The 72,089-nt window shown below is 44.8% G+C and overlaps 1 protein-coding gene across 1 annotated transcript; it reads right to left on the bottom strand.

Annotated features, from left to right (window-relative positions):
- Window positions 1-28,026: 28,026 nt before the first annotated feature.
- On the bottom strand, window positions 28,027-36,317 carry LOC124702336 (phytochrome B). Its single transcript, XM_047234464.1, has 4 exons — window positions 34,103-36,317; window positions 32,964-33,771; window positions 31,749-32,042; window positions 28,027-28,319 (listed from the first exon to the last, which is right to left on the bottom strand). Exons 1-4 carry the CDS (start codon window positions 36,300-36,302, stop codon window positions 28,097-28,099), a joined length of 3,525 nt encoding a protein of 1,174 aa, XP_047090420.1. The 5' UTR covers window positions 36,303-36,317; the 3' UTR covers window positions 28,027-28,096.
- Between the last annotated feature and the right edge of the window lie 35,772 nt (window positions 36,318-72,089).

Here is a 72,089-nt window from a genome sequence, read left to right as displayed (position 1 = left end):
TCGCAATTGCAGGGTTGCTTGAGAGGGATATCTTTGACCTCTACCTCCCTGAGTTCGATAAATCTTGGGTGATTCACTTAAGGGAAACTTGTTGTTGTTCTACAAATCTCTGCACTTCGAGGCCCAACATTGTCTACAAGAATAGAAGCGTGTGTAGACATCATGGAGTCACAAGCATATACTTGGCCAGAGCATCTACTAGCAACGGAGAGCATGCAAGATCACAAATAACATATGACAAGTATATAATCAATCTCAACATAGTATTCAATATTCATCGGATCCAACAAACACAACATGTAGCATTACATAAAGATGATCTTGATCATGATAGGCAGCTCACAAGACCTAAACATGAGACACAAATTGGAGAAGACAACCATCTAGCTACTGCTATGGACCCATAGTCCAGGGATGAACTACTCACGCATCACTTTTGGAGGCGGGTCTGGCGACGTAGAGGCCTGATACGCGTAGATGCACACGTCCGTTGGGAACCCCAAGTGGAAGGTATGATGCGTATAGAAGCAAGTTTCCCTGAGTATGAAACCAAGGTTATCGAACCAATAGGAGCCAAGAAGCACGTGAAGGTTGTTGGTGGAGGAGTGTAGTGCGGCGCAACACCAGTGAAACCGGCGCCAACGTGGAACCTGCACAACACAATCAAAGTACTTTGCCCCAACGTAACGGTGAGGTTGTCAATCTCACCGGCTTGCTGAAAACAAAGGATTAAACGTATCGAGTGGAAGATGGTGTTTGTTTGCAAAGAACAGTAAAAACAATGATTGCAGTAGAATGTATTCAAATGTAAAAGAATGGACCGGGGTCCACAATTCACTAGAGGTGTCTCTCCAATAAGATAACTAACATGCTGGATGAACAAATTACAGGCAGGCAATTGACAAATAAAGATTCAATACATATCAACGATGATTACTATGTGATTTAATCAGGGCATTACGACAAAGTACATAGACCGCTATCCGACATGCATCTATGCCTAAATAATCCACCTTCGAGGTTATCATCCGAACCCCTTCCGGTATTAAGTTGTAAACAATAGATAATTGCATTAAGTATGGTGCGTAATGTAATCAACACAAATATCCTTAGACAAAGCATCAATGTTTTATCCCTAGTAGCAACGAGCACATCCACAACCTTAGAACTTTACGTCACTTGTCCCAGTATCAATGGAGGCATGAACCCACTATCGAGCATAAATACTCCCTCTTGGAGTTACAAGTATCAACTTGGCCGAGCCTCTACTAGCAACGGAGAGCATGCAAGAACATAAACAACACATATATGATAGATTGATAATCAACTTAACATAATATTCTATATTCATCGGATCCCGCCAAACACAACATGTAGCATTACAAATAGATGATCTTGATCATGTTAGGCAGCTCACAAGATCTAAACAATGATAGCACAAGCGGAGAAGACAACCATCTAGCTACTGCGATGAACTACTCACGCATCAATCCGGAGGCGGGCATGATGATGTAGAGCCCCTCCGGTGATGATTCCCCTCTCCGGCAGGGTGCCGGAGGCGATCTCCTGAATCCCCCGAGATGGGATTCGCGGCGGCGGCGTCTGCGGAAGGTTTTCCGTATCGTGGCTCTCGGTACGGGGGTTTCGCGACGAAGGCTATTTGTAGGCGGAAGGGTAGGTCGGGGGCGTCACGAGGGCCCACACACTAGGGCCGCGCGGCCAGGGCCCGGGCCGCGCCGCCCTGGTGTGTGGCCACCTCGTGGCCCCACTTCGTCTCCCTTTCGGTCTTCTGGAAGCTTCGTGTAAAAATAGGCCCCTGGGCGTTGATTTCGTCCAATTCCGAGAATATTTCCTTACTAGGATTTCTGAAACCAAAAACAGCAGAAAACAGCAACTGGCGCTTCGGCATCTTGTTAATAGGTTAGTGCCGGAAAATGTATAATAATGTTGTAAAGTATGTATAAAACATTCAAGTATTGTAATAAAAGTAGCATGGAACATAAGAAATTATAGATACGTTTGAGACGTATCAAGCATCCCCAAGCTTAGTTCCTACTCGTCCTCGAGTAGGTAAACGATAACACAAATAATTTCTGAAGTGACATGCTACCAACAAAATCTTGATCAACATTATTGTAAAGCATATGAGATGAATGGAGTGATCTGAACAAAAGATTGCTAACAAAGATAATGACTAAGCAAATGAATCATATAGCAAAACTTTTCATGAATAGTACTTTCAAACAAGTATCAATAAGACTTGCATAAGAGCTAACTCATAAGCAATAAATTCAAAGTAGAATGAATTGAAGCAACACAAAGGATGATTAAGTTTCAGCAGTTGCTTTCAACTTGAAACATGTATATCTCATGGATATTTGTCAACATAGAGTAGTATAACAGGTGCAATAAGTAAACATGTAAGAATCAATGCACACAGTTAACACAATTGTTTGCTTCTAAGATAGAAAGAAGTGGGTAAACTGACTCAACATAAAGTAAAAGAATGGCCCTTCGCGAGAGGAAGCATGGATTACTATTTTTGTGCTAGAGCTTTTGTTTTGAAAACATAGAAACAATTTTGTCAACGGTAGTAATAATTCATATGTGCTATGCATAATACTTCCTACAAGTTGCATGTCTCATGCATAGAGTACTAATAGTGCTCGCACCTTGTCCTACTTAGCTCGGAAGACACGGATTATCATCGCATAACATATGTTTCAACCAAGTGTCACAAAGGGGTACCTCTATGCCGCATGTACAAGTGTCTAAGGAGAAAGCACGCATTGGATTTCTCGCTTTTGATTATTCTCAACTTAGACATCCATACCGGGACAACATAGACAACGAGATAATGGACTCCTCTTTTAATGCTTAAGCATTCAACAACGATTAATATTCTCATAAGAGATTGAGGTTGTATGTCCAAACTGAAACTTCCACCATGATACATGGCTTTAGTTAGCGGCCCAATGTTCTTCTCTAACATATGCACACTCAAACCATTTGATCATGAAATCGCACTTACTTCAGACAAGACGAACATGCATAGCATCTCACATGACATCCAACAAAGATAAAGTTGATGGCGTCCCCAGAAACATGGTTACCGCTCAACAAGCAACTTATAAGAATTAAGACACATAACTACATATTCATCACCACAATAGTTTTTAAGCTATTTGTCCCATGAGCTATATATTGTAGAGGTAAAGGAATGAAATTTTAAAGGTAGCACTCAAGTAATTTACTTTGGAATGGCAGAAAAAATACCACATAGTAGGTAGATATGGTGGACACAAATGGCATGGTTTTTGGCTCAAGGTGTTTGGATGCACGAGAAGCATTTCCTCTCGGTACAAGGTTTGTGCTAGCAAGGTTGTTTGAAGCAAACACAAGTATGAACAAGTACAGACAAAACTCACACAAGAACATATTGCAAGCATTATAAGGCTCTACACTGTCTTCCTTGTTGTTCAAACACTTTACCCGAAAATATCTAGACTTAGAGAGACCAATCATGCAACCCAAATTAAACAAGCTCTACAGTAGTTATTCATTAATAGATTAAACTACATGATGCAAGAGCTTAAACATGATCTATGAGAGCTCAAACAATTGCCAAGTTAATCCAAACCATATGCAGCATTTTCTGATTCCAACCAAATAGCAATTTAACGAAGCAATTTAGCCATCGCCATGAACATTAAAGCACAATTAAGAACACAAGTGTTCCATAAGAAAAAGCGGAGCGTAATATCTCCAATATAAGAATGGTGGGATCCAACTTTATTCAAACCAAAACAAAAATAAAAGCAAACCGACGCTCCAAGTAAAGAACATAGGATGTGATGGAATAAAAATATAGTTTCACTAGAAGTGACCTGATAATGTTGTCGATGAAGAAGGGGATGCCTTGGGCATCCCCAAGCTTAGATGCTTGAGTCTTCTTAAAATATGCAGGGATGAACCACCGGGGCATCCCCAAGCTTAGACCTTTCACTCTTCTTGATCATAGTATATCATCATCTTCTCTTGACCCTTTCTTCCTCCACACAAACTTCAAGCCAACTCATTAGAGGGTTAGTGCATAACCAAAATTCACACGTTCAGAGGTGACACAATCATTCTTAACACTTCTGGACATTGCAAAAAGCTTCTGAAGGTTAATGGAACAAAGAAACTCATTCAACATAGCAAAAGCGGCAATGTGAAATAAAAGGTAGAATCTGTCAAAAACAGAACAGTCCGTAAAGTTGAATCTGGCAGGGGCACTTAACTTGCTCAAATGGAAAAACTCAAAACTAATGATAGTTGCGTACATATATGAGGATCATGCTCGTAAATTTGCAGATTTTTTAGATTTTTTTACAGAGACTTCTGCGAGAATTCGTGACAGACAGCAATGCTGTTTCTGCGCAGCGATCCAAATCTATCATCAACTTTAACATAAAAACTTTACTTGGCACAAAAACATGATAAGGAGAGGTTGCTACAGTAGTAAACAACTTCCAAGACTCAACAATACAGTAAATAAAATGAAACTTGGGTTATCTCTCAAGAAGTGCTTTTCTTTAACGCCTTTCAGCTAGGCGCAGAAAGTGCAAATCAAGTATTTTCAAGAGAAGAAGCATCAACATCATAGCTTGTTTTAATAATAGAATCAAAAGGCAACTTCATTATCTTTCTAGGGAAGTGTTCCATACCTTTCTTGAGAGGAAATTGATATTTAATATTACCTTCTCTCATATCAATAACAGCACCAACGGTTCGAAGAAAAGGTCTTCCCAACACAATAGGACAAGATGCATTGCATTCGATATCCAAGACAACAAAATCAACGGGGACAAGGTTATTGTTAACCGTAATGCGAAACATTATCAATCCTCCCCAAAGGTTTCTTTTTAACATTATCGGCAAGATTAACATCCAAATAACAATTCTTCAATGGTGGCAAGTCAAGCATATCATAAATCTTCTTAGGCATAACAGAAATACTTGCACCAAGATCACATAAAGCATTACATTCAAAGTCATTGAATTTCATTTTAATGATGGGCTCCCAACCATCTTCTAACTTCTTAGGGATAGAAGCTTCAAGTTTTAATTTCTCTTCCCTAGCTTTAATGAGAGCATTTGTAATATGTTTTGTAAAGGCTAAATTTATAGCACTAGCATTGGAACTTCTAGCAAGTTTTTGTAAGAACTTTATAACTTCAGTAATATGACAATCATCAAAATCTAAACCATTATGTTCTACAGCAATGGAATCATTGTCACCAATATTTTGAAAAAATTCAGCAGTTTTATCACAAACAGCAGTTTTAGCAGTTTCAGGTAATTTTGTACGCTTTGCACTAGGAGTAGAAACATTGCCAACACCAATTATTTTACCATTGATAGTAGGAGGTGCAGCAACATGTGAAGAATCAACATTACTAGTGGTGGTAATAGTCCATACTTTAGCTACATTATTTTCTTTAGCAAGTTTTTCTTTTTCTTCTCTATCCCACCTAGCATGCAATTCAGCCAACAATCTAATATTATCATTAATTCTAACTTGGATGGCATTTGTTTTAGCAAACCTAGCATCTTCAAATTTCTCAGGCATAACTTTCAATTTTAAAAGATCAACATCAAGAGCAAGACTATCAACCTTAGAAGCAAGAACATCAATTTTACCAAGCTTTTCTTCAACAGTTTTATTGAAAGCAGTTTGTGTACTAATAAATTCTTTAAGCATCACTTAAAGACCAGAGGGTACACTCTTATTATTGTTGTAAGAATTACCATAAGAATTACCATAACCATTACCATTATTAGAAGGATATGGCCTATAGTTGTTGTTACCATAATTATTCCTATAAGCATTGTTGTTGAAATTATTGTTCTTAATGAAATTCACAACAACATTTTCTTCTTGAGAAACCAATGAAGCTAAAGGAACATTATTAGGATCAATATGAGATCTACCATTTCCAAGCATAGACATAATAGCATCAATCTTATCACCCAAAGAAGAGGTTTCTTCAACAGAATTTACCTTCTTACCTTGAGGAGTTCTTTCAGTGTGTCATTCAGAGTAATTGATCATCATATCATCAAGTAATTTAGTCGCGGCGCCCAAGGTGATGGACATAAAAGTACCTCCAGCAACTGAATCCAATAAGTTCCTTGAGGAAAAATTCAATCCTGCATAAAAGGTTTGGATGATCATCCAAGTAGTCAGTCCATGGGTTGGGCAATTCTTTACCAAAGATTTCATTCTCTCCCATGCTTGAGCAACATGTTCATTATCAAATTGTTTAAAATTCATTATGCTACTTCTCAAAGATATAATCTTAGCAGGGGATAATATTTACTAATAAAAGCATCTTTACATTTAGTCCATGAATCAATACTATTCTTAAGCAAAGAAAGCAACCAATCTTTAGCTCTTCCTCTTAATGAGAAAGGAAACAATTTCAGTTTTATAATATCATCATGTATATCCTTATACTTTTGCATTTCACAAAGTTCAACAAAATTATTAAGATGGGCAGCAGCATCATAAGTACTAACACCAGAAAATTGCTCTCTCATAACAAGATTTAGTAAAGCAGGTTTAATTTCATAGAATTCTGCTGTAGTAGCAGGTGGAGCAATAGGAGTACATATAAAATCATTATTATTTGTGCTAGTGAAATCACACAACTTAGTATTTTCAGGAGTACCCATTATAACAATAGTAAAGTAAACTAGGCAAATAAAATAAAGACAAGTAACTAATTTTTTTGTGTTTTTGATATAGAGCTAGTAAACAAGACAATAAGTAAAGTAACTAATTTTTTGTGTTTTTAATATGAAGCAAACAAGACAATAAATAAAATAAAGTAAAGCAAGACAAAAACAAAGTAAAGAGATTGGAAGTGGAGACTCCCCTTGCAGCGTGTCTTGATCTCCCCGGCAACGGCGCCAGAAATTTAGCTTGATACGCGTAGATGCACACGTCCGTTGGGAACCCCAAGTGGAAGGTATGATGCGTATAGAAGCAAGTTTCCCTCGGTATGAAACCAAGGTTATCGAACCAGTAGGAGCCAAGAAGCACGTGAAGGTTGTTGGTGGAGGAGTGTAGTGCGGCGCAACACCAGTGAAACCGGCGCCAACGTGGAACCTGCACAACACAATCAAAGTACTTTGCCCCAACGTAACAGTGAGGTTGTCAATCTCACCGGCTTGCTGAAAACAAAGGATTAAACGTATCGAGTGGAAGATGGTGTTTGTTTGCAAAGAACAGTAAAAACAATGATTGCAGTAGAATGTATTCAGATGTAAAAGAATGGACCGGGGTCCACGAGTTCACTAGAGGTGTCTCTCCAATAAGATAACTAACATGCTTGGGTGAACAAATTACGGGCGGGCAATTGACAAATAAAGATTCAATACATATCAACGATGATTACTATGTGATTTAATCAGGGCATTACGACAAAGTACATAGACCACTATCCGGCATGCATCTATGCCTAAATAATCCACCTTCGAGGTTATCATCCGAACCCCTTCCGGTATTAAGTTGTAAACAACAGATAATTGCATTAAGTATGGTGCGTAATGTAATCAACACAAATATCCTTAGACAAAGCATCAATGTTTTATCCCTAGTAGCAACAGCACATCCACAACCTTAGAACTTTATGTCACTGTCCCAGATTCAATGGAGGCATGAACCCACTATCGAGCATAAATACTCCCTCTTGGAGTTACAAGTATCAGCTTGGCCAGAGCCTCTACTAGCAACGGAGAGCATGCAAGAACATAAACAACACATATATGATAGATTGATAATCAACTTAACATAATATTCTATATTCATCGGATCCCGCCAAACACAACATGTAGCATTATAAATAGATGATCTTGATCATGTTAGGCAGCTCACAAGATCTAAACAATGATAGCACAAGCGGAGAAGACAACCATCTAGCTACTGCTATGGACCCATAGTCCAAGGATGAACTACTCATGCATCAATCCGGAGGCGGGCATGATGATGTAGAGCCCCTCCGGTGATGATTCCCCTCTCCGGCAGGGTGCCGGAGGTGATCTCCTGAATCCCCCGAGATGGGATTCGCGGCGGCGGCGTCTGTGGAAGGTTTTCCGTATCGTGGCTCTCGGTACAGGGGGTTTCGCGACGAAGGCTATTTGTAGGCGGAAGGGTAGGTCAGGGGGCGTCACGAGGGGCCCACACACTAGGGCCGCGCGGCCAGGGCCTGGGCCGCGCCGCCCTGGTGTGTGGCCACCTCATGGCCCCACTTCGTCTCCCTTTCGGTCTTCTAGAAGCTTCGTGTAAAAATAGGCCCCTGGGCGTTGATTTCGTCCAATTCCGAGAATATTTCCTTACTAGGATTTCTAAAACCAAAAACAGTAGAAAACAGCAACTGGCGCTTCGGCATCTTGTTAATAGGTTAGTGCCGGAAAATGTATAATAATGCTGTAAAGTATGTATAAAACATTCAAGTATTGTAATAAAAGTAGCATGGAACATAAGAAATTATAGATACGTTTGAGACGTATCAAGGCCTTCAGTGACGATCTCTCCCTCCAGCAGGGTGCCGAGAAGAGCTTCAGAACCCTCCCGAGCTAGGGTCTGCGATGGCGGCCGCGACGGAACTTTTCGTAGATCGAAGCTCGGGTGTTTAGGTTTTCCCCGAGATCGTGAATAAATAGGCGGAAGGGCGAGGTCGGTGGAGGCCAGGGGGGCCCACACCATGCCATGGCGCGAGCCTAGGGGCCAGGCCTAGGCCCGTGCCATGGGGTGGTTTGGCTTCCCTGTGGTTCCTCTTCGTCCCCCTGTGGACCCCGTCTTCGTTACGGTAAAATATTGACTTCGGCTTTTGTTTCGTCCAATTTCGAGAATATTTCATGTACAACTTTTCTGAAATACAAAACAGCAGAAAACAGGGAACTGGCACTGTGGCATCTTGTCAATAGGTTAGTGCCGGAAAATGTATAAAAGTGCAACGAAGTGTAAGCAATACATATATAAATGGGATTTCTATTTTCGTGCCCTCGGGTCGTTACTTGTACTCAGTTTTCCCCAGCCCCTTAGTTTTTCCTCAGTTTTCCCCAAGCCTATGTCTGAAACCCGCAGAAGGAGCTCAGACGGAAGGAATCCGTTTATTTGGACGTTCTGTACTGGCGTGTTGCGCCGCGTCGTCTGTGGGGCCGCGTCGTGTGGGGCCGCGTCGCGTGGGGCTGGTAGAAAGGGACCGCGTGGGACAGGACGAGAAGCGTTTGGTTGCACGTGAGCGAGGAGCTGGGTTTTGTCTCTCTCGGCCCAAATTGGCATTTTTAAGAGCACCTTTTCCCCTCTTTCTCTCTCTGTCTTTTTCACCAAATTAGTATCAAATCTAGAGAAGCTTCTATTTATGTCTTTCTTCAATATGGCAGCAAATCTAGTAGCAAATCTAGTAGCAAATCTCTGGGGTTATTTATGCCTTTTGGCCCTCGTTTTTCGCCCAATATGGCAGCAAATCTAGTAGCAAATCTAGAAGCTAGTATATGATAAATTGACAATCGCATAATCGAAACTAAGTATAATACATAGGGAAACTGCATACGACGCAGCCAAAAGCAGCCAATAACGTTGTAATATACAAGACGCACGCAATGTATGGACAACAAGAAGATTAGGATGAATGAATTTGTTCTTCATTCCTCCTCATATATTTTGTCGTCGCTCCAATCGTGCATTACCCGAAGAAAATATTCATTGAACTCCCTCTGTCTGCAGTGTGCGGCCAATACATCCTCCAAACGGTATGGCTTGTGTTCATTTCTCATACCGTAGCTTCATATTCTATCCACACGTACTGCCCACTCATCCCAGGCCTTTGTATCATGAGAGTACTCTCTGATATAACCCAAATCCGTGTAGTAGATGCAGCCAGGTCGAAGTGTCGGGTACACTCTGGTGTCGACGGAGATACACCGGATATAATGCACGAAGAAGGCATTACTGCCAATGTTACAGACCGGATGGAGAGAGCGGCTCTGAGTACCATTGAACGGGGTAATGCAACGCAGACAATGGTTCTTGATCGAAAATCTTTTTTCCCAATCTTCATCTATATCCTTAGTTGGAGTGCTCTCATCGACCCAACCAATTTCCGACGGGTAATGTGCGGCAACGAAGACCATAGTCGGGATTTGATCACAGCGACGATTTCAGGAAAACAGATGGCATCTGCGCCTCAAACATAGTGTTCGATTTCTTTGTGAGTGGGTTCAGAAGCCGTATCTTGTGCGGCGGGTTCTTCTGGGCAAGCACGATGACGCCACGGCAAAATCCGACGAATTAGTATCTGGGCAAGCACGATAACATTCAGCACTAAGATGTTTAAGATTGAAAATAAAGAGGTAGATATGGAGGAAGTTGAACCTTGTTTGAACTTCTGATAGATCTATGGTGACGTAGCGTGATGTGCCGAGTTGGAGGAAGGTGAACTCAGCGACGTGTGGAAGGGCGTGGTCTAGCATGATCCATTCGTCCAGGTGCACGTCGGGCTCAGGCAAACCTGAGCGCCAATTTCTACAGACTTGCCTCATGGCAGAGTAGGTGTGTTACCCTCCAAAACCCACCGACGGGCAATGGCTGAGCAACACGAAGAGCCGGGAAGCTCTCAGGGCCGCTTAGTGGATCCCTGGCACCTCGCGTCGTCCCGCAAATCTTCTGGCCAAACGTCCTGGCGGTTGCTAGGGCGTGCCACCTGACCTAGACCCGATCGGGAAGGTGTTAGTGCTTCGATTGTTCCTGCATGGTAGACACGTAAACATTAAATACGAGCCCTATCGGCTCTCGGGTTTCCCGTGGATCGGCTCAAGGAGCCGATCGCCCCATGTTTCGCGTTGGATTTACAATGGCATGGGGATCCCGCTTGATCGAGGACAAAGCTAAAACGATCCACGACGGTTTAGGGTTTTCACCGCATAACCGGAACGTCCTACGTGTGATCGGGCCTAGCAGCTACGGAAGACGATGCAAACCACCCCTACGAGAGGCCTAAAAACCAACATAACGTCGATTCCCGGAACATCCCTCGCAGGGACGGTAAACAACATCTAGCGCACTACCGGATCCTCCGACCCCAGCGTAAGGCCTAACTATGCAGATATTAAACTAATCCTTGCGGAGCAAGGAGCAACCATAACGGATCGGATCTACTAAGTAACGAAAAGCAAGATGCTGCCCTTACGTCCGGATAGACGTAAGGGCAGCTAGGTGTCGAGGGACGGCATTGCCTACGCGAGATATGCACGTGAAAGCATCAATGCAAGCCCCTAAACACCTAATGATAAATAGCACTGCTCGCCATCAACAAGGCTTCAGCACGAGCGAGTACAAGGTTGACGAATAAACGTATATCGCCTAGATCGCTAGATGCGATCTAGGCGACATGGTGCTTACCCGGGAGAAACCCTCGAAGAAAGGGGTGGCGATGCGCCTGATTTGTGTTGGTTGAACGATGATTGTCCCCCTTTTCCGATAACCCTAGATACATATTTATAGTCCAAGGGACTTTCTAATTGGGGCGTGCACCAAAGCGTGCACGGGCCAGACTCTATCTCTTACTTCTAAATTACAATGCGATCTAATATGTTACAGATACACGGGCAACTTGGCCCAAACTCTCAGCGCAAGGCCGCTTCGAAGATGCTCCATGTGTACGTCCTTCAAGCCCATCTTCACTTACGGCCCACCTCCTGATTTGGCCAAAATCGGGTGGTAACACATGCCCCCCTGGTTTTGATAATGATAATTGCAAAACCATATGTCTCCTTCGAAGGGTCACGTCGTGGCAGAGCAGAACCGTCGCAGTTTTCTTCATGATGACGTCTTGCCTCCTCGCCTTCTCTGCACGATTTGACGGCCCCGGCAACTCCCGAATAATCGGCTCTTCTTTTTGTCCCTTCTCTTTTAAGCTATCGGCTTCTAATTAACTTGGCCGACAGCCAAAGTCAAACGACCTCCAAAAAAGAGCCGATGGTGTCGCATCGGCCTCTACCATAAAACGAGCAAGGGCAAACCTCATTGTCCCTCCAAACGGTAACTTGTAGTCTCCGTCTGAGAGAGTAAACTCAGATCCCCAAAATCCGCCGCCCCAGCAGCTCCACGAGCTCCAGATCTCAACAGCGCCGCCCCACCTCCGCAACGCATCAAATGGCGGGATCGTCCAACATCGACGCCATGGTTTCGGGTCTGAAGGTAACACTCCACTGCTTCTTCGTCATCAGGATTAATCTCAGGATCGCACAGAGGAACACCTGAATTAATGTTCTATTCCGTTATTAATTTTAGGTCTCCGATATCCTGCTGCCGCATCCTTCTCTCCCAAATTCCATGTGTCTTGGCCCTCGTTCTTCCGAGAGTCCCGCCCACTTAATCTCCTGTGAGGCGAACAGGATCCCCTTCGTGAATCAAAATCTGGATCTGACCTCCTGAGCCTGGCCTAATCCTCCTGAAGGTTGGGTGACATGGTACACTAGAGTGTCCAAAACCCATTATGCCACCTGGGAAACGACAGGGATAGCCGATGCATTGTCATTATCATTGTCTCCTCTTGAAAAGAATGAGAACATTCTGAAGACCATCGGTTACTTTTGGTCCGACGCACTGAACTGTTTCATGTTTGGTCATGGCCCCATGACGCCAACTCTGCTGGATGTAGCCATGATCACAGGTCTTGACATCGCATCCCCCAGCCCCTCTGCCTTTAAGCTGCCAAAGGTCCCCTTCACCCTCTCTTCTAAAACAGAGTGTACAAGTTGGGGTGCCTACCTCAAGCGTTATATGAAAACCAAAGGCCCTGTAACTGAAAGGGAACACACGGCCTTCTTGAACTTCTGGTTGGAGCACTTCATATTCTGTGGTCCTTCACTCGCTCCAACCAAGAATTACCTTTCCCTAGCCTATGAACTCGCCAAAGGCACTCAACTCGGACTTGGTAAGCTGTTCCTTGGAGAGGTCTATCGATCTCTTCAACTGACATCGGTTAAACTGTTCTCTCAACGGACAGTTAAGACAGGAGGCCCCTGGTGGTTCATTCAACTATGGGCTCAGCTGTACTTCCAGAACCAGATCCCAGATTTTCCATCTTTGGCTACCTGTACCTTTCCAGATGCCAATGGGAAGGAGATACGGTGCACTAGCTATGGTCAAGCTCTATATAGCCTCCCGGGCAGCAGGCTGATCCCTAAGGAAGCCGCAGGGTGGTTCAAAATTTTCTACCAAGGCTTAGAGAACCCCCTGTTCTTCCCCTACACTGAATCGGAGAACTTCGAGAATCCAGTCTCCTTCCGATTAGACAGCTTTGCCGATGACGCTGGCACCCGGCGCTTGTACTCCATCATGATCCGTCCTTGCTTCCTCCCCGTCGGCATGAGTACCTCTAACCGGATCATCAAGCCTGGTTACGAGTCTTACCAACCAGTGGTAGTAGCTCGCCAGCTCGGTCTTGGGCAAGTGCCTCCACACTTCTTTCTTCACCACCTGACAGCAAGCAGAGCTGAACTGCCTGACATCCTTACCGGCCAAAGGTGCTACACCTTCTTTGACGCTCTGGCCATTCCAATTCCCCACAACCTCTGTTTCACCACCACTACTGATGGATTTGATACCTGGTGGTCTATGTGGAAGACCCATGCCTTCAGAAGAGCTCTAGGACCGTTGCTGAGGCAACTCGATGCCGAATATAGCATTCCTGCACATCAGGTACCATTGCGTTGAAATTTCTTGCAATTGCCCATGAGAACTGTCTGAAAACCTGGTTTTATTTCTTGGCAGGAACAAGACGGCCCAGAGCCCACGCAGATCGACGGCTCTCCCTTCACATTCTTTCCGCCAGCCCCTGTAGTTCTCTTCTGTCAGAACTCGCCGGCCCTGAAGAAGGTTCTAATGCAAGGCCAGCCGATTTCGCCAAAACCGGCTCCCAAGAGTAAAGCATCTTCGGGGGCTGTTGCCCCCCGAGCTTCAACCCAAGCAAGGAAGGCGGTGAGGAAAGTAGCTGCCAGGAAGACCCTGAAGCGCAAGGCTCCTATCCAAGAACATTCGCATGTAAGTTGACCCGAGCCCTGACTGCTATCTGTCTTCCCAGTCTTTTTCCGACATGTATCCGCTTCCTTTTGTAGACTTCCACCGAAGAAAATTCCAGCGAGGAGGCACATTCTAGTCAAAGGGACTCGAACCCAGGTAATTCTGAGAGATCCACCACGCAGAGCCATACGGACTCGCCAGCGTCAGTCTCTGGAAAAACATCGACTCCCGAGCCTGTTGCCCCTCAAGCTCCAATCCAAGCAAGGTCCCGTGTGAAGCGTCGATGCATCAAAAGGGCTCGCAGAGACTCACAAACTCCTTCCTCAAGTCAAGAGGTTTCGAATGCAACCACTTCATCAATTCGTATCCCCTGTTGTCTTGATGTTACTTGGATCGGCTCACTTTTCCTTTTGCAGATTAATGAGATATCTAGCGGGGACGATGAGGAGGTCCCGATGCCCTCGGCCACGCTAGGTCTGGCCGCTTCGACAAGCGTGGCTGGCCCAGTTGCTGACCTGGCCCCGCCCACGGTTCAGCCGATTGTCCCTACATCGGCTGCTCCCCCTTCTCTGGGAGAGGTATGCTCCACTTCCTTGGCTCTACTCTTCCATGTGTTGCATACCCACGTCGTTCTTGTCTGTCTGTCAGGGATGTGATCCTTCGAGCTTGCTAACGTTCGATCCGGAATCCATCGAGCCAGCTGCACCCAGAGCAAGCGAAGAGCCGAACTTTGACATGGTCCACGGTCCTCTTCAGCGCCTCAAGGCTTTGCTATCCTCCTCAATTGAGATCTTAGTTGAGAATCCCGAGGCAATCAAGGGTATCCTCGATGAAATCCAGCCTCATCTCCCTATGACGCTGAAGGTGGAGCTTTGGCCAGCTGCGACCCTGTCGGCTTTCAAGTCAGGGGTGCAATCGGCTCGCCAAAGAATTACCCTTCGTCGTGCTCAACTTCCATTGAGAGCCGATATTGCAGAGAAATGTCAGCGGCTCAACGAGAAAAAGATTGCTCTAGACGCCAAGACTGATACTTCCGCCAATATTGCTGAACTCGAAACCCTGCGCAAGGAACTGGAGAGCCTCGAAGAGAAGGTGAGGGTAACCAAACAGCTCATCCAAGAGAAGGAGACCTTCATTGCCCGCTCTCGAGAGGAGGCGGAAGGCCTCACAGCCGATCTGAGAACTGATCTGGCGGAGATTCGCGCTCTGGGCGGCCAGTTGGTGACAGGCAAAGACGAAGACGACGAGGCTGAGATTGCCGCAGTGGATCGTATCCGCGCTGACGCCCTTCGCGCTCTTGATGAATTTCTTCAGAAGAACCTCTCGGTGTAAGCTACCGAATGTTGTACTGAACTTGCACCTTTGATTGTGGGCGACAGCTTGTGTCTCTTGCGTCGAAATTTGCATTTTTTTTATTACTATTAGCCGACCGATCTCATGAATCGGCTTGGGTACAAACTCCGTGTGTTAACCCTTCTCTGTGTATATGCCCCCCCCCCAAGCCGAATCCTTCATGGGATTGAAGATGTCGGCTTTATAGCCAATTCAAGATTATTTCACACCTCACCATGATAAACAGCACAGCAGTGAATCTACATAGTGGGAATGATTTTAGCCGATCGCTGGAATCGGCTTCCCTTGCGGTTGTCGATCTGACTATTCATCCGTTAGAGCAGTGCCGTTGAGGTTCCGGACATCCATAGTGACGCGCCATCGGCCATCCTTTTTCTTTGTAAGTACAACATTGGAAATCCATTCAGTGCACCTGTACGGCCTGAGGCACCCGGCGTCCAACATCTGCTTGATATCCTTCTCGACTTCCTCAACCTCTTCTAGCTTGCTGGCTGACGTAAACCCATAACCCAGCTTCCCATCGCTTGTCAAGTCAATGTTGAACACGGGCAAAGCGTATGCTGAGGATAATGCTGGCCGATCGCTAAAATCGGCCTCCTTCTCCATCACGCAGCTTGATGAGGGTTTACAACTTCTCGGTCTCTTATTATGGTGACGCGACTCAACGGGTGCACGTTTACCATGCCTTGGGTCATAAATCTCTGACGAGATCCGGAACACTGTGTTTGTACCAGCCGATGTCTCTGTATCGGCATCAGCCGATGCCTGTGCATCAGCTCTCGCCTGTTTTGGGCGCCATACTTTCTTTGGCGGGCGCGCCTTCGTCTCCGATGTTTGCTGAATCTTCGCGGCCAGATCGGGCCGCGCTCTTCTCAACGTGTACGGTGCGTGCCTCAGCTTCTTCCAGGTTTCGCAGCCGCTGCACTCTACGCTTCTGAGAATGGCTGAGTCCATCAGGGCACCACCTTGGTCGGTGATACCTATCTTCTTCTCCATAGGACTCCTCGAAGTCCTCCTCTTGAGATGACTCAGCTCGCTTGTTATGTGGTGGGAGAGGTCCTAGGCGCTCGAACACTGGAACTTCGTTTGCCCTCCTTCTGTGCTGTCTGCATTCTGGGCAGTTCTCGATTGTTGGCAATCGGCTCATTCCTGAGTCCCAGCAATGTTTGAAGAAAGGACAGTCCCAGTGCCTATCCATGTCACCTTGCCCCCTTGACCTCCCTCTAGCGTGTCGTTCGTACCCGTCGTTGTCCCTGTCATGCTGACGATACCTCCTGTCCGCTGCATCAGACCGACGATATTTTTCATCGTCTTCGTCGTAGCGTCGACGTCGGTCATACTGCTGCTCATATTTGTTGAGGAGGTGCACGGAGAGTGGGCGCTGATACCGTATGCTTCTCACCTCCTCCTCGGTCAGGTACCGTCTGTCATCATCTTGGGGCCGGTCGCGTGGAACGGCCTCCTCTTTATCTTTGCCACGAGAGTGGCTACTCTCTGCTTTGTCCGCGCTATGGCAGTTCACCAGCCTAGCCATATTGACACTAAAGGAGAACCCTGGCTCCCTTATAGAGTGGCTGAGATCTACTGTATTGACGCCATGCGACAGACACGTGTTTCCTCTGAGCTTGATGTTGCGAGAACGGGTTGTCTCAGAGGAGCCGATGGGCTCGGCTTCACAGATGGCCTTCATCTCATCGTATTCCTTCTTGTGCTCTGCGAGGAGGTCCTTGTATGTGATCTGCTCCCCTGCCATCTCGGATGCCGATGTTGACGTGGATGTTGCAGAAGGTGTCCCACCGGGCGTGCCAGAATGTGTTACCCTCCAAAACCCACCGACGGGCAATGGCTGAGCAACACGAAGAGCCGGGAAGCTCCCAGGGCCGCTTAGTGGATCCCTGGCACCTCGCGTCGTCCCGCAAATCTTCTGGCCAAACGTCCTGGCGGTTGCTAGGGCGTGCCACCTGACCTAGACCCGATCAGGAAGGTGTTAGTGCTTCGATTGTTCCTGCATGGTAGACACGTAAACATTAAATACGAGCCCTATCGGCTCTCAGGTTTCCCTGTGGATCGGCTCATGGAGCCGATCGCCCCATGTTTCGCGTTGGATTTACAATGGCATGGGGATCCTGCTTGATCAGGACAAAGCTAAAACGATCCACGACAGTTTAGGGTTTTCACCGCATAACCGGAACGTCCTACGTGTGATCGGGCCTAGCAGCTACGGAAGACGATGCAAACCACCCCTACGAGAGGCCTAAAAACCAACATAACGTCGATTCCCGGAACATCCCTCGCAGGGACGGTAAACAACATCTAGCGCACTACCGGATCCTCCGACCCCAGCGTAAGGCCTAACTATGCGAGATATTAAACTAATCCTTGCGGAGCAAGGAGCAACCATAACGGATCGGATCTACTAAGTAACGAAAAAGCAAGATGCTGCCCTTACGTCTGGATAGACGTAAGGGCAGCTAGGTGTCGAGGGACGGCATTGCCTACGCAGGTATGCACGTGAAAGCATCAATGCAAGCCCCTAAACACCTAAGGATAAATAGCACTCGCTCGCCATCAACAAGGCTTCGAGCACGACCGAGTACAAGGTTGACGAATAAACGTGATGCTTGCCTAGATCGCTAGATGCGATCTAGGCAGCATGGTGCTTACCGGGAGAAACCCTCGAAGAAAGGGGTGGCGATGCGCCTGATTTGTGTTGGTTGAACGATGATTGTCCCCCTTTTCCGATAACCCTAGATACATATTTATAGTCCAAGGGACTTTCTAATTGGGGCGTGCACCAAACCGTGCACGGGCCAGACTCTATCTCTTACTTCTAAATTACAATGCGATCTAATATGTTACAGATACACGGGCAACTTGGCCCAAACTCTCAGCGCAAGGCCGCTTCGAAGATGCTCCATGTGTACGTCCTTCAAGCCCATCTTCACTTACGGCCCACCTCCTGATTTGGCCAAAATCGGGTGGTAAGAAGGTGTCGGCCTACTCCTCGTTCGCCAGCAAGCATTCGCCGATCTTGTGAAGTGGTCCATCAGCCGAGAGAGAGGCCCAGTTCACGGAGGAGCCGCGCTTGGATGCGCCGCCCTCGGAGGCGACGCGCTCGGCGGCAACGGGCTCAGCGGCGACTGGCTCGGCGGCGACGGGCGCGGAGGCGACGGGCGTGGAGGCGACGGGCTCGGAGGCGACGGCCGCCGGCGCATTCTTCTTCTCCATCGCCGGCAGGGTAGCGTGCGTACGGCGGTTGGGGTTTTTTCGATTTGGAGAAGTTGATGGGACGTGAGAGGGGTGGTTTTGTGCGTGAGCGAGAATGAGACGACTGTGTGCGAGAGGGAGGGAGGGAGGGGCTTACGCGTCCTAAATGCGACCCGCGTCCTACGCGTCCACTATTTGCACGTCCGCACCGCGACACGCGTCAACAATGGCACGTCTTCCACTTCCGCACCGCAACACGCGTCCTCGAGTCTAACCCCGGAAATTTAGATATACTCAAGTATACCCTCGAGTCATATACTAGCATTTTTTGTGTGCTCAGTTTTCTCCTTGAGTGCTAATACCGGCTAGTGCAATATACTCAGCTTTACCCTCAAGTGGCTGGTCAACGAGAGAGTCAACAAATGGGATTAACTAGTTAAATGAGTTATTTAATGTGCAAAAAAATCCGAAAAGAGTGGCACTTACTCATGGAGTCTTTACCACAAATTGCCACTTCTCAAATCATAGATAAATCATAGATAAATCAAGTTTCACCACAAATTGCCACTTCTCAAATCACCTAGTAGCTATGAAGGTGCATGGTTTTCCATAATAAGCCCTACCCAAAACAGCTTTCCCCAAAACATACTTTGTCTGAATGAGGCCATAATTTTCACACTCGTGTAGATTTGTATTGCAAATAGTTTGAGGTAGGCCAAGATGGGTTTCATTGTACAAAACACGCATTTTCCAATTTTTAAATCTCATATTTCAATCCCTTAGTCTGTTTACTACTCACTTGCCCTTGGTTTCTTGATACTACTCAGTTTTGCCCTCTCCCTTCACACACTCTCACAGACGCCCAACATTGCCCTGATTGGTCTAGCCCATGTCACGCGGATCGTGCCCGACGACCGTTGATCGTATGATCTAACGGGCAGGATAATCCCTATCTCTCTCTCTGGTCGGGGCCACCACCCTCTCTCTCTGTCGTCGGTTAGCTTCCACCCTCTATGTATGCGAAAGGGCGGTTACCCAGGTACGCTAAAGTTTGGTTTTCTGCATTATTTTTCACGAGCTAAATTATAAACTCTTTTTAGGCATTACTTTTCACGCAAAAAACGATAAACCATCACCGATTTGTTGTAGCCATTACTTTCCACGCAAAAAATGATAAACCATCACCGATTTGTTGTAGCCATTACTTTCCACGAAAAAAAATGATAAACCATCACCGATTTGTTGTAGCCAATACTTTTCACGCAAAAAAATGATAAACCATCACCGATTTGTTGTAGCCATTACTTTTCACGCAAAAAAATGATACACCATCACCCATTTCTTGTAGCCATTACTTTCCACGCAAAAAATGATAAACCATCACCGATTTTGTTGTAGCCATTACTTTTCACGCAAAAAAATGATACACCATCACCCATTTCTTGTACCCATTACTTTCAACGCAAAAAACGATAAACCATCACCGATTTTGTTGTAGCCATTACTTTTCACGCAAAAATATGATACACCATCACCCATTTCTTGTACCCGTTACTTTCAACGCAAAAAACGATAAACCATCACCGATTTTGTTGTAGCTATTACTTTTCACGCAAAAATATGATACACCATCACCCATTTCTTGTACCCATTACTTTCCACGCAAAAAACAATAAACCATCACCGATTTTGTTGTAGCCATTACTTTTCACGCAAAAAATGATAAACTATATCACGAAGTTCCATTTCCGTCAACATAGTCCGCATTAGTTTTTTTGTTGAGATATATACCCCCACAACGGTCGTCTCCTCCTTAATTTATTGTGTATAAACCCCCACAACGGTCATCTCCTCCTTATTTTATTGTGTAAACCCCTACAACGGTCATCTCTCCCTTATAAACACCCACACGGCCATCCCTTGTGTCAATAGGTTCTGCCTCTCTCTTCTTCGTTCACATACACTTTATCCATTGCCATGGCTTCCACGTCTCGGACGCGGACCGGAAGGGGAAGGGGAAGGGGAAGGGGAAGGGGAAGGGGAAGTGGATCATCATCATTGCCACCACCACCGTCAACACCGCCATTGATCATAGAGGAGTTCTTCATCGTCGTCTATGAAGACCCTTTGGTCAAGAAGGTACGTACGCGTTCCCACATATATGATGCATGTGATTAATTATGGGCATGTTCTAAAAAACCTTTAATTTCAAGGGTTCCCTAATTTCAAACGATCGGCGCTCGATCTCTTTGCAGAACTCCCAAAAAAATTTGCGGACTATCTTGACGGCAAGGAGCCAGCCTAAGGTGTATCTGCGAGCAGCTGGACTGCGGTCCTCGTCTCTGGACCGTGGAGGTCCTATTTGACGGACAAGGCCGGACGTACCTCGACAAGGGCTGGGAGAAATTCGCCATCGCGCACGGTGTGGATTTCGGCTGGTTCGTACACTTCAAATATGAAGGCGATGATGTGCTCACAGTGAAGGTGTTCGACGGAACAATGTGCAGGAGGTACTACTACTCAGACGACAAAGATACTGACGATGAAAGCGACGACGACGTGAAGCCATGCATCCATCCCCTTTAGATAATTAAGGGGATTATGTAGCTTCATATGCATCGATTTAGAGATCTAGCTATTTTCTATATATTATGCATGTAAAAAATAATATCGCATTTTCACTATTATTCGAGCACCACATCCTCCAAACGATGCCGATGTCGATGCCGATATCGGCATGGTCAGAACGGCTATGCTCGCCGCCACTGCTAGGTCAACGTCGGGATGCACAATGTTTAGCATAAGAGTCACTTTAGATTAAGCTGCGAAAATAGTCACCTGCCATGGGCTGAGGCGGCCCCTACAGAGCGGCTCTATATTATATTCTCTAAATAAAATAGACGACCACAGCGGTCATTGGCTGCGGAGGCCCCACAGAGCGGCAATATATAATTTTTTATAAATAAATAGACGACCCATCGGTCATTGGCTGCGGCAGCCCCATAGAGCGGCCCCATTTGTCATTGGCAGCACCGCGTATACAATCAGGAAATAAAACGGCCCACGCGTCGGCGGTAGATGGATCCACCCGTCGGACACGAGACGGTCAGCGAGGAACCGACCTCACGGTAACGGTAAGGCCTCTGACCTGACGGCAACCCGCGTCTACGAGGGGTTTCAAACTAGAGGGAGGGGAAAACTGAGAAAAAACTAACGAGCTGGGGAAAACTGAGTACAACTAACGAAGCAGGGGCACGAAAATAGAAATCCCTATATAAATTGGTGTAAAATAAAAATGAAGCATCAAAAATTATAGATACGTTTGCAACGTATCATAGCATTACATAAAGATGATCTTGATCATGATAGGTAGCTCACAAGATCTAAACATGAGGCATAAATTCGAGAAGACAACCATCTTGCTACTGCTATGGACCCATAGTCCAGGGATGAACTACTCACGCATCACTTCGGTGGCGGGCATGGCGATGTGGAGGCATCCGGCGATGATCTCCCTCTCCGGCAGGGTGCCGGGAAGAGCTTCAGAACCCTTCCGAGCTAGGGTCTGCGGTTGCGGCCGCGACAGAACTTTTCGTGGATGGAGGCTCAGGTGTTTAGGTTTTTTTCGAGATCGTGAATAAATAGGCGGAAGGGCGGGATCGGTGGAGGCCAGGGGGCGCACCATGCCATGGCGCAGCCAGGCCTGGGCCCGCGCCATGGGGTGGTCTGGCCCCCCTGTGGCGCATCTTCGTCCCCCCTCTGGACTCCGTCTTCGTTACGGTAAAATATTGACTTCAGCTTTTGTTTCGTCCAATTTCGAGATTATTTCCTGTACAGCTTTTCTGAAATACAAAACTGCATGCATTGTGGCATCTTGTCAATAGGTTAGTGTCGGAAAATGTATAAAAGTGCAACGAAGTGTAAGCAAAACATATACAAATTGGTGTAAACAAGCATGAAGCATCAAAAAATTATAGATACGTTTGCAACATATCAGTGGACGACGGCCATTCGGCAGCCAAGGCATCGCCATTAATGTGGCGCAAACTGCCGAAGTGACGTCTTGTCGCCAGCACTGGCGCGCCTGAGAAGACACGTCGACATAGGTCGTTGACATGCATGCGGGTCCGACACATCGAACGGTCATGCGGCACGACCACAAAGCGTCCGCCCAGACGAATCTGAGGTACACATCCGGACGCGTTTGCGTCTCCCCAGACAGCCCGATCACTACTCGTTGAGCCATTGGACCTAGATGCGGACGTATTTTTCGACTGGGTGGTCACCGTCCGTTTTGGGTCGCCCCTGCCCTGAGACGTGTCATTACGGTTGGAGAGTGAGTGTGTGGAGAGGTAGTTGGCCAGGTAGGTAGCCTGGATTTACTATGGTTGACCGTTGACCCTTTTAGCAGCCACAGTTTCGCACCTTATCCATTTGCTCGCACGCAAGCTTTCTCTCATTCTGCATCTGGTGGAAGTACGAGCATCTTCAGCCACTTCCCAAAGTGTTCCTAAACGACGCCGGATCAAGCGTTTGGAGGACATGTTTTGTTCGCGCCACGTTTAGGGGACGTCGCTCCCCAGCTGCGTCCCCAAACGCCGCCCCCAAACTTTTTAACATTAAAATACTTTTTTTTTGCATTTTTATTTCAATAGAGAGAAGAAACATTCCACAAACTAATACTCCTACATAATTCGGAACATGGTTTACACAAACTAAGACATAGTTTGAAACATGGTTTCCATAAACTAATACATAGTTTGAACCATGGTTGACACAAATTAAGACATTAGAAAATGAGGAAAGCCAGTAGTGTTGGTTATGTATGTTCGTTGCCAAGAAAGAACACTCTGGGGCACACTCAATCACCCAAACTGAAAAATCCAGCTGACATTGATAACCCTGTTGTTCTCACCAAAATAGGACATACAGAAACCGTCACTACTGGATTCAATTGGCTCGTGGCCATTTTCGCTACGAAGAAACAACACTCAGTCGAAGTCCTCCTCGGCGTTGTCGCCGTGGTAGTGTCGGCGGCAGCGCGTCTCGTCGAACACCTTTACGCTCATATCCCCCTCGCCAAGGTAGGAGAACGTGAGCACGCAGCCGGCTTCGAGGTCGTGGTAGCGCGCGAACTTCTCCCAGCCAGTGTGGAGGTACATCTTGTCGCGCGCATCGAAGATCACGTCCACAATCCACTGGCAGCAGTTGCAGGCAGCCTCCCACAGATGCAGCGAGGCCGGCTCGTTGTCAGCGACGAAGTCGGCGAACTTGTCCGGCAGCCTCTGGATGCTGAGTGGGTCGCCCTTGACGACGACGACGAACTCGAGCATCACTTCACACTCCTCCTCCTGCAGGTCCGACGATGAAGACGATGGCACCGCAGGCGACGGCGAGCGTGCAACTCTACCGCGGCCATGACCACGACCACGACCACGGCCGCGACCTCGGCCTCCGCCTCTACCAGCCATGGCGTCGACTCTTGAGATGGTGGTGGCTAGGGTTGGGGAGAGAGGCGCTAGGATTTGTGTGTGAGGGACGATGAGAGAGCGACCCTTTCTATAGGCCGGAGGAAGGCGGGGGAGCGGCGGCGCTCATTAACGCTGGCACGCAGAGCTAGATGCGATGAGACGCTTTGTTGCGCCTCTGCGGGAACTGCACCGTCGTTGCGCGCCAATAACTTTCGTCGCGATGTATGCGACGGTTAGGTTAAACTTCAATGTGCCACTGACGCGTCGGTCCCGCCACTTCTCGTCTGGCTTTTCGTTGTGTCCGACGTTCTCTGAGCATCCCCTGTGTAGCAGGGACGGGCCCTTGGGGCGCCGGATAAAAAAAGGCTTTGGAGCACGTGGCTGGAAACTTTTTATAGTCCGACGCGCTCTAAATTTTTTTGGAGGACATGGCTGAAGATGCTCCCAAAGTAGTTGAAAAGGCTTTTAGGGCAGCCTTCACTACTACTGCTGAATCGGCGGTTCCTTCAAGGATTGTTCGGGGAGAAAGAACGGGAAGATTTGATTTCAGTGTCTGGCTGCTGAACCTCACATGTTATGCAGGACGCAGCCAAAATCAAACATACAAAATCCTTCTTAATTAGCCCATCACATGGAGCCAATTACTTGTGTTGTTTTGGTGCCCGCCTCCATGATATCGACCTACCAATCGTGTCCTATCAAAAGAAACACGAGCGGCTTGTGCGTGCACAATTAAGCCGTGAGCTTGCTCCTCCATTTCATATTAATTGCCGTTAATTAGTATAAAGTTGTAATAAATCAATGATAACTAATATGTAACTGTTTGTAGATTGAAGTCTAATTGCAAGATGGGTATCAACCATCTCTATATAGAGATGACCTTGCAAGGTCGTCGGAGGCGAGCTCTACTGATAGGGGTACATCGAACCAGACACTGCCATCAGTTAATGATCAATGAAGAAGAAGACCACGACGACAAGGCATGATCGTCTAACAGCCAGGGAGCATGCAAGCATGAGCTGCAGTGCACACGGAGAAAAAGATGCATCACAGTGTGCACCATTTGTCTTTGGACGCAAACGGCAGCATTTAAACTCCGCACATGCAGCTAGGACACATTTAGCACGCGATCGAGCATGATTCTTCGTGGTAAATTAAGTAGAGCGCAGAAAATGGTGGACCATATACAAGTTAAAGTAGGGTAAATACAGAAGTTTACGAACACATTTTAAAATCATCGGCAACAAAGAAGGGCGCGTGGTTAATTGCAGTCTTCTCACTGACGTGGATAGTTCATCGGCAACATGCCAACATTGCCGCCGTGGTGCACAACCCACATCGGAAACCGGAAACTATAATGCTCTGGTCACATCGGCAACACTTGTGGTATTCGCTCGTTGCATATGCATATCCTTCCCGCAAAAAAATTCCTCCCGACCTAACCCTCTCGCCCCCGCGCGGCGGCGCCGCGCCATGGCAGCCCCCGGCGCTCCTCCTCGTCTCCCCTCGGCGCCCTCCTCTCCCGCCGCCGCCGCCCGAGGCGCTGCCAGGCAAAGCCTTGGTGGTGTGGCGGCGGCGGACTCTCCTCAGCTGTGTATCGACGGGAACGGCGGCGGTGATCCGCCAGGCCTTCCCTGATGCAGAGGTGCGGGGAGGCGGCGGCCATGGCGCCGATCTACAGGTGGCGACGCCGTTGGCAGGGAGGCGCTATCGGGCCTCTCTTGCGTCGTGAGGAATCCTAGGGCAGCTGCTCTAGGCATGGCGGTGGTGCCCATCTTCTCCGTTGGAGGTGGTCGGCCGGATTGGGGCTGGTTGTGGCGATCTCCTGATCTCACATCTAGTCCTAGCAGCGAGTTGGGGATGCGCGGCTACCGGTGAAAACCGTGCTCCGACCCTCGTCGTGGCGTGCGATGGTGACGTCACGCGTCATAACCTTATTGAAGGCATCGCCTTCACAGTCTGTGTCTACTCACTCGTGCTGCTCCGGGGGAAACCCTAGATATGGGTCTCCCGGATCGGATGATGGCAGCACTCTATGCGTCGTTCTACCTCTTGGGGCATCGTTTTTGGAGCAGCTGTTGGACGGTGGTGGGCTGCGGTGGTGTGGTGTTCATCTACCGCGTCGGCGATGGTGAGTCTTGGCGGCATGGCGCAGCGGAGTATCGGTGTTGGATGCGGGATGAAGAGCATGCACAAGATGGTGGTGCTGTCAGGCGTCATGGTGGCATCGATGGTAGGTCTGGCAAGGTCAATGCGATGATCCTTCTTGGAGATGGGTGTGAGGAAGCCGGAGGTAGCAATTTCTATGACGTGTGCAATGGCGTGCGCTCAGGGTCTGTTTAACTGGTTGTGCTTCTCACCTGCCAATGGGCGGCTTGAGAAAGCATTCAATTTTAGATGATGTGAGTTGGTGTATTGTCAGGGTAATGGCTCTATTCATGGTCACCCCCTTCATCGCTCTTGTAGGTATAGCGAGTTGTGATGAAAAGGTGGCTTTGAGTTGATCTTTGCATCTCCATCTCCCTTGTAAGGCTTCGCGAATAATTTAATAAAGAAAAGTTGTGTGCATCTTTTGAATGCAGAGGCTGGGGCGATGCTCCCATTTTGAAAAGGAAAAAAAAAAAGTTTAATAGCACCACATATTTCTTTTGCAGTACAATTGCATATTCATAGCGCAGGCAGAAACATGATTTCGACAACATCTTTCACTCGTAATGTAAACAACACATGAAAGATATGGTAACCTTTAATACATATTGCACAGCTCAATCACAAGCACTACATAGCAATTTCATTCATAACTACCCGGTTTTAATCTTTTCTTTGCTGTTTGTATCAAATACTAACCTTAAATAAATTTCTATCACCACCCAAGTTTACCACAATCTGATCATAAAAATATGAACTTAGGCGCTCCACAAGATCTTCCTAGTCAAGGCTGTATATATCTTTGTAGTTTCTTCCTGTTTCAACTGTTCAAGCTCATACTGGTATCGATCGGGAGTATCATTATATCAATGGTCATTATGTACCAGTCAACTAATGAATGACCTGCTCCATCGCATAGCAAGGAAATGTCTACAAAAATAACAGCCATTGGAGATACTAAAGGAAGACTTGAATAACACTGTGTACATGAAAATAAGAAGAGTGCAGAAAATACTGGATCATGGGGCGCAGTAAAGAAGAGAGCAAAAATAGTGGATCAAGTACAAGCTCTATGGTGACCGTGGCAGGAATTTCAAATCCGACAATGGCTCGTCGAGAGGCACTTGTATTGGCCAGTGATCTGAATCTTCAACGTTTGAAGATAGCAACGAACTGTTTGGAGGTTGCTAACGAAGTAAAAGTTCACGGTCACTGCGCTGGATAAAGGAAGGTATGGGAATATTGTTAAGGAATGTGATGTGACCACTCGGTTCATCAATTTAATGAGTTAGCTCCCTCCAAGGCTCCAACAACCTTAAACCGTCCACCGCCCTTGGCCCGACCCCGCCTGAAGTGCCCATGCTTCGACACATCAGGAGAGTCAGGACCCAGGAAGCCATGGGATACAGACTGTTACATATGCCTGGCACGAATGAATATAAACAAGTTCATGGCAAGAGGTCAGGGCAACGGTATGCTTATCAGAATACAATCATGGGAGCTGCACAGCTCTCCTTATCCACAACATGAGAGATATCCTCATGTATATACATAGTAGCTAAGAACATAGTATGTACCTTATACAAGTGGTCATGGGCCTATACTACGAGCTACGTTACCGTCAGTGTTCATTGCTTGCCAACGTAAAACTCTAATCGAACAATAACCGAGCATACAGTCGGCAAGCCAGGAGTTGCCGGGAGTCACATTTGTGGCTCTCTCCATGTGCCTCACCCAGAGTCATTTGGTTTTGTAGGCTTCTCACGCTCCTCCTATCTGGGAATCTCAGGTCAACTGGCTGACCAAACAGCTAGGCAAGGTCAGCTTTGAGCTTGCCATATCAGTTCCGATCCCTACTTTCTGATCGGCGGGGCTGGGGTAGCTCGAGCACGATGAGGAAGAAACTCCGCTCTGACTCCCTGATGTACTGAACATCGCCACCCATCAATTTGAGGATTTTCCTGCACACGCTTAGCCCAATGCCTTCTTGGGTTGTCCAACGGGCCTTGCTGAACATGTCTTGGACAATGTCTGGGGGGAGGCCCTCACCAGGACAGGCAAATCTGGAGAGACATATCAAGGTCAGCAGGAGTTGTTACTGTACAACATTGCAATAGAAGTAGAATCCTGTGCTAACAAGATTTGCCGAAGATAATCCTTTTATCCTACTGCTCAACTGCAGTGCTGATAAAAAGAGACGAGTATAGCAAGTGGCAGTGGGTACAACAAATATGCTTGCTATGGACTGGAATCATAATTTGCTTCTTCTTTGCCTGACGAAAAGCAGGCAGCTGCCAGGAGCCACTAGCAGCAACCTGTTTCTGAAAACTTCATTGTTTTCATATAGTTCTCTGCAGCCTATTGAATTTATTGCTACTATGTGAGAACCAGTTCTTTTTTAGATATCCAATTATTGCGATGGTTCGTATGTGCTTGGCTCAGATGCAGCATAATGATTCAATTAGTAATCTGCATATACTCCTAGAGACCTTAGGCATAAAAAAAAGTTATCCTCGTTAGTAGCTATGATAGAAAACCGTGAATGTGATATTAGACTTCGGTTGAAGGGTGGGAGGGAGTTATATACTTCTATTACATGTTACCAGGTTTCTAATAGCCTAAAACTAGGTCGAGCTTATTATACTTCTCTACTGTGACTGGAAACTGTAAGGCAAACGTTCTTCCGTGTAGATATATTGAGAAACATAGTTTTCTGTCAAGACTCAGATAAACGATGTTTTTTCTGTGTAGTTGCAGTTCTTCAGTCAATATAACAATTGATTCAAGGTGTCCCTTGATCCAGTTGCCACACTCAAATATGAATGTTGTGAAATCTTCCATTCCATGTGAGTTGTTTGTTATCGACCATAGGTGATGAAAAGCCTGATGATCATGGCATATTATGTGTAATCTAGCACTAAACAAACCATGAATTAACATAGCAAAGATGGAGTTTATATGGTCAATGTGTTACTTTTATGTGTGTTATAGTAGCAATGTAGCATGTACTGGTGCTGTTTATTCATTTGCATTCATGTGCTCATCTTAAACGTTTGTCTGAAGAAAGCAAAGTGGAGTATTTGTTTCAATGACGCTTGAAGAGTGTGTGAGAGGGACGCCAAAGGTCGGAGGTGGGCAATTGTAGCACCCCAACGGTCTCATATCCGACGAGCTAACCCTAGGTGTGCTTCCGCGACATAGCTCCCCTTCTCTGCGCCAACTCAGATATACTATTGTGCTACTACTAAGAATCGGTAAACACAGGTTACGGCCTTGATTTCCCTTACCTGTGCTACTGGTCAGAACATACAAAGAGTTCATATGAGTCACTTATAACTCTTACGGTGCAAATTATTAAGCCAATAAAATGCTCAACTCTCTCTAGGATTTCACTCTGTTTTCTCCTAATTCGACATCTCTGCTTAGTAATACCAAGACCGTTAAAAAATACCACAGTATTATGGAATATAGAGGAAATAATAGGTCTATTGGAGTGCTCTGGCAGAAAACTTTTTTTCTTTTTGGTGATATCTTGTGTTGCTGCAGGCTCTGAGGCGGTATGCCACAGAAGCTAACACAATACAATTCGTTATGTATCATAAAGTGGTTTATGTGAACAAGCATCGCTCATGAATATGCCTCTAATTTCTCTGCTCCCAGTTACGTCTTCATTCTATCTTGGTTATAATTGAGCGGTCGCGACAACGAGTGACTTCCCCTTCTAGTATGGTTGCTATGCCAGTACAATTAAGAGATATATATGTAGTCCTCCACTTTATGATACATAACGAATTGTAATAAAATTCAATGACCGTCGTTAAGAACTTAAGATATAAGTAAATATGCTAGAAATTCCTAGAAACAAGCAAACACCCATTCATTGATGAGATAGACCTTTGTTATGATTAACAAACCATAGCAAATGGATGGAATCAATGAGCATAGACTGCATGACCCACAGACCCCATGCTAAATCTGTGACCTCCTACGTAGCTTCACAACCTTCATAATACTCCCTCCATCCCAAAATAAGTGACTAGAAAAATCGAGTCACTTATTTTGGGACAGAGGAAGTATAATCTAATGAAGCTATCTTTCAGAACTATGGTGCTATTTGTGGCATATTATATAGATTTGTAATCTTTCCTAATATAATATAATGAAGCTACCTCACTAACTACGATGTATTTTTTAAGGCTCCTAACTATGATGCTATTTGTGAGGCCAAAACGATATCATGTAGCTTGGCAGCTTGTGACTTGCGGCTGGATGTGAGTCATGCAGCATGAAAACTCATTTTGCCTTCTCTTCACCTCTTTCGCTCCCATTAGAAACAAAATAATACATGAATTACACAGTGAAATCTGAATCCTGCTAATTCGTTTAAGAACTTTCCAAATCTATACCTTCGTGTACGCGAAGCATTAAATCTATGCATGCCAGCTCGATATCTCTTTTATCATATTTGCATCCAAAACAAATACACAGAAGAAACAAAATATAGATCTGCAGTATACCTACATCGACGCCAGTACTTCAGTACGCTAGCATAAGAACATGAGTTTGACAGATAAGGGATCATGGGCCTCATCTTTCTAACCGAAGGGCTCAAATATGAAGTCAACCCTTAATGCTTAAATCACACTGTATTAAAATCCAGTTTTTAGGCAAACCAGACCGCATGACTAGTATTTCATCCTGCAGTGGGTCAATTCTCTTCTAACACTTCACTATCTGTTGCATAACTCATTGATTGAATAAGAATTCATTGTCCCATGAAATTTTGTGGCTTTCAGGTGATGTTAATTTACATGCACGATGGCTACAGATATACATCTCACTGAAAACCTGAATATTTCCTACAACATCATGTTCTTATGTTTTACGTCCCTAATAACCTACACTTACTTTACATTTTCATGAGAAAAATAGAAGCATTGTGATCAATAAGTGTGACAATGTTGGGGGTACACCGCCAAGGAGCGATGCTTGTCCGGCCATGGTGACAGAAATGAAAAGGAGAGAAGGTTGGGGATGGAGATTAGATCTTCGCTAGTTTATTCTCATTCATTGGATAATCATATAGGGTGAATGGTATTTTTTATGGGAAAGACTTGACTTGATGCCTAAGAATAGAATCCCAAGTCCCAACTATCCTAACTAAGTAGCCTGCCATGTGTTTTATATCTAATGGGCTAAGGGCTGAGATCCATGCCTCTGATACTATTATATAATAATTAAAGCATAACCCAAATAAAAATTGTAAGGAATAAGATTGTATTCCTAATTTCCTAGTGCTTGTATGTAAATCATGAATAAGTCCTAATAACCACATGCAGCAAGGCATAACTATACCAAACACCTGACCAATTCAAAATTTTAAGTACGAGTAATTGTTATAGTACTTGTTCGCAGTCAATTCAAGCAAAGATATCCCGCTAAGAAGTAATATATCATCTTGTATGTTAAAAAGAGATATGAAGGAAGCTAACCTGAAGAGGAAGAGCATTGTTTCTGTTCCATCAGAATTCTGTTTTACGTTTGGTCTGACTTGTATCTCTACCCAGCCGTTTTCAGTTGGAGCAAACCGCACCATGCTTAGCAAAAAGTCAGACAAAACTTGCTGGATTCTATATTGGTCACCATATGCCGAGGCTTCTTTGATTTCATCGGGGATATCTCGAATAAGTTGTAAATCTCTTTCTCTCAGCAATATCATCACTTGGCTGACAACAGCATTCATAACATTTCCAAGTGAAAATTCACCTTTGTCCAGCACTAAAGAGCTGTGAAACAAGCAAAAACAGAACTAATCAATTATTCGTTAACCAACTGCTAAGATGTAGGTCAAACGTAACAAAAGAGGGGTAAAAAGAAAGGTGAGATAGTGCTTCTAGCTACACGCCAGTGAATCTAATTGCACCAAGTAATTAACAAATGAAAAAATAAGGTACACAGAGTTGTGAGTTCATATTCAGAATGATATTCATATTAGTTTGTGTTTGAACTTCAAAAACTGATGTGGATGATTTTGCATGCCACAAGTCAGGAGACGTCCTTGGGGTAAAAATGGTGCACATCCATTGTCCATTAATAAAAGCTGAGATGATTGACCAACTACGAAAGGCAACGAAAAGTATATCTGAAGTTTCATACAATGAAGTGCAGCATCTGCAAACATGGTTACTAAGTTTATACTAGGATACTACCATGAAAAGAATGCTTGGCAACAACTTGTACTGTTGGAATTATGTGAGCTGCGGAGTTAGGTTTTGTAGGATGTGATTAAGGCATAAGGATATTCATTTAGTTTGGACATGATCCTAGATTCCTAGTATGCTATTTGAAGTAGCAATACTAAGAATCCACGTATTACCACCAAAGTATTTTGAAACGTTGCCGAGGTAAAGTAAGTACAGTGAGATAGATGCCACGGAGGCAAGGATGGTAATAGTTAACTGTCATTAAGGGTTCGTGTGCACAGAAAGAATTACACATCAGAGAAGTGCAAAGACATTGGACCGGATTTGTCACTGTATGATGTAATTCTCTAATTCCTTTATCTTCGTTAAATGCCTAAACAAATAAAATTAATGCGAGTTGATGTTCAAATTATTACTAATCCAGGCACATGTTACGTAAGGGACACACTCACATATATTATGATGCACACATTAAGTTAAAATGGATAATAACAGAATACTGACCCGTCCTCAATACTTTGGAGGCTGGCATCCTTTACAATCTTGGACATCTGCTTTTCACAAGCAGTGCTAGTTTCAAGAAACTGCCTCTGGTCATCCTTTAAATCAGTCATCTCTAAAAGGGAGTTTGTAAACCGGATACCGCTGAGAGGGTTTTTTATCTCCTGGCAAATGTAAGCCAACTCCTTCATCCTGGCATAGCACTTCTTTTCTTGTTGTCTCTGAATCTCAAAGGCTTGCTGTAACTCGGGGCTTGCAATCTGCAAGAAGCAAAAGGCGCCTATGGTCTCACCATCCATTTTGTTCCTTGTGTTTGCAGTCAATAAGGCCTGTACATATTTGCCATTCTTGTCGAAAAATGAAAAGGGGAGCTTCTCAGAATCCTGCCCTCCTATCGCATTGTGAAGGACAATCATGAACTTTGTCAATGCATCTGGGCCCTTGAGTCGGCAACAATTTCCAAATACCTCCCCGACCAGAAGCTTACCAACAACTTCTCCTTTTGACCAACCCGTGAGTTTTTCCATTGCCGTGTTCCATTCAGAGCAACAAATATTCTCATCTGAAGCAAATATCGGGGGTATTAAAGGATTGGGGTTGTGTACAATAGCCTTGTAATCCCCTTGTATGTTGACAAATTTATCCATGACCACCTTTTGCCCTGTGATATCTTGGCCAACGAAACAAACCCCAACAATATTTTTAGTGTAATCCCTACTAGAGCAGGCGTTAACAATAACAAAAATCGGTCCTTTAGATTGCTCCGGCCCAAATGTCTTTAACTTTATCTCCACATTTTTTTCTTCCTCGCCTGCACAAGAAACAAGATCACAAATAATCATTATCCAGTCCACCATTTCCCCTTAAAGATAAGGTAAGTTGACTGTGTGTATAGACCAGGTAACTTACAATGCAATAAACAGTATAGAAAATAGCATTTACTTTGGGGCAACTACTCCCACCTTTGATGTACCTACTAAATGAATTTTACGTACTTTCATTTTGAATATATTTAAATACTACTGTAGTTACAAGATACTTGCATGTCAATGCATAAAAATTGTCTGGCAAGTAAATATTTGCAAATTATTCATGCTGGAAATAAATCAAGTCACGGGCAACCAAATTAGCAAGACTTGTACCTCTTAAAGCTTGTGAGAGTAGCTTCTCAACTATTTCCTCAGATTCACTAAAGATAAGATCTTTTACTAATGATTTTCCCATCGCTTCCTCAACTGTGAGGCCAGTCAGCTCAGCAACTTTTGCATTCCATCCATTTATACATCCATCAGTATCAACTGCAAAGATGGGCACTGTGGCTGTCTCGATCAACCGAACCATCTCCCTTGCTACCGAGCTCAGCTCATCTATTCCTCGCAACTCTAGTTCCCCAAGCTGAACGTGACCATTGACGATGGCTTTTGAGTTACTAGTGCCCTCTCCTGCATCTCTGAAGGAGTCCCGCAATATGAGCTGCAGCGAATGTATTGCGTCCATCTCAGCATTCTCCCAAGGTAAACTCCTACTTTTCACCACTTCAAGGAATGCCTTGAATGATGACCGTGGGTGCATTCGCTGACCATCATCCTTATCCTCGGGATGATGCTTTGCACCACCCCATTTTATCTCCTTGGCCGTGTGTGACCGGAACCAAAACAAATAATCGCTCGGCGTGATATAAGCTACTGCCATTCCGCACACTGCATCCCCTAATTCAGTAGCACCAGGGTAGCCTGCATCAGCCAGGCTATCTGTGCTGAGCCCTGTCGAGTCTCCATGGCAAACCGTCAACCACTTGATGATGTCCTTAATCTGAGCTTCCGTGGGAGTGATACCAAGTGGGTAGTACTTCCCGTGGTAGTACAGTGCAGCACCATCACACTTGACAAGGTCCATTATGCTTGGGCTCTGCGTGACAATGCCAGTTGGTGAATCCCTGAGTAGCATGTCACACAGCAGCGTCTGTGTTCTAAGAATGTGTTTCTCTGACATTTGATGTGCAAGCTGCAGCTCCATGTTGAGCTGCAGGCCAAAGGCCTGCATGAGGAACTCGCACGCATACCGCAGCGGGAAAGGGATGCAGCGCGGAGATGTGTGGTGGCACACGACCAACCCCCACAGCTTCATCGCCGACGGCACAGCGCCCCGCCCCATGTTGTGCTCATCCTCCCCGCCACTACTGATGATGACTGCCATGACGAGGGATGCAATGGACCCCATGTTTGCCATGTACTGCGCGTGGCACCCGTGCGGGGAGCGCAGAGTGGAGCCAACCAAGCACAATGGCTGCGGCATTGCAGGGTCCTGGATGACCCTCACCGGAGCAGCGTGGCAATCAGCAATCATCCTTACGCGGTTTTGCCTGAAGAGAAAGCGCGATGCCTGCGGGATGTCAGTGGCAGGGTAATGCAAACCGAGGTACGGCTCGAGGTCAGCCCGGCGGCTCTCGGCGAGGACTTCCCCGTGCTCGTCGTCGTGGAATTTGTAGACCATGACGCGGTCATAGCCCGTGAGCTCGCGGACGTGCTCGACGACGGTGTCGCAGAGGAGCCTGACGTCCCCGCCAGGGAGCGCCTGGAGGCGGGAGATGGCGCGGACGGCGAGCTTCTGGGACTGGACGGCGCCAGCTATGGAGACGGCGGGGTCCTCGGTGCGGGCGGGCTCGAGGTCGATGACGACGCCGACGTCGATGCGGTGGAGGATGGCGTAGAAGGGCCTGTTGGTGACCCTGGCGTGGATCCAGAGCGGGTTGAGCAGCGAGATCTCGCGGGCCGCGAAGGCGCGCTCGAGGAGGACGCCGGAGGAGGGGATGAAGAGGAGGCGCGCGTCGGAGCCGAGGGAGACGGGGGAGGGCGCGGCGGAGGAGTCGAGCGACGGGACGGAGTGGTGGGGCGACAGGTCGAGCAGGTCGGCGGCGTTCTCGGAGTAGGCGAGGAGGCGGAAGGAGGAGTCGTCGGCGACGGCGAGCGTGCAGCCGAAGGGCTGGATGTGGCCGCCGCGCTGGATGCGGGAGAGGTAGGCGGCGATCTGCTGCTCGGAGGAGGGAGTGGGCGGCGCGAGCAGCGACTGGGAGTAGTCGAAGCTGCGCCCCGACGCGCCCGACTGCTCGAACACCGCGTGGAGGCCGGCGTCGAGGGTGTACTGCGCCACGGCCTTGGAGACGGACTCCGTGGCGGCAGCGCTCCCGGCCGCGCCTCCCCCTCCTCCTCCTCCGCCGCCTCCCCCTCCGGCGCGGGAGGTGCTCCCGCCCGAGGACTGCGTGTGGTGTTGGTGCGGCGGAGCGGGACGGGCGGAGGACGGGGAGCGCGTGGGCGTGGGCGTGGCGCGGCTGCCCGAGGCCATGGCGACGGCGCGGGGTGGGGGTGGGGGAGACAGGACTGGATTAGGCGGCCGCGTCCGTCCTCACGGCAGTGCGGTTACTGGAGACATTGTTTGGGAGCTTGGGAGTGGGAGGATAAAAAGATGGGAGCGATTTACAGAGGATACTTGAGGGAGCGAGCTGAGTCGATGACGATGCGATGGCTGGCTCGAAAGGGAAGGGTCTCGGAGGATAGAAAAGAGTGTGCTGCGCTCTCGACTCTCGAGCTCAAGATGACGACAACTGCTGTGAAGCTTAGCTAGATATCTTCCCACTCCTTTTTATTTGTATTTAGAAATACTTTTTGCTAGGTCCACCAATAATTAAGTTAGCTCTAGCTCGACTCTAAAACTGTTTTTTTTTCGCGAAACACAATACAGACGCCGCACTCACCTATATGAACGCGCACACCCTACCCCTATGAGCATCTCCGAAAGACTGAGTTTAAGTAACTAATCCGGCGGGTAGACAGCGGGGAGCCCGTGGTGACTCTAAAACTGTTATAATTGCATTTTTGTTTGTGCATATGTGAATAATATTAATTTTCTCTCTCTATATGTGCTCTCCTGGCGTGCCTCCCTTCACTGTCGGCGGCAGTGGCGGAGCTAGCCCAGAATTTGGGGGTGGGGGACAAAAGAGAGAGTGTGTAAAGTTTGGAGCAAATGACTATTTTTTCTCATCTAGGTCCCTAAAAAATTTCTTCAAAAAAATGCAAAGCCTAGGGGGGGGGCGATGGCCCCCTCTGACTTGCACATAGCTCCGCCAGTGGTTGGCGGCTCTGTCGCTCGGGGTGAGAATGGGATAGGAGGCTTTGGTTGTAGCATAGATAATAGGTTTAGGTCGAGTCTAGGTGTAGGGTTTCTGCAGTGTTTGACATCACGCCGGTGTGCAGTGGCGCAACATGGGCTGGAGATAAGACGATGCCAATTGATTACAGTACAACATAGAGTGGGCCATAAGTAAGCAAAAAAAACATACATGTATACTCGGTGAGCCAAATACTAAGGGATTACTAGAGATAAGGGTGGGCCATACCTGCGCGCCGCTGCTGGTGTGGAGTGCTTCTAGTGTGTGGTCGTGTGCCGCTCGAAAATGGATGGCTTTCTCCTTCTTCCAACATCCATGGGGGGTGGTGGCGGGGTTGTATACCAACCAGATATCCGTCAATAAGCATGTGTTGCTGCCTCCAATTCTGGAGGTTGTCTCCAGGTCCAGGGTTATGGGCTCTAGCACTATGTCCATCTTCTCTTGCCCTAATGGTGAAGGAGGAGGGGAGAGGTCGACGGCGATTCCTCTTCACTCGGCTCGGTCGGGTTGTCTGTGTGAAGCTACGTCGATGCAAGGATGCTTGTTGGATACGCCCAAATTGGTTCCATCCCCGGTGGCGTTGACGGTGTCTGCGTCTGCTCGTTGGAAGACGGAGGATCTAGTCGTGTTTTCACTTTATGTGTTCTGAGGTCTTGTTTGCATATTCTAAGGAGCGTGTTGTCATTCTATATTTTCAGGCCCTTCGGGACCATACCCGTTAAAAAAAGCTTGACCGAGAAGTAAGTTTAACAACCAAGGACTAGCCACGTTCTTAGAAACAATAACTAACTCAAACATAAGGGGTGAGAAGTGACGGCGTGCTGCCACATTTGTTTTCATATTTTAATGGATACAGAAACAAGAAATCTCAAAAAAAAATACTTCCCTAACCATTCCAGCTATATATTTTTAGCCTTTGTGTGAGTGTGTATTAGGTGTGTGCATTCTCAACGTTCATTGCAGACATCGAAAAAATTGGTTCATGGCTGTGTTGCCACAGAGGGACTGGGATTCAGTGACTGGCCTACAGTCACGCCGTAACAGGACCTCCCATCCACCCACCACTCTCCATCCAACGGCATGAAGATGACGACAACTGGTGTCAAGCTTAGCTATATATCTTCCCACTCCTTTTTTGTATTTAGAAATACTTTTTGCTAGGTCCACCAATAATTAAGTTAGCTCTAGCTCGACTCTAAACCTTTTTTTTTTGCAAAACACGGTATAGACGCATCTATCAATAAGCATGTGTTGTTGCCTCCAATTCTGGATGTTTTTTTGGATCTACGGTGATGGGATCTAGTGCTCTATCTCTCTTCTCTGGCCCTAATGGTGAAGGGGGGGAGAGGTGGACGACGGTTCCTCTTCTTTCGGCTTGGTCAGGTTGTTCGCGTGAAGTTGCGTCAATGCAGGGGTGCTTGATGTATATATAAGCCCAAAGTGGTTTCGTCCCGGTGGCGTTGCCGGTTCCTGCGTCTGGAGGTATCGTTTGAAGACGGAGGATCTAGTCGTGTTTTCACTTTATGTGTTATGAGGTCTTGTTTGCATATTCTTAGGACCATGTTGGCATTCTATATTTTCCGATGGTCCTCCTTGTAACTTGTACACCATGTTGTTAACTAGTTTCTCCTCCTTGTAACTTGTGTTGCCACATAGACTAGTCTGGTTAGTTACAGTATTAGCTTGATGCATTGAAGTTGCCCCTTTTTAACGGTGGAGAAACTAGCCAAGTGTCGAGAGCTTCACCTGGGACAGAGCGAGGGATACACGGCGGCAGCGTTAATGCAGAACCTACCTCGCGCGCTGGTCAATTCCGGGCCGTCTCCCTGGCCTGGCGATGTTGGGAGGAAAGGTAGACCGGGCGGGAAAGCTGCCCGCGGCGACGGCGACGCTCGGGCGATTGGCGAAGCTATGTAGCAGCGGCAACCACCAGTCACCGCATCCGTCCGGCCGCTCGCCCACGTGCGGGCGCACCTACGGAGCCAATCGCCGCGGCGCGGCCCATGTGGCCGCGCGTACCGTCTGGTCGGCACCGGCCGGCCGGTGGCGTACGAGAATATAGTGCGCTGCATGCTCTGCGACCCCGACGAGGCCGACCCCTTTCTTCCCTTTCCCTTTCCCTTTCCCGTCCCACTCCACTCGCCCGAACCGCCACCGCCGCCTGGTCCCCTCCGGCCGGCTCTCCCCGTCGCGAGATTCCTCCCCGCCAATCGGGGACGGGGACGGGGACGCCCCTGCGCGCGTCGCGTACGGAGCTTGTCGTACGTACACCACCCAGGGCCCAGCCGTGCTTTGCTTTGCTTTGCTTGCCAGTTGCCACCACTGCTGACCCTACCAGAAACAGACCACACGGTTAGATCGTTACGTTCCCAATAATTTTGGGTCAGTGGCACCAGGGTTTTTTTTTCTTTGGAACAAGGGAAGGGACCAGAAGGTCCCCGAAAGCTGCATTAATCATAGGACCCAGTTACACACAGGACACTCAAAGATAACAAAATTGCAATACAGTCCTAGCTATGAGCACAACAGACCCTAAGAAAGCTTGAGAAAAAAGCAATCCAGTCCCTGGTCGTCGCCTCAGGTCAGAATCCACGAAGGTCGTCTTCCACGTCACCGGGGATCATGCCACTTGGGGAGAGGAAGAGGATGGGCGTTGTCGAGGAAGGGCCTCCTCAGTCGGAGGTTGAACAGACGCCTCCATGGCATCCCGAGATCGAAGATTGCTCGACATTCGACCAAAATGCGAGGCAGAGATTGCCAGCATGAGTCCTCCGCTTATTGACTCTTCGAAGAAATCGCCACATCGACGGCGCCGAGAGATTCCATCCTTCAACATATATAGATCGATGGCCTTAAAGATCACCGTAGTAGAGCTCACATCTGTAGCCACACAATTTCCCCACCATCTTCCACGCCTGCCTGCCGTACATAACATCCAACTCCCCCACTCCCTCGCCTCCAAGGATGGCCAAGTGGTGGAGCTCAGCTCAACACCGAGTTTGCCAGCATGGAGATAGCCGCACTTATTGAGGGAGTCGTACCAACAGCCTCCTCCATCGCCTTCCTCCATGGAAGCTTGGCGGAGAGGGCCGAGGACAACCGCATGGTGTCGTGCACAACCACCCGCGCAGAAGAACTCTAGATGCACATCTTATTGGGAGAGATGCACGAGCTCCTCATCCTCCCTTGCAGCACCGCCTGCCACCAGCGACAAGCAATGAGGAGAAGGACACCCATGGCGCAATGGATATGGTCACCTGCTGGCGTGTAGTTGACACACGTCTGTTGGGAACCCCAAGAGGAAGGTGTGGTGCGTACAGCGACGAAGTTTTCCCTCGCAAGAAACCAAGGTTATCGAACCAAGTAGGGAGTCAAGGAACACGTGAAGGTTGTTGGTGGCGGAGTGTAGTGCGGCGCAACACCGTGGATTCCGGCGCCAACGTGGAACCCGCACAACACAATCACAATACTTTGCCCCAACTTAACGAGTGAGGTTGTCAATCTCACCGGCTTGCCGTAAACAAAGGATTAAATGTATAGTGTGGAAGATGATGTTTGTTTGCGAAGAACAGTAAAGAACGTAGTTTGCGGTAGATTGTATTTCGGATGTAAAGAATGGACCGGGGTCCACAGTTCACTAGTGGTGTCTCTCCCATAAGATAAATAGCATGTTGGGTGAACAAATTACAGTTGGGCAATTGACATATAGAGAGGGCATAACAATGCACATACATATCACGATGACTACTATGAGATTTAATCAGGTCATTACGACAAAGTACATAGACCGCTATCCAGCATGCATCTATGCCTAAAAAGTCCACCTTCAGGTTATCATCCGAACCCCTTCCAGTGTTAAGTTGCAAATGATACGTCCAAAACGTATCTACTTTCCCGAACACTTTTGCTATTGTTTTGCCTCTAATTTGTGTATTTTGGATGCAACTAACGCGGACTAACGCTGTTTTCAGCAGAATTGCTCTGGTGTCTCGTTTTTGTGCGGAAATCCAACTTTCAGGAAAATCCTCGGAATTTATACGAAAGGTCCTATTTTTCCGAATATTTACTGAGCCAGAAGGGCAAGCCAGGTGGGGGCCCGAGGGCCCCACACACTAGGCCGGCGCGGCCCAGGAGGGGCCCGCGCGGCCCTAGTGTGTGGCGGCCTCGGCTGGCCCCCGACGCCCTCCTTCGGACTACTTATTGCCTTCGACCTAAAAACGCACGGAGAGAAGTCAGAAGTCGCCAGAAACCATCCAGTGCGCCGCCACCGTCGCGAAACTCCGTTCTGGCACTCCGCCGGGACGGGGAATTGGAGGAGATCGTCGCCATCATCATCACCGACGCCTCTCCATCAACCAGCCATGTTTCCCCCATCCATGTGTGAGTAATTCCCCCGCCGTAGGCCGAAGGGGATGGTAGGGATTGGATGAGATTGGTCATGTAATAGCATAAGATTGTTAGGGCATAGTGCCTAGTGTCCGTAATTGGTACTTTTATGATATTGTTGCAACTTGTTATGCTTAATGCTTGTCACTAGGGCCCGAGTGCCATGATCTCAGATCTGAACATGTTATCGATTCATTATGATATTCATTGCTTTATGATCTTACCTGCAAGTTGTATACATGTATTGCTGTCCGGAACCTGAGGCCCAAAGTGACAGAAATTGGGACAACCGAAGGGGATGGCGGTGATATGAGGATCACATGTGTTCACGGAGTGTTAATGCTTTGCTCCGTTGCTCTATTAAAAGGAGTGCCTTAATTTCCAGTAGATTCCCTAGTGGCCCGGCTGCCACCGTGCCGGTAGGACAAAAGATGTTGTGCAAGTTTCTCATTGCGAGCACGTACGACTAAATATGGAACACATGCCTATTGATTGATTAGTACTTGGATACCGTTTTATTATTATCTGCAAATGCCCTGCTTGATTGTTACATGAGTTTCCCTCATCCATGCAACGCCCGTTCATCCACCCCTGTGCCTACAGTATTTTAATCCCGTTGTTTACTATAATCACTACTCGTTGTCTTTGTTACTTTGCCGTCGTTATTTCACTACTGCTATCGCTATAAAGCCGTTACTACCGATAAACTCTCGCGAGCAAGTCCGTTTCCAGTGCGAACTGAATTGACAACTCCGCTCGTTAAGGCTTTCAAGTATTCTTTGTCTCCCCTTGTGTCGAATCAATAAATTGGGTTTTACTTCCCGCGAAGACCGTTGCGATCCCCTATACTTGTGGGTCATCAAGACTATTTTCTGGCGCCGTTGCCGGGGAGCATAGCTTTATTTGGAAGTTCACTTGGATTGATATTGTTCGCTGCAAATTCTCCATCATGGGTAAACCTCGCGATCCTAAAGTCGTCATATTACCATCCACTACAAGAAAAGGTACAACTCTGAGTACCTCTGCTCGCTCTTGATTCACCGTCTGTGATTGATAAACTTGTTTCACCACCACATGCTTCACATGCTCGGTACTTCGCTAGATCTGAAAATTCTTATAATATTGATGATGCTTCTGCCGTGCTTGATGATAGTGGTTCATTGGGATCTTTTCTAGATGCTACGATTGCTAGGTCTAGACAAATTGAAAATACCGAAACTCCTAATGAAAATGCTGCTACACTCGTTAATTCACCCGAGTCCGTTGAATACTCTAGTGATGATCTTGATGAAGATTATGTAGAACTTGATGATGATTTTATTGATAAATGCAATGCTACTACCGATGCAAGAAAAATTAAAAAGTTGCTTGCACAACATATCGTTAGATATAAACCTGTCTTCCGATCCTAAATTTGCCACATCTCCTATAAACATTAAGGATAAGGATTATGATTTTTCTCTTGATTTATCTCATATATCTATTGTTGAGAAAACACCTTTTTGTGGTACCGAAAAAGAAAGTGTTGTAGAACACATGATTGAGCTATCTACTCTTAGTAGCTTGTTTTCTGATGATGTTAAGAAGCGTACTTATTTTGTTGCTAAAATTTTCCCTTTCTCATTAAAGGATGATGCTAAAACTTGGTACAATAGTTTGCCACCTGATTCTATTAATAGTCCAAAAGAATTGCTTGATGTTTTCTTCCGGAAATACTTTCCTGCTAGTGCTCAACATATTGCTTTGCAGAGAAATTATAATTTTGACCAGGAAGATGGAGAGAAATTGCCTGAGGCTTGGGCTAGATTTTGCTCTCTCATTAGAGCTCGGCCTGACCATGATTTGGAAAAGCATGATTTACTTGATATATTTTATAGTGGACTAATCATTGAGTCTAGGGCATACCTGGATAGTTGCGCTGGTTGTGTTTTCAGGAAAAGAACTCCAGACGAGGCTGAAGAATTATTGGCGAGAATAGGCCGGAATCATGATGATTGGTCTACACCTGAACCAACCCCAACACCGATATTGAAGAAGAGGGGTATGATTAAATTAAATGATGAAGATATGAGGGAAGCCAAGAAATCTCTTAAAGAGAAAGGTATTAAACCTGAAGACGTGAAGAATTTACCTCCTATAGAAGATTCATGTAAGATCACTCCCCCTTCATCCATGATTGAGGTACACTCTCTTGAACGCTTTACTAGAGAAGATATTCCATATTCAAAACCTCCTGCTCAATGCTTAGATGAGTTTGATAATTATATTGTTAAGCAAAGTAATTTTAATATGAGAGTAGAGAATCATTTAATGGAAAATTCTCTAGCTATTGGTGAATTGCATGGTATTGTGGAGAGAACCTCCAATGATGTTAAGATGCTTGTTAAACATTTTCAAATGGTTCAAACTCAAATTGATCAACTCACTAAAGTGCAAAAAGACTTGTTAAAAGATAATTCTAAAGAAAAACATGCTTATGAAGTAACAACTAGAGGCGGTGTTTCTACCCGGGATCCTCTATATCCCGAAGGGCATCCCAAAAGAATTGAACAAGATTCTCAACGAACTGAAACTAGTGCTCCATCTAAGAAAAAGAAAAAGAAACATAAAACTGTTATAGAATCCTCTGAGCTTGTTAATGATCCTAATAGTATTTCTATTTCTGATGCTGAAACTGAAAGTGGTAATGAACATGATAAAGATAATGATAAGAATGATGCTTCTGATAAAGAAGAGGTTGAAGAAGAACCTGAAAAACATGCTAAAAATAAGAAGTATACTAAAGAAGATTTTATTGCTAAGAAACATGGTAATGAAAGAGAACCTTGGGTTCAAAAGCAAATGCCTTTTCCTGCTAAGAAACTAAAATCAAAGGAAGAAGAACACTATAACAAATTCTGTGATTGGATGAAACCTTTATTTCTGCAAATACCTTTGACTGATGCTATTAAATTGCCTCCTTATTCAAATTATATGAAGGATATTGTGTCTAACAAAAGGAAAATTCCTAATGAGGAGATTTCCACTATGCTTGCTAATTACTCTTTCAATGGTAAGGTACCAAAGAAGCTTTGCGACCCAGGTATTCGGACTATTCCTTGTTCTATTAAGAATAATTATGTTAGAACTGCTCTATGTGATTTGGGAGCGGGTGTTAGTGTTATGCCTCTCTCTCTTTATAAGAGACTTTATTTAGATAAGTTGATACCGATCGATATATCTTTGCAAATGGCTGATAAATCTACTGCTATTCCTGTTGGTATATGTGAGGATGTTCCTGTTCAAGTTACTAATAACTGCTTGATATTAACTCGATTTTGTTGTGTTGGAAATGCCCGAAGATGATAATATGTCTATTATTCTTGGGAGACCTTTTCTTAACACCGCAGGGGCTGTTATTGATTGCAATAAAGGAAAAGTTACTTTCAATGTCGATGACAAGGAGCATACCGTCTATTTTCCCAAGAGGATTGAGAAAGCATGTGGAGTTAATACAATTTCTAATGTGAGAACTATTAAAGTGGGAACTATTGATTGTCCAATATACGAGCCTAAAGAAGAATATCAAACTCTTGTGATTGGATCCATATCAATACAATACAAGGTACCATGATTGATTTGAGGTTTATTTCTTCATATGCTATGTAAAATTTATTTGGTGGCAAGACTTGATCAACCTTGTTAACAAATTCATTTTATATGCATAGAGGAGCTAAACAACATCTCTTTCTTCCTCCACTTGATCTACTTGCTGTAGCACTTTTATTTTTGCAAAGTTCTTTAGTTAATTAGAGATTTCAAAAAATTTCCTGCCCAGTAATAATAATTTTGACACCCAGAAATGTGCATTTTTCAAAGTTTTCAAAAATTCACAAAAATTATACCATTGGTCCTATTTTTCGACGAGGCACCGGGAACACTCGGGGATGACCAGTGGGGCACCCCGGGGTGGCACCCCACAGAGCCGGCGCGGCCGAGCAAGGGGGCGCGCCACCCTGGTGTGTGGGCCCCTCCTTGCCCCACTTCATCATCTCTTCCTTCCACTCTCTTCTCTCTCCCGAAAAAACTCGCACCAGGTTCCTCTCACTCGCGTTTTTGCTCAAGAGCTCCAGATCTCTTTGCTCAGCCCAGATTTCTGTCTGAAATTTGGCACATTTGCTCTTCGGTATGTGACTCCTCCGATTATCCAAGTAGAATTTTGTTTGGTGGAGTATATCTTGAATATTTTGCTGCTGTAGGCAACATGTTTAGTGAGCTTGCATGCTTGTTCTAAGTGGTAGAAACTAGTTTTGATGCATGATTAGTACTCTAGCAAGTTCCTATGGTAGTTTCCCTCAATTATATGTCACCAAATCAAATTTTATATTGTTTGTTGAAAAATTTCAGAAAAGGAAGATGGATAAGTGTAGCTTTGGAGAAGTGTTTGAAAGAGAGACAACAAGCACGGGGAGGCCCTCGAGGTCATCCACTCGATTCAGGCAATCCTATAATGAGGACCTCATCGCACCAAGCTTCGCACCCGAGGAGGACAATGGAGTCCCTAATGCTGCATCCTTCCCATGTTATGACTTTTTGAGTAATGCAGGGTTGTTGGATGATTTCTTGACCCTCGTCGGTAAGGCAGGTTTAACCACCTATGTGGGAGATGAGAGTGAGCAATACTATACGCTCACTAAAATCTTTGTGGAGAGCTTCAAATTCAACAATAAACACTTTTGCCCGACCGTAGAATTTAAGATCTATGGTAAACCTATTACTATGAAGTTAGAAATTTTTTGTGCTGCATTGGGTATTGCCCCTGTAGGTACAGCAAGGAAGATCGAGGAAACCCCCAAGGAATTGCTGGAACTCTATCGAGGGATCACCAATGATGATTGTCGCACCATTCAGCGTGGCAAGATAAGAAACATCCAACTCCCCGCTATTAAGTATTTTGCTTATTACATCGGTACTAGCATTCTTGGTAGGGAGAACACTAGTAACATATCTAGCTATCACCTTGGTTTCTTAATTGCTGCACTCACTCGGGGACACGCCTTATCATCTTGGTGCTCTTGTTGCTCGCCGCTTGTCTAACAAGGGGCCTATATTTGGAGGAATTATTGCTTCGCGCGTTTTAGCATATTTAGCGCTTCCTCTTGACCCTACCGATGTAAAAATAACTCCTATGAGGCTCGATATTGCTGCTATGAAGAGTCATCAATTTGTTACAACCGACTCTAGTTTAGATAATATTGTCTATAGAATATTGTTTGCTGACGGGGAAGAGAGGGAAATCCTTTTGCCGCAGCCGGATTTGTTCAGTATTGGCAGGAAACCATGGTCGCGCACTAAGGAGGAGGTGGATGAGCAATTGAAGATACAAGGCTTCCACCAGCAGCATGACTCCGAGGACGCCGAGCCCTCCTACGACTACACCGTCACGTATCCGGGTGCTTCTTCCAGCACATACCCAGAATATGATCCATCTTCGTCGTACTACGGAGGTGCTACTTCATGGGCACCATGGGATTGATCTCCACTTAGGCCAAAGCCTAAGCTTGGGGGGAGGTATACCGGCATCACTCATTCTTTGCATATTATGGTTGTTGGATACTTGTACATACTTGTTTAGTTTCTTTGAGTGGTTTTCTAATGAGAGGGAGATGATATTTGGGGAAGTGCTGTCTGAAAACAGATTCTGGACTGTTACTAAAAAAATTCGTGCGCACAGCCGAACGTTATTTTGAGCTGCCAATTTGTGTGCATGTTCCCCAGGTTGTTATCTAACTTTCATTAGTTGAACACTTTTCGAGCTGAGCAGCGTAAGAATTTCTTAAAAATCGATTACTGTACTGCTGTCAAGTTTTGGCAGATTTCTGCCATCTTGCTTTTCTGTGTTTCTTTTATTTTTCATTTTCTTGTTCTTGCTTTGTTTCTTTCCTAAAACACAAAAAGACCAAAAATATTTATGTTGTTTCTCTTCACCACTTGTTTATTTTAGTTTCTTGCTTTTATCTTGCTTTATTTGCTATCGTTGGTTTGCTATAAGAAAATCCAAAAAGATTTTGCTTTGTTTGCTTGTTTCCTTTTGCTCTTGTTTCCAAATTCGAAAACACAAAAAATATTTGCTGTTCTTCTTTGGTTTTGTAAAGTTCTTTATGAGTTCAATGGTCTTCGGTGGCTGGAGCGTGGTTTTCATTCCATATTATTCAAGCTACACAAGTGAAAAAGCAATAATGACGATATACGACGATCTGATTGTGGTGAGAGGCTGGTATGAACTCTATTTGCTTTCATTTTTGTACATATAATCATCCATGTGAGCATGCTTAGTTGGTTCATGTGAGGTATATGTCATTTAAGGAAGTCTAGTAGTTCATGTTCTCTCATGTTTAGCTCCAATTTATTAATATGAGTAGCATGTCATAAATATTTGCTTGCATTGTTTTATTCATAGATAGGTATGACATTGTGGTATCCTCCTCTGAATAATCCTCTTGAATCAACTTGGCACATGCTCACGCATGCATATGACTGAACAAAATGTCAATTAAGCCTCGATGATTTACTTTACCTCAGAGTTCTTGTATCACTTTTATGCCTCGGTTAATTTATTTTGTCGCAAGCATGATTATGACAGTTATTGCTCTCTTGATTGTCGCTTCCCAGTCTATTGCTAGCCCTCACTTGTACTGAGCGGGAACGCTGCTCGTGCCTCCAAACACATGAAAACCAAGTTATTCCAGAGTGTCCACCATAAATACCTATGCATGGCATTTCAAACCATTCCAAGTAAATTCTCATGTGCTACCTTTAAACCTTCAAAATGCTTCTCAATTTGTGTTAATGTTTCATAGCTCATGAGGAAATATGTGGAGTTTATCTTTCAATCTTGTCATTTACTCTTGACGGACTTTCATAATGGACTAGGGGCACATCCGCTTATCCAATAATTTTGCAAAAAGAGTCGGCAACGGGGTTCCCGACCCCAATTAATCAACTTTCATTAATAATTCTCTTCACATGTTTTGCCCCGATTTATCGGTAAGCAACTTAAATTGCAAATAGACACTCCTCCATGGTATGTGATTGATGGAAGGCACCCGAGGATTCGGTTAGCCATGGCTTGTGTAAGCAAAGGTTGGGGGAGTGTCATCCATAATGAAACTAAAATACGTGTGTAAACAAAAGAGAAGAGGGATGATTTACCTTGCTGGTAGAGATAACGTCCTTCATGGGAGCCGCTCTTGAAAGTCTGGTTGATGAGGTAGTTAGAGTACCCACTATCATTCGTTGACAACAACAAACACCTCTCAAAATAATTTTACTCCTGTTTTACAAATGAAAAGCTCTAGCACATGTTAATCCCCGCTTCCCTCTGTGAAGGGTCAATCTTTTACTTTTACATTGAGTCTCCATCCTTTCTTTGAGCACTTTCTTGAGAGCACAACTGTCATTCTTAGTATAATATGCTTGTCCCAAAATGTGATTAACTGTGGTATAACTTTGATGCATTTATCTTTGATAATCTCTATTTCCAGTCTTCTCACGAACTTCAAAGGTGCCCAAGCATTTATGTTTTGCTTTACAATTATGGGCAAGCGAGATACCACTTTATCATATCATTCTATGAACATTGCAATCCTGTTGATAGACATGATTCATGATGCTCATTATTAATTTGTTGGTACCTTTTCCATGATTGACATAGCTATTAGATGATTTTATTTGCATGTATCTTATTATGAACTGCTTAAGTACTTGCCACATCATGAGAATATTTACATCATATGAACAAATGTGTTCGTGAAAGTTCTTTTATCGCACTCAATTGTTAACTGAATTGCTTGAGGACAAGCAATAAGCTAAGCTAGGGGGGAGTTGATACGTCCAAAACGTATCTACTTTCCCGAACACTTTTGCTATTGTTTTGCCTCTAATTTGTGTATTTTGGATGCAACTAACGCGGACTAACGCTGTTTTCGGCAGAATTGCTCTGGTGTCTCGTTTTTGTGCAGAAATCCAACTTTCAGGAAAATCCTCGGAATTTATACGAAAGGTCCTATTTTCCCAGAATATTTACGGAGCCAGAAGGGCAAGCTAGGTGGGGGCCCGAGGGCCCCACACACTAGGCCGGCGCGGCCCAGGAGGGGCCCGCGCGGCCCTAGTGTGTGGCGGCCTCGGCTGGCCCCCGACGCCCTCCTTCGGACTACTTATTGTCTTCGACCTAAAAACGCACGGAGAGAAGTCGAAGTCGCCAGAAACCATCCAGTACGCCGCCACCGTCGCGAAACTCCGTTCTGGCACTCCGCCGGGACGGGAATTGGAGGAGATCGTCGCCATCATCATCACCTACGCCTCTCCATCAACCAGCCATGTTTCCCCCATCCATGTGTGAGTAATTCCCTCGCTGTAGGCTGAAGGGGATGGTAGGGATTGGATGAGATTGGTCATGTAATAGCATAAGATTGTTAGGGCATAGTGCCTAGTGTCCGTAATTGGTACTTTTATGATATTGTTGCAACTTGTTATGCTTAATGCTTGTCACTAGGGCCCGAGTGCCATGATCTCAGATCTGAACATGTTATCGATTCATTATGATATTCATTGCTTTATGATCTTACCTCGCAAGTTGTATACACGTATTGCTGTCCGAACCCGAGGCCCAAGGTGACGAAATTGGGACAACCGAAGGGGATGGCGGTGATATGAGGATCACATGTGTTCACGGAGTGTTAATGCTTTGCTCCGGTGCTCTATTAAAAGGAGTGCCTTAATTTCCGATAGATTCCCTAGAGGCCCGGCTGCCACCGGCTGGTAGGACAAAAGATGTTGTGCAAGTTTCTCATTGCGAGCACGTACGACTAAATATGGAACACATGCCTATTGATTTATTAGTACTTGGATACCGTTTTATTATTATCTGCAAATGCCCTGCTTGATTGTTACATGAGTTTCTCTCATCCATGCAACGCCCGTTCATCCACCCCTGTGCCTACAGTATTTTAATCCTGCTGTTTACTATAATCACTACTGCTGTCTTTGTTACTCTCTTGCTCGTTATTTCACTACGCTCATCGCTATAAAGCTGTTACTACTCGATAAACTCTCGCGAGCAAGTCCGTTTCCGGATGCGGCTGAATTGACAACTCCGCTGTTAAGGCTTTCAAGTATTCTTTGTCTCCCCTTGTGTCGAATCAATAAATTGGGTTTTACTTCCCGCGAAGACTGTTGCGATCCCCTATACTTGTGGGTCATCAGCAAACAACAGACAATTGCATTAAGTATGGTGCGTAATGTAATCAACACAAATATCCTTAGACAAAGCATTGATGTTTTATCCCTAGTGGCAACAGCACATCCACAACCTTAGAACTTTCTGTCACCGTCCCAGATTCAATGGAGGCATGAACCCACTATCGAGCATAAATACTCCCTCTTGGAGTTACAAGTATCAACTTGGCCAGAGCCTCTACTAGCAACGGAGAGCATGCAAGAACATAAACAACATATATGATAGATTGATAATCAACTTGACATAGTATTCCATATTCATCGGATCCCAACAAACACAACATGTAGCATTCCAAATAGATGATCTTGATCATGATAGGCAACTCACAAGATCTAACATGATAGCACAATGAGGAGAAGACAACCATCTAGCTACTGCTATGGACCCATAGTCCAGGGGTGAACTACTCACACATCAATCCGGAGGCGATCATGGTGATGAAGAGTCCTCCAGGAGATGATTCCCCTCTCCGGCAGGGTGCCGGAGGCGATCTCCTGAATCCCCCGAGATGGAATTGGCGGCGGTGGTGTCTCTGGAAGGTTTTTCGTATCGTGGCTCTCGGTACTGGGGTTTTCGCGACGAAGGCTTTAAGTAGGCGGAAGGGCAGCGTTGGAGGGCTGACGAGGGGCCCACACCATAGGGCGGCGCGGGCCCCTCCCTGGCCGCGCGGCCCTATGGGTACGGGCCCTCGTGGCCCCACTTCGTATCCCCTCCGGTCTTCTGGAAGCTTCGTGGAAAAATAAGACCCTGGGCGTTGATTTCGTCCAATTCCGAGAATATTTCGTTTGTAGGATTTCTGAAACCAAAAACAGCAGAAAACAACAACTGGCTCTTCGGCATCTCGTCAATAGGTTAGTGCCGAAAAATGCATGATAATGACATAAAGTATGTATAAAACATGTGAGTATCATCATAAAAGTAGCATGGAACATAAGAAATTATAGATACGTTTGAGACGTATCAAGCATCCCCAAGCTTAGTTCCTACTCGCCCTCGAGTAGGTAAACGATAACAAAGATAATTTCTGAAGTGACATGCTATCATAATCTTGATCAATACTATTGTAAAGCATATGAGATGAATGCAGCGATTCGAAGCAACGGTAAAGACAATGAATAAACAACTGAATCATATAGCAAAGACTTTTCATGAATAGTACTTTCAAGACAAGCATCAATAAGACTTGCATAAGAGTTAACTCATAAAGCAATAAATTCTTAGTAGAAAGCTTTGAAGCAACACAAAGGAAGATATAAGTTTCAGCAGTTGCTTTCAACTTCAACATGTTTATCTCATGGATAATTGTCAACACAAAGTAATATAACAAGTGTGATTGCGCGTAATTAACACGTCCGTTGGGAACCCCAAGAGGAAGGTATGATGCGCACAGTAGCAAGTTTTCCCTCAGAAAGAAACCAAGGTTTATCGAACCAGGAGGAGCCAAGAAGCACGTTGAAGGTTGATGGCGGCGAGATGTAGTGCGGCGCAACACCGGGGATTCCGGCGCCAACGTGGAACCTGCACAACACAACCAAAGTACTTTGCCCCAACGAAACGAGTGAGGTTGTCAATCTCACCGAAGCTTGCCGTAACAAAGGATTAGATGTATAGTGTGGATGATGATTGTTTGCGAGAAAACAGTAAAGAAAGTATTGCAGTAGATTGTATTCGATGTAAAAGAATGGACCGGGGTCCACAGTTCACTAGAGGTGTCTCTCCCATAAGATAAATAGCATGTTGGGTGAACAAATTACAGTCGGGCAATTGACAAATAAAGAGGGCATGACAATGCACATACATGATATGATGAGTATTGTGAGATTTAATTGGGCATTACGACAAAGTACATAGACCGCTATCAAGCATGCATCTATGCCTAAAAAGTCCACCTTCAGGTTATCATCCGAACCCCTTCCAGTATTAAGTTGCAAAACAACAGACAATTGCATTAAGTATGGTGCGTAATGTAATCAATAACTACATCCTCGGACATAGCATCAATGTTTTATCCCTAGTGCCAACAGCACATCCACAACCTTAGAACTTTCTGTCACTCGTCCCGGATTTAATGGAGGCATGAACCCACTATCGAGCATAAATACTCCCTCTTGGAGTTAAGAGAAAAACTTGGCCAGAGCCTCTACTAATAACGGACGAGCATGCAAGATCATAAACAACACATAGGTAATAGATTGATAATCAACATAACATAGTATTCTCTATCCATCGGATCCCGACAAACACAACATATAGAATTACATATAGATGATCTTGATCATGTTAGGCAGCTCACAAGATCCGACAATGAAGCACATGAGGAGAAGACAACCATTTAGCTACTGCTATGGACCCATAGTCCAGGGGTGAACTACTCACTCATCACTCCGGAGGCGACCATGGCGGTGAAGAGTCCTCCGGGAGATGATTCCCCTCTCCGGCGAGGTGCCGGAGGCGATCTCCCGAATCCCCGAGATGGGATTGGCGGCGGCGGCGTCTCCGGAAGGTTTTCCGTATCGTGGCTCTCGGTGCTGGGGGTTTCGCGACGAAGGCTTTAAGTAGGCGGAAGGGCAACGCGGGGGCCACACGAGGGCCCCACACACCGGGCTGCGCGTCCGGGGCCCGGGCCGCGCCGCCCGTGGTGTCGGCGCCTCGTGGCCCCACTTCCTTTCCCCCTCGGTCTTCCGGAAGCTTCGTGCAAAAATAGGACCCCGGGCGTTGATTTCGTCCAATTCCGAGAATATTTCCTTACTAGGATTTCGAAACCAAAAACAGCAGAAAACGAGAATCGGCTCTTCGGCATCTCGTTAATAGGTTAGTGCCGGAAAATGCATAAATACGACATATAATGTGTATAAAACATGTAGATATCATCAATAATGTGGCATGGAACATAAGAAATTATCGATACGTCGGAGACGTATCAGCATCCCCAAGCTTAGTTCATCCTCGTCCCGAGCAGGTAAACGATAACAAAGATAATTTCTGGAGTGACATGCCATCATAACCTTGATCATACTATTGTAAGCATATGTAATGAATGCAGCGATCAAAACAATGGTAATGACATGAGTAAAAAAATGAATCATAAAGCAAAGACTTTTCATGAATAGTACTTCAAGACAAGCATCAATAAGTCTTGCATAAGAGTTAACTCATAAAGCAATAAATCAAAGTAAAGGTATTGAAGCAACACAAAGGAAGATTTGAAGTTTCAGCGGTTGCTTTCAACTTATAACATGTATATCTCATGGATATTGTCAACATAGAGTAATATAACAAGTGCAATATGCAAGTATGTAGGAATCAATGCACAGTTCACACAAGTGTTTGCTTCTTGAGGTGGAGAGAAATAGGTGAACTGACTCAACAATAAAAGTAAAAGGAAAGGTCCTTCAAAGAGGAAAGCATCGATTGCTATATTTGTGCTAGAGCTTTTATTTTGAAAACAAGAAACAATTTTGTCAACGGTAGTAATAAAGCATATGTATCATGTAAATTATATCTTACAAGTTGCAAGCCTCATGCATAGTATACTAATAGTGCCCGCACCTTGTCCTAATTAGCTTGGATTACCGGGATAATCGCAATACACATGTTTTAACCAAGTGTCACAAAGGGGTACCTCTATGCCGCCTGTACAAAGGTCTAAGGAGAAAGCTCGCATTTTGGATTTCTCGCTTTTGATTATTCTCAACTTAGACATCCATACCGGGACAACATAGACAACGAGATAATGGACTCCTTTTTAATGCATAAGCATGTAGCAACAATTAATGTTCTCATATGAGATTGAGGATATATGTCCAAAACTGAAACTTCCACCATGATTCATGGCTTTAGTTAGCGGCCCAATGTTCTTCTCTAACAATATGCATGCTCTAACCATTAAAGTGGTAAATCTCCCTTACTTCGGACAAGACGGACATGCATAGCAACTCACATGATATTCAACAAAGAGTAGTTGATGGCGTCCCCGGAAAACATGGTTATCGCACAACAAGCAACTTAATAAGAGATAAAGTGCATAAGTACATATTCAATACCACAATAGTTTTTAAGCTATTTGTCCCATGAGCTATATATTGCAAAGGTAAAGAATGGAAATTTTAAAGGTAGCACTCAAGCAATTTACTTTGGAATGGCGGAGAAATACCATGTAGTAGATAGGTATGATGGACACAAATGGCATAGTGGTTGGCTCAAGGATTTTGGATGCATGAGAAGTATTCCCTCTCGATACAAGGTTTAGGCTAGCAAGGTTATTTGAAACAAACACAAGGATGAACCGGTGCAGCAAAACTTACATAAAAGACATATTGTAAACATTATAAGACTCTACACCGTCTTCCTTGTTGTTCAAAACTCAATACTAGAAATTATCTAGACTTTAGAGAGACCAAATATGCAAACCAAATTTTAGCAAGCTCTATGTATTTATTCATTAATAGGTGCAAAGTATATGATGCAAGAGCTTAAACATGAGCACAACAATTGCCAAGTATCAAATTATTCAAGACATTTTAGAATTACTACATGTAGCATTTCCCAATTCCAACCATATAACAATTTAACGAAGAAGATTCAACCTTCGCCATGAATACTATGAGTAAAGCCTAAGGACATATTTGTCCATATGAAACAACGGAGCGTGTCTCTCTCCCACACAATGAATGCTAGGATCCATTTTATTCAAACGAAAACAAAAACAAAAACAAACCGACGCTCCAAGCAAAGTACATAAGATGTGATGGAATAAAAATATAGTTTCGGGGGAGGAACCCGATAATGTTGTCGATGAAGAAGGGGATGCCTTGGGCATCCCCAAGCTTAGACGCTTGAGTCTTCTTAAAATATGCAGGGGTGAACCACCGGGCATCCCCAAGCTTAGAGCTTTCACTCTCCTTGATCATATTGTATCATCCTCCTCTCTTGATCCTTGAAAACTTCCTCCACACCAAACTCGAAACAACTCATTAGAGGGTTAGTGCACAATAAAAATTAACATGTTCAGAGGTGACATAATCATTCTTAACACTTCCGGACATTGCATAAAGCTACTTGGACATTAATGGAACAAAGAAATTCATCCACCATAGAAAAAGAGGCAATGCGAAATAAAAGGCGGAATCGTCAAAACAGAACGATCCGTAAAGATGGATTTTATTGAGGCACCAGACTTGCTCAAATAAATGCCCAAATTGAATGAAAGTTGCGTACATATCCGAGGATCACGCACGTAAATTGGCATATTTTTCCGAGCTACCTACAGAGAGGCGGGTCGAAATTCGTGACGACAAAGAAATATGTTACTTGCGCAGTAATCCAAATCTAGTATGAACCTTACTATCAAAGACTTTACTTGGCACAAAAATGCACAAAACTAAGATAAGGAGAGGTTGCTACGGTAGTAAACAACTTCCAAGACTCAAATATAAAATAAAAATACCGTAGTAAAAACATGGGTTGTCTCCCATAAGCGCTTTTCTTTAACGCCTTTCAGCTAGGCGCGAAAGTGTATATCAAGTGTTATCAAGAGATGATGCATCGACATTATTACCGGGGGTGTTGGGAGTTTTATCAACCATGCATAGTATGCTGGATACATAAGTTTCAGCGGCTCCCTTTTCATTAGTCTTGGGCTTGCTACTCTCATCAAACAAATTTTCAGGAACAAGCCAAGCATAATTATCATCTAGAGCTTCGTGCATCGCTAGGAGCTTACATGGTATTGGTGCTTTAATCTCCCCACCATCATTAATATTATTAGTGTAACTTATTCTATCCATGTCCATCTTTTCAAGTGTTCTTTTAAAATCTGGGAATGAACCAAGTTTCTTGTGCTTAATAAAAAACTTTTCTAGCTTCTTTAGCTATATCTGCAAATTCTCGCACTAAGACTTTTAGAACAAAATCTCTCTTCTCTCCCCGCTCCATATCAGAAAGTGTAAGAAACATGTGTTGTATCATGGGGTTGAGACTAATAAATCTAGCTTCCATCATGCGTACCAAACAAACAGAGGCATCTTCATAAGTAGGGACAGCTTTTGCAAGGGGTATATCTTTAAGATCTTCATGCATACTAATATGGATGAAAAATTCTTCTATATTATCTCTTCCAATTATAGACCCTTGTCCCACAGGTATATCTTTTACAGTAAAATTAAGAGGAAACATGTTGAAATAAGTAAAGCAAATGCAAGTAACTAATTTTTGTGTGTTTTTGATATAGAGTGCAAGACAGTAAATAAAGTAAAACTAGCAACTAATTTTTTTGTGTTTTGATATAATGCAGCAAACAAGAAAGTAAATAAAATAAAGCAAGGCAAAAACAAAGTAAAGAAATTGGATTGTGGAGACTCCCCTTGCAGCGTGTCTTGATCTCCCCGGCAACGGCGCCAGAAAAAGAGCTTGATTGCGCGTAATTAACACGTCCGTTGGGAACCCCAAGAGGAAGGTATGATGCGCACAGTAGCAAGTTTTCCCTCAGAAAGAAACTAAGGTTTATCGAACCAGGAGGAGCCAAGAAGCACGTTTAAGGTTGATGGCGGCGAGATGTAGTGCGGCGCAACACCAGGGATTCCGGCGCCAACGTGGAACCTGCACAACACAACCAAAGTACTTTGCCCCAACGAAACGAGTGAGGTTGTCAATCTCACCGGCTTGCTGTAACAAAGGATTAGATGTATAGTGTGGATGATGATTGTTTGCGAGAAAACAAGTAAAGAAAGTATTGCGATGAGATTGTATTCGATGTAAAAGAATGGACCGGGGTCCACAGTTCACTAGAGGTGTCTCTCCCATAAGATAAATAGCATGTTGGGTGAACAAATTACGGTCGGGCAATTGACAAATAAAGAGGGCATGACAATGCACATACATGATATGATGAGTATTGTGAGATTTAATTGGGCATTACGACAAAGTACATAGACCGCTATCCAACATGCATCTATGCCTAAAAAGTCCACCTTCGAGTTATCATCCGAACCCCTTCCGAGTATTAAGTTGCAAAACAACGGACAATTGCATTAAGTATGGTGCGTAATGTAATCAATAACTATATCCTCGGACATAGCATCAATGTTTTATCCCTAGTGGCAACAAGCACATCCACAACCTTAGAACTTTCCGTCACTCGTCCCGGATTTAATGGAGGCATGAACCCACTATCGAGCATAAATACTCCCTCTTGGAGTTAAGAGAAAAAACTTGGCCGGAGCCTCTACTAATAACGGAGAGCATGCAAGATCATAAACAACACATAGGTAATAGATTGATAATCAACATAACATAGTATTCTCTATCCATCGGATCCCGACAAACACAACATATAGAATTACATATAGATGATCTTGATCATGTTAGGCAGCTCACAAGATCCGACAATGAAGCACATGAGGAGAAGACAACCATTTAGCTACTGCTATGGACCCATAGTCCAGGGGTGAACTACTCACTCATCACTCCGGAGGCGACCATGGCGGTGAAGAGTCCTCCGGGAGATGATTCCCCTCTCCGGCAGGGTGCCGGAGGCGATCTCCTGAATCCCCCGATATGGGATTAGCGGCGGCGGCGTCTTTGGAAGGTTTTCCGTATCGTGGCTCTCGATGCGGGGGTTTCGCGACGAAGGCTTTAAGTAGGCGGAAGGGCAACGCGGGGGGCCACACGAGGGCCCCACACACCAGGGCCGCGCGGCCAGGGCCTGGGCCGCGCCGCCCATTGGTGTCGGCGCCTCGTGGCCCCACTTACTTTCCCCCTCGGTCTTCTGGAAGCTTCGTGCAAAAATAGGACCCTGGGCGTTGATTTCGTCCAATTCCGAGAATATTTCCTTACTAGGATTTCTGAAACCAAAAACAGCAGAAAACAACAACTGGCTCTTCGGCATCTCGTTAATAGGTTAGTGCCGGAAAATGCATAAATACGACATATAATGTGTATAAAACATGTAGATATCATCAATAATGTGGCATGGAACATAAGAAATTATCGATACGTCGGAGACGTATCAAAGTGCAATAGGTAAACATGTAAGAATCAATGCACACAGTTCACACAAGTGTTTGCTTCTAAGATAGAAAGAAGTAGGTAAACTGACTCAACAATAAAGTAGAAGATAGGCCGTTCGCAGAGGGAAGCATGGATTACTATTATTGTGCTAGAGCTTTTCATTTTGAAAACATAGAAACAATTTTGTCAACGGTAGTAATAAATCATATGTGTTATGTATAAGACATCCTATAAGTTGCAAGCCTTATGCATAGATTACCAATAGTGCTCGCACCTTGTCCTAATTAGCTTGGATTTACATGGATTATCATTGCATAACATATGTTTCAACCAAGTGTCACAAAGGGGTACCTCTATGCCGCTCGTACAAAGGTCTAAGGAGAAAGCTCGCATTGGATTTATCGCTTTTGATTATTCTCAACTTAGACATCCATACCGGGACAACATAGACAACGAGATAATGGAATCCTCTTTAATGCATAAGCATTCAACAACGAGATAATATTCTCATAAGAGATTGAGGATTGATTGTCCAAACTCGAAACTTCCACCATGGATCATGGCTTTAGTTAGCGGCCCAATGTTCTTCTCTAACAATATGCATACTCAAACCATTTGATCATGATAAATCACCCTTACTTCAGACAAGACGAACATGCATAGCAACTCACATGATATTCAACAAAGGTGTAATAGTTGGTGGCGTCCCCAGAAGCATGGTTACCGCTCAACAAGCAACTTATAAGAAATAAGATACATAGCTACATATTCTTCACCACAATCGTTTTTAAGAATATTTTCCCATGAGCTATATATTGCAAAGACAAGGAATAGAATTTTAAAGGTAGCACTCAAGTAATTTACTTTGGAATGGCAGAGAAATACCATGTAGTAGGTAGGTATGGTGGACACAAATGGCATAGTTTTTGGCTCAAGGATTTGGATGCACGAGAAGAATTCCCTCTCAATACAAGGCTAGGCTAGCAAGGTTGTTTGAAGAAAACTCAAGTATAAACCGGTACAGCAAAACTTACATAAGAACATATTGCAAGCATTATAAGACTCTACATAGTCTTCCTTGTTGTTCAAACACCTTAACCAGAAAATATCTAGACTCTAGAGAGACCAATCATGCAAACCAAATTTTAACAAGCTCTATGTAGTTCTTCATTAATAGGTACAAAGTATATGATGCAAGAGCTTAAACATGATCTATTTGAGCACAACAATTGCCAAGTATCAAATTATTCAAGACATTATACCAATTACCACATGAAGCATTTTCTGTTTCCAACCATATAACAATGAACGAAGCAGTTTCAACCTTCGCCATGAGCATTAAAAGTAAAGCTAAGAACATATGTGTTCATAAGCAACAGCGGAGCTTGTCTCTCTCCCAAACAAAGAATGCTAGGATCCGATTTTATTCAAACAAAAACAAAAACAAACAGACGCTCCAAGTAAAGCACATAAGATGTGACGGAATAAAAATATAGTTTCACTAGAGGTGACTCGATAAGTTGTCGATGAAGAAGGGATGCCTTGGGCATCCCCAAGCTTAGATGCTTGAGTCTTCTTAAAATATGCAGGTATGAACCACGGGGGCATCCCCAAGCTTAGACTTTTCACTCTTCTTGATCATATTGTATCATCCTCCTCTCTTGACCCTTGAAAACTTCCTCCACACCAAACTCAAAACAAACTCATTAGAGGGTTAGTGCATAATCAAAAATTCACATATTCAGAGGTGACATAATCATTCTTAACACTTCGTACATTGCACAAAGCTACTGAAAGTTAATGGAACAAAGAAATCCATCAAACATAACAAAACAGGCAATGCGAAATAAAAGGCAGAATCTGTCAAAACAGAACAGTCCGTAAAGACGAATTTGTCTGGGGCACTTAACTTGCTCAGATGAAAATGCTCAAATTGAATGAAAGTTGCGTACATATCTGAGGATCACACACGTAAATTGGCAGATTTTTCTAAATTACCTACAGAAGGGGCTGCTCAATTTCGTGACAGTAAGAAATCTGTTTCTGTGCAGTAATCCAAATCTAGTATTGACTTTACTATCAAAGACTTTACTTGGCACAACAATGCAATAAAATAAAGGTAAGGAGAGGTTGCTACAGTAGTAACAACTTCCAAGACTCAAATATAAAACAAAAGTGCAGAAGTAAAATAATGGGTTGTCTCCCATAAGCGCTTTTCTTTAACGCCTTTCAGCTAGGCGAAGAAAGTGTGAATCAAGTATTATCAAGAGATGAAGCATCAACAGAGGGGTTTGGAGTTTTCTCAACTATGCATTGTATCTTATCTATGTAAGTTTCAGAGGCCCCTTTTTCCTTACTCTTAGGCTTGCTATTCTCATCAAACAAATTTTCAGGAACAATCCAATCATAATTCTTTTCTAGTGCCTCGCACATTCCTAAGAGCTTGCAAGGTATTGATGTCTTAATATCCCCTTCACAATTAACTTTATTAGTGTACTTTAATCTATCTTTTCCCATTTTTTCAAGGGTACTAGCAAAGTTGGTATTAGAGCCAAGCATCTTATATTTAATAAAGACTTTTCTAGCTTCTCTTGCTACATCACCAAATTCTTTAAGAAGGGTTTCTAAGACAAAATCTTTCTTTTCTCCTTCCTCCATATCACAGAGTGTAAGAAACATATGTTGCATTACGGGGTTAAGATTAACAAATCTAGCTTCCAACATGTGTACTAAAGAAGCAGCAACAATTTCATAAGTAAGAGCAAGTTCTACCAAGTGTCTATCTTCAAAATCTTCAGCTGTACTAACATGAGTGAAAAAATCTTCTATATTATCTCTCCCAATGATAGACCCTCGTCTTACCGGTATGTCTTTCAGAGTGAACTTAGGAGGAAACATGGTGAAATAAACAAAAGGTAAATAAAGTAAATGCAAGTAACTAATTTTTTTGTGTTTTCAATATAAAGAATGCAAACAAGACAGTAAATAAAATAAAGCAAGTAACTATTTTTTTGTATTTTTGATATAGAGAACAAACAAAGCAGTAAATAAAATAAAGTAAAGCAAGACAAAAACAAAGTAAAGAGATTGGATGTGGGAGACTCCCCTTGCAGCGTGTCTTGATCTCCCCGGCAACGGCGCCAGAAAAAGTCTTGCTGGCGTGTAGTTGACACACGTCTGTTGGGAACCCCAAGAGGAAGGTGTGATGCGTACAACATCAAGTTTTCCCTCAGTAAGAAACCAAGGTTATCGAACCAGTAGAAGTCAAGGAACACGTGAAGGTTGTTGGTGGCGGAGTGTAGTGCGGCGCAACACCGGGGATTCCGGCGCCAACGTGGAACCTGCACAACACAATCACAATACTTTGCCCCAACTTAACGAGTGAGGTTGTCAATCTCACCGGCTTGTCTGTAAACAAAGGATTAAATGTATAGTGTGGAAGATGATGTTTGTTTGCGAAGAACGAGTAAAGAACGAGTTTGCGGTAGATTGTATTTCGGATGTAAAGAATGGACCGGGGTCCACAGTTCACTAGTGGTGTCTCTCCCATAAGATAAATAGCATGTTGGGTGAACAAATTACGGTTGCATTAAGTATGGTGCGTAATGTAATCAACGGATAATTGCATTAAGTATGGTGCGTAATGTAATCAACACAAATATCCTTAGACAAAGCATTGATGTTTTATCCCTAGTGGCAACAACGACATCCACAACCTTAGAACTTTACGTCACTCGTCCCGGATTCAATAGAGGCATGAACCCACTATCGAGCATAAATACTCCCTCTTGGAGTTACAAGTATCAACTTGGCCGAGCCTCTACTAGCAACGGAGAGCATGCAAGAACATAAACAACATATATGATAGATTGATAATCAACTTGACATAGTATTCCATATTCATCGGATCCCAACAAACACAACATGTAGCATTACAAATAGATGATCTTGATCATGATAGGCAGCTCACAAGATCTAACATGATAGCACAATGAGGAGAAGACAACCATCTAGCTACTGCTATGGACCCATAGTCCAGGGGTGAACTACTCACACATCAATCCGGAGGCGATCATGGTGATGAAGAGTCCTCCGGGAGATGATTCCCCTCTCTGGCATGGTGCCGGAGGCGATCTCCTGAATCCCCCGAGATGGGATTGGCGGCGGCGGCGGCGTCTCTGGAAGGTTTTCCGTATCGTGGCTCTCGGTACTCGGGTTTTCGCGACGAAGGCTTTAAGTAGGCAGAAGGGCAGCGTTGCAGGGCTGACGAGGGGCCCACACCATAGGGCGGCGCGGGCCCCTCCCTGGCCGCGCGGCCCTATGGGTACGGGCCCTCGTGGCTCCACTTCGTATCCCCTCCGGTCTTCTGGAAGCTTCGTGGAAAAATAAGATCCTGGGCGTTGATTTCGTCCAATTCGGAGAATATTTCCTTTGTAGGATTTCTGAAACCAAAAACAGCAGAAAACAGCAACTGGCTCTTCGGCATCTCGTCAATAGGTTAGTGCCGAAAAATGCATGATAATGACATAAAGTGTGTATAAAACATGTGAGTATCATCATAAAAGTAGCATGGAACATAAGAAATTATAGATACGTTTGAGACGTATCATCACCTAGAGCCATTTACCTACTCTTAGTCTATAGGTAAAAACTAGACTAAATCTAGATCTCCCACCATCCCTTTGCTCACTCCGTGCGGCAACACCGGCGACCGATCCGACCCGGAGCGAGAGGGGAGCTAGTCTTGTTCCGCAGCAGGGTTGATATGGGCACAAAACCACGTAACCAAAATAAACTATAAAGCTACTAATTAAAATGTTGTTTCCTTATTAAAGTACAAGAGAGTGAATTCAGTGATCAGATGGGTACGTGAGCATGGGCTAAGTATCGTTGGATCAGCGTTGAGATTCATTTTATGTCTTACGGCGACTACACAGCGTCAATGCCTTTTCTGCCTGTTGCCGTATTATTAAAAAGCCGACCCAACTTCGTTGTCCTCTAATCATGCCCACTAGCACCTGCACTCCTCCACTTCCTCCCTGAGTAGTGAGGCCATGAAACTCGCCGGCCACCAGCGACTGCCGGCGTCCGCCACTGACCGCCACTCATCGTCCGCTGGAGCCTTCTCCCGTGCCGCCCCGGAGCCGCCACAGACAGCCTCTCATCATCCGCCGATCGAGGACACGTGATTTGGGAAAAATCGAGCTCCTCCTCCTCCTAAAAAAATCGAATCAAATCGTGGTTGATTTGAGGGGGCGGCGACTGCCGGCGTCCTCCATCGTGCACCTTCTCCCGTGCCGTCCCAGACCACCGCTCATCGTCCGCCGGTCGAGGGAAAGTAATTTGGGAAAAATCGGGGAGCGAGGTGGTCGATTCCGGTTTGGGGGCAGTCAATCTAGGAGCGGGGAGACGGCAAGGATACCACGATGCGCGGGGCGGCGCAATGGGTGGTGATGACCCACAAGTATAGGGGATCGCAACAGTCTTCGAGGGAAGTAAAACCCAAATTTATTGATTCGACACAAGGGGGGGTAAAGAATACTTATAAGCCTTAACAACTGAGTTGTCAATTCAGCTGCACCTGGAAAAGCACTAGTAACAGGGGTGATGTGAAAGTAGCAGTGATATGAGAGCAGTAGTAACAGTAACACAACAACAGTAATAGTAATATGAGAGCAATGACACCAGAAAATAGTTGATACTACTTCCAATGACATGTAGAAACAAGTATATGATGATGAAAGATGGACCGGGGTTCCCAGCTATCTACACTAGTGGTAACTCTCCAATAACAAGTGTTGGGTGAACAAATTACAGTTGGGCAATTGATAGGATTGAAATAGCATTAAGACAGAACATCAAGATCATTAATCATGTAGGCATGTTTTCCATATATAGTCATACGTGCTCGCAATGAGAAACTTGTACAACATCTTTTGTCCAACCAGCCGGTGGCAGGCGGGCCTCTAGGGAATCTACTGGAAATTAATGCACTCCTTTTAATAGAGCACCGGAGCAAAGCATTAACACTCCGTGAAAACATGTGATCCTCATATCTAAGCCTTTCCCTCCAGTTGTCCCAATTTCTGTCACTTTGGGGCCTTTGGTTCCGGACATAGACATGTGCATACAACTTGTAGATACAATCTAAACAATAAGTATAGAGCTTAAATCTAAGATCATGCCACTCGGGCCCTAGTGACAAGCATTAAACACAACAAGATTGCAGCAACAATAACTTCATAAACTTTGTAGATAGACAATCATAATGTAACAATCCATCGGATCCCGACAAACACAACACCGATTACATCAGATGAATCTCAATCATGTAAGGCAGCTCATGAGATCATTGTATTGAAGTACATGGGGGAGAGAATACCAACTAGCTACAGCTAGAACCCGTAGTCCATGGGGGAACTACTCACGGAGCATGATGGAGGCGGTGGCGTCGATGGAGATGGCTTCCGGGGCACTTCCCCATCCCGACGAGGTGCCGGAACGAGACTTCGTCCCCGAATTGGAGTTTCGCGATGGTGGCGGTGCCCCTGGAGTCTTTCTGGAGTTTCGTCAATTGGTATCACGTTTTTAGGTCGAAAGGGCTTATATAGGCGAAGAGACGGAGTCGGAGGGTGCCTGGGCCCCCCTCACAGTAGGCCAGCGCGGCCAGGCCTGGGGCCGCGCCACCATGTTGTGTGGTGGCCCCCTGGCCCCTCTCCGACTCTCCTTCGGTGTTCTGTATGCTTCCGGGAAAAATAAGATGTTGGGTCTTCGTTTCGTCGAATTCGAGAATATTGCCCGAACAGCCTTTCTGGAACCAAAAACAACAGAAAATAGGAACTGGCACTTCGGCATCTCGTTAATAGGTTAGTTCCGGAAAATGCATAAAACCATTATAAAGTGCAAGCAAAACATGTAAGTATTGTCATAAAACAAGCATGGAATATCAGAAATTATAGGTACGTTGGAGACGTATCAGCATCCCCAAGCTTAGTTCCTGCTCGTCCTCGAGTAGGTAAACGATAAAAAGAATAATTTCTGTAGTGACATGCTACTTACATAACCTTGATCATACTATTATAAAGCATATGAGATGAATGCAGTGACTCAAGGCAATGATCTATAGTTGCTAACAAATAGATAACATATAGCTAAACTTTTCATGAATAGTACTTTCAAGACAAGCATCAAAAGTCTTGCATAAGAGTTAACTCGTAAAGCAATAAATTCAAAGTAAAGGCATTGAAGCAACACAGAGGAAGATTTAAGTTTCAGCAATTGCTTTCAACTTTCAACATGTATATCTCATGGATAATGGTCAACACAAAGTAATATGATGAATGCAAATAAGCAAGTATGTAAGAATCAATGCACAGTTGACACAAGTGTTTGCTTCTAAGATGGAAGGAAGTAGGTAAACTGACTCAACATAAAGTAAAAGAAAGGCCCTTCGCAGAGAGAAGCAGGGATTAAATTATGTGCTAGAGCTTTTTAAGTTTTGAAATCATATAGAGAGAATAAAAGTAAAGTTTTGAGAGGTGTTTGTTGTTGTCAACGAATGGTAGTGGGCACTCTAACCCCCTTGCCAAACAGACTTTCAAAGAGCGGCTCCCATGAAGGATGTTATCTCTACCAGCAAGGTAGATCATCCCTCTTTTCTTTTGTTTACATATGTATTTTAGTTTTATTTATGGTTGACACTCCTCCCAACCTTTTGCTTACACAAGCCATGGCTAACCGAATCCTCGGGTGCCTTCCAACATTCACATACCATGAAGGAGTGTCTATTTGCAAAATTAAGTTGCTTACTGATGAATCGGAGCAAAACATGTGAAGAGAATTATTAATGAAGGTTGATTAATTGGGGGCTGGGAACCCCGCTGCCGACTCTTTTTGCAAAATTATTGGATAAGCGGATGAAGCCACTAGTCCATTGGTGAAAGCTGCCCAACAAGATTGAAAGATAAAACACCACATACTTCCTCATGAGCTATAAAACATTGACACAAATGAGAGATAATAAAGTTTTGAATTGTTTAAAGGTAGCACATGAAGTATTTACTTGGAATGGCAGGAAAATACCACATAGTAGGTAGGTATGGTGGACACAAATGGCATAGGTTTTGGCTCAAGGTTTTGGATGCACGAGAAGCATTCCCTCTCAGTACAAGGCTTTGTGCTAGCAAGGTTGTTTGAAGCAAACACAAGTATGAACTGGTACAACAAAACTTACATAAGAAGATATTGCAAGCATTATAAAACTCTACATTGTCTTCCTTGTTGCTCAAACACTTTTACTAGAAAATATCTAGACCGTAGAGAGACCAATCATGCAAACCAGTTTCAACAAGCTCTACGGTATTTCTCCACTAAAAGGTTTAAACTACATGATGCACGAGAAACATGATCTACTTGAGAGCTCAAAACAATTGCCAAGTATCAAATTATCCAAGACATAATGAGGCATTTTCTGTTTCCAACCAAATATCAATAAGTGCAATAGCTTCCAACTTTTATCATTGAACATTAAAAGTAAAACGAAGAACACTAGTGTTCATATGAAAAAGCGGAGCGTGTATCTCTCCCACACAAGGATTGCTAGGATCCGAATTTATTCAATCATAAACAAAAATAAAACACACAGACGCTCCAAGTAAAGAACATAAGATGTGACCGAATAAAAATATAGTTTCAATAGAAGAAACCTGATAAGTTGATGAAGAAGGGGATGCCTTGGGCATCCCCAAGCTTAGACGCTTGAGTCTTCTTGAAATATGTAGGGATGAACCACGGGGGCATCCCCAAGCTTAGACTTTTCACTCTTCTTGATCATATATCATCCTCCTCTCTTGACCCTTGAAAACTTCCTTCACACCAAAGTTCTCATACACTTCATTAGAGGGGTTAGTACTCAAAAACTTTAATCCACCTTGGCCCTGTAGTGACACATTGCAAGAACTCAATAAAACATTAGCTACAGCTCTCCACGTCTAGAAAGCCTCACTTAAAGTCCACAAGAGACAATGCAAAAAACAGAGACAGAATCTGTCAAAACAGAACATCCAATAAACACGAATTTTTAAGAGGTACTTCCGTTGCTCAAATCAGAAAACTCAAAACTAATGAAAGTTGCGTACATATCTGAGGATCATTCTAGTAAATTGGCAGATTTTTCTGAGTTACCTACAGAAGAATCATACCCAGATTCGTGACAAGCAAGAAATGCTGTTTACGCGAGAAATCCAAATCTAGTATCAACCCTCTATTAGAGACTTCACTTGGCACAACATTGCAATAAAATAAAGATAATGAGAGGTTGCTACGGTAGTAACAACTTCCAAAACACAACAAAACAGATATTGAAATAAAGACATGGGTTATCTCCCAAGAAGTGCTTTCTTTATAGCCATTAAGATGGGCTCAGCAATTTAAATGATGCACTCGCAAGAAATAAGAGTTAAAGCAAAAGAGAGCATCAAAAAGCAAATTCAAAACACATTTAAGTCTAACCCACTTCCTATGCATAGGAATCTTGTACACAAATAAATTCATGAAGAACAAAGTGACAAGCATAAGAAGATAAAACAAGAATAACTTCAAAAATTTAAACATATAGAGAGGTGTTTTAGTACCATGCAAATTTCTACAACCATATTTTCCTCTCTCATAGTAATTTTCAGTAGCTTCATGAACAAACTCAACAACATAACTATCACATACAGCATGCTTTTCATGATTCACAAACACATACTTTTTATCAAGCTCGGAAATAATAGGATTAAAACTTTCAAACCCACTTTTATCAATAATGTAACAAGATGATTGATCAATCTCAAAAGATATGGGACTCATAGATAAAGTCAAGAACTCTCCAATCCCATTTTCATTAGTAGTACAATTAATAGTATCAAGTAACATAGGACCATCATCTAGAGATTTATCATAAACATTTGCCAAACAAAACTCTTTAGTACCATGCATTTCGACATCAGGCACAAACAAAGCATTATCATAAAATTTATCAAAGTAGCATGGATTATCATAGATAACAGTAGCATAATTATTCTCACAAGTTTTACTCATAGGTACTATTTCAAGAGAATCCACAGGAACATAACATTCAACCTCTTTCGGTAAGCATGGAGGACAATCAAATAGTGTAAGAGATAAAGAGTTACTCTCATTAGAAGGTTGGCATGGGTAGCTAATCCATTCTTCCTCCTTTTGTTCATCACTCTCCTCTTCTTTTTCATCGAATGAGCTTTCGAGTTCATCAATTTCCTCCTCTTTTTCATCCAATGAGCTTTCAGGTTCATCAATTTCTTCTTCCACTGGTTCCTGCAAATTGTGAGTGCATTCTTGTGCATTAATGAGTCTCTCTTTTTAATCAATGATATAAGGATTATCACTGTAGCTTTCTATGCAAAAATTAAGGATATAAGAGACATAGTCTTTAAGGTCCTTGCAAACAACACAAGTTTCATAATTTCTAGCAATGAAGGATTCTATCTCAGAGGCTCCCATAAATAAGACAAATTGTTCTACCTCTACGAACCCAAAATGAATATAGCTATTCCAATTATAGTTCTTAATTAAAACTTCCTCACTAAAGCCACATTGAAATTTAAGATGTTTAGTATCTGTTGACGTCAGAAACCCCCTGGCGGGCAGAGACGGGCAACACCGTAGAGCCGGGAACAACTAGGGCTGCGGCTGACCCCAGTCCCTCAGAGCGACGGCCCGCAAAGCCTCCTGGTCACACGCGCCGATGCCAACTGCAAGGGCGTGCCACCTGACCTATACCTGGTCAGGAAGGTGTGGATGATGCCTCGCTTAGTTTCCTGCAGGGCATACACGTAAACATTAAATACGAGCCTCGATCGGCTCTCGGGTTATCCGTGAATCGGCTCAAAGAGCCGATCCACCCATGATTCGGACGAGGTGTCCGAATATATGGTGGTCCTGCTTGATCAAGGTAAAGCTAATGAGATCTACGACGATTTAGGGTTTTCACCGCATAATCGGATCATCCTACTCACGATTGGGCCTCGCGCTCGCGCACGGTGACCGTAAGCCGATCCTAGACGGGGCCTAAAAACCAACACGAGGTTGATCCCCGGAACATCCTTTCTAGGGCTAGCAAACGCCACCCTACACGCTGCTGGATCCTCCAACCCTTTGTAAGGCCTAACTATTGCGGATATTAAACTAATCCTTGATGAAACAAGGAGCAACCGTAACGGATCAGATCTACTAAACTATGATCAAGCGGGGTGCCGCTCCTACACCTAAGATAGGTGTAAGGGCGGCTAGACATGCAAGGGTTGCACTACGAAAGCATGTAATATGAAGAACCATGCTAACCCTAACATGTCTAAGATAACTACGTTGCTCGCCATCAAAAAGGCTTCAGTACGAGCAACGCATGAACAACGTGGGCAGGCTTGTGCTGCCTAGATCGCAAGATGCGATCTAGGCAGCATGGTGCTTACCGGTAGAAACCCTCGAGACGAAGGAGTTGGCGATGCGCCGAGATTTGTTTGTGGTTGAACGTTGGTTGTTGTTTATTCCATAAACCCTAGGTACATATTTATAGTCCAGCGGACTTTCTAACGTGGGAATAATCCCACCGTGTACGAGACAAACTCTAACTTTTAATCTAGATACAATCTACTATAATTAAAGATACACGGGCAATCTAGCCCAAATTCTCCGTGCAAGGCCGCTTCAGGGATCTTCCACGTGTAATCTTCCAAGCCCATCCTGATCGCGTCCCACCTCCTGATTTGGCCAAAATCTGGTGATAACACATGCCCCCCTGGTTTTGGAAATGACATTTCCAAAATCATTATGCTCTTCTTTCGTCGGGTCATGTCGTAGCAGAGCAGAACTGCCGCAGAGTCTTCCATCATTACGCCTCGCCTCCCGGGCTTCTCTCGTATGAATTGTCAATTTCGGCATCACGTCCTCGAGAACCGTCATGGCATTAAATCTCCACTACACTCTCTTTATTTATCTGTGCCAAACGGTTCACCACTCCATCCTCTTACTCTGCTCTGTTCACCAAACCAAAAAACCCTTCTCTCCTGCAGCCATTTCTTCCTCTCCCTCCTCCGCTTCAGGCCTCTCTCTCCAACCATCGCCGAAGAACAAGGAAGAAGACGATCCCCGCTCCGGGGCGAACCCCATCTCCTCTGACAAGGAGAAGAAAGGAGGAGAAGCGGAGAGGACCAAGGCCTCCCCCTCCGCCAGGCTTCCGCCGAAGAAGCGCTCCCGCATGTGGGCGGACAGCGAGGACGACGATGACGACGAGGAGGAAGAAGATGAGGAGGAGGAAGATGATTCCTCCTCCTCCATTGGGTATCCTCCAACGAAGCGCTTCCGCAGCTGGGCGGATAGCGAGGATGATGATGACGAGGAGGAGGAGGAAGCTCCAGCCGACGGCTGGGGCAGCGGCGAGGAGCTTCCTGGGAGCAGCGCCGACGACCTTGACGACGGCGATGATGAGGACAGCGACGACTAGTAGCGTAGGACTAGCAGTAGCAGTGCACTAGGCACTAGATCCCCCTTTTGAGAGCCATCGGCTCTTCTTGTAAAGCTGCTCCTTTGAATTAATGAGAATTGTTCTTCCAATTTCCCCTGTCATTAATCCAATTTCCATCCTCCCGCTTGCCACACCAAGACCGATAGTAACGAATCGGGCTATTATTGTTTTTCCCGACCGTGGCGTTTTGCAGTCCCGCAGCCGATGACTATTCATCGGCTAATTTGAGAAACCAGTCTCTTCCTTTTCTTGCAGCACCAGCACGGTCCAAACCTCGTACCAGACGACGGCTTTTTCCTCCCAGTTCCTCCCTGAGAAGATCATGATGCAGTAATAGCCGAGGTAACTCCAATCGGCTCTCAAAAATAGGGCACCTACCAGGCCTGTTGCCCCCCGAGTCTCAGCCAAGGCAAAAACAGAGACGAGGATCGATTATGTCTGAGGGAGCTTTTTATGCAGAGCCAGCCGATCTGAACATAAATCGGCTTCTCAGAGCAGAGAGCCTTCAAGGTGAGCTGCCCCCCAAGTTTCTTCACCGGATCTGCACGTCCAGACTGCTCTTGGCATCGTTCTTGAAGAGCAGATCCGAGCCCTTGATCCTTTGAACCACTCCATTGAGGAGTTCTCCCATCACGGCCTTTCTTCGTGGTCCACTTCCTGCTCCATTCCACCTCTTGAGTCGATGTCTGCTGCATCGGCTGCGCTTGAAAATTTTCGAATTTTCAGAATTTTTTTACGGCCGACTGGTGC

Source organism: Lolium rigidum, chromosome 3 (genome assembly GCF_022539505.1).
Source record: "Lolium rigidum isolate FL_2022 chromosome 3, APGP_CSIRO_Lrig_0.1, whole genome shotgun sequence".
Classification (NCBI taxonomy): Eukaryota; Viridiplantae; Streptophyta; class Magnoliopsida; order Poales; family Poaceae; genus Lolium; species Lolium rigidum.
The sequence above is the reverse complement of the archived record's forward strand: the minus strand, read 5'-3'. Positions and strand labels throughout refer to the sequence as shown.

Coding starts and splice junctions, on each gene's coding strand:
- LOC124702336 (XM_047234464.1), bottom strand. CDS start 36,302: ATGGCCTCGGGCAGCCGCGCCACGCCCACGCCCACGCGCTCCCCGTCC. Junction 33,772..34,102: donor ACTCTCACAAGCTTTAAGAG/GTACAAGTCTTG, acceptor TTTCTTGTGCAG/GCGAGGAAGAAAAAAATGTG. Junction 28,320..31,748: donor ACAATGCTCTTCCTCTTCAG/GTTAGCTTCCTT, acceptor ATGTCTCTCCAG/ATTTGCCTGTCCTGGTGAGG.